Source organism: Typopeltis vanoorti, chromosome 23 (genome assembly GCF_054136105.1).
Source record: "Typopeltis vanoorti isolate ZY-2024b chromosome 23, IOZ_Tvanoo_1.0, whole genome shotgun sequence".
Lineage (NCBI taxonomy): Eukaryota > Metazoa > Arthropoda > Arachnida > Uropygi > Thelyphonidae > Typopeltis > Typopeltis vanoorti.
In genome coordinates, this window is record NC_143571.1 from 957,267 (window position 1) to 1,029,355 (window position 72,089).

The window sequence follows — 72,089 nt, forward strand, 5'->3', positions numbered from 1 at the left end:
ATTTCCATATCATCCGATTAAGTTCTTATTAGCATAGTTTGATACATATCAATGCCCTATGCCTATATGAAAAGTTTGGTATCACTGGAATCATTTTCCAGCGAGTATCAGCGTATTGTTGCTGTAAGAGTGAAAACAAGCAGATTTTGACTAAAAAACACGAAAAACTTCACTTTTTGCAAAATTTCACGGAAACGTTATTTTCGTGTTTTACACACACAAACGCTATCAGATGAAGCTATTTGAGTGTATTTAAGTGTATTTCGTTATATGGTACATAATTTAACGCAGAGGTTATTAATGAAACCAGCAATACATAGTACAGTGCTTTCTTGTTTGGAAGATGACCCTGAAGGTTGAACTGAATCCACACCCTTCAGGTTCATGTTCCCTCTTTAGGGAGGATGAACCTGAAGGTTGAACTGACTTCACACTCTTCAGGTTCATGTTCCCTAGTTAGGGATGATGATGCTCAAGGTAGAACGAAGTCGCCAGCCGATCTACCTTGAGCATCACCCTCCCTCTAAATGAAAGTCGCTATTTCTGTACCTTGAGTGTCATCTACCTTCAGGAAATATTTAATAAATGAGTAACACAAACATGACTATGTACAAGTATGAAAATTGAATACAGGGCGCTGTTATCGAACTAATGTTGTTTTTTTTAAAAATTTCCATATCATCCGATTAAGTTCTTATTAGCAAAGTTTGATACATATGAATGCCCTATGCCTGTATAATAAGTTTGATATCGCTTGAATCATTTTCCAGCGAGTATCAGCGTATTGGTGCTGTAAGAGTGAAAACAAGCAGATTATGACTAAAAAACACGAAAAAATTCACTTTTTGCAAAATTTCCCGGAAACGTTATTTTCGTGTTTTACACACACAAACGCTATCAGATGAAGCTATTTGAGTGTATTTAAGTGTATTTCGTTATATGGCACATAATTTAACGCAGAGTTTATTAATGAAACTAGCAATACATAGTACAGTGCTTTCTTGTTAGGAATGTGACCCTGAAGGTTGAACTGAATCCACACCCTTCAGGTTCATGTTCCCTCGTTAGGGAGGATGAACCTGAAGGTTGAACTGACTCCACACCCTTCAGGTTCATGTTCCCTAGTTAGGGACGATGATGCTCAAGGTAGAACGAATTCGCCAGCCGATCAACCTTGAGAATCAACCTCCCTCTAAATGAAAGTCGCTATTTTTTACGTTGAGGGTCATCTACCTTCAGGAAATAATAAATGTAACACAATCATGACTATGTACAAGGATGAATATTGAATACAGGGCGCTGGTATCGAACTAATGTTGTTTTTTTTAAAATTTCCATATCATCCGATTAAGTTGTTATTAACATAGATAGATACATATCAATGCCCTATGCCCATATAAAAGTTTGATATCACTGGAATCATTTTCCAGCGAGTATCAGCGTATTGTTTCTGTAAGAGTGAAAACAAGCAGATTTTGACTAAAAAACACAAAAAAATTCACTTTTTGCAAAATTTCACGGAAACGTTATTTTCGTGTTTTACACACACAAACGCTATCAGATGAAGCTATTTGAGTGTATTTAAGTGTATTTCGTTATATGGAACATAATTTAACGCAGAGGTTATTAATGAAACCAGCAATACATAGTACAGTGCTTTCTGCCTTGTTTGGACATTATGTCGTTCGAGGGCGCTGTTATCGAACTAATGTTGAATTTTTTAAAAATTTGAATATCACCCGATTAAGTTCTTATTAGCGCAGTTTGATAGATATCAATGCCCTATGAACTATATAAAAGGTTCATGTTCGCTCGAATCATTTTCCAGCGAGTATCAGCTTATTCGTGCTGTAAGAGTGAAAACAAGCAGGTTTTGACTAAAAAACACGAAAAAATTCACTTTTTGCAAAATTTCACGGAAACGTTATTTTCGTGTTTTACACACACAAACGCTATCAGATGAAGCTATTTCGTGTACCTTGAGTGTCATTTCGTACCTTCAGGCAAATAATTTAATAAATGTTAAAGTAACCAGCAATACATAGTACTAGTGCTACAAGTATGACATTATGTCGTTACAGGGCGCTGTTATCGAACTAATGTTGATTTTTTTAAAATTTCCATATCATCCGATTAAGTTCTTATTAGCAAAGTTTGATACATATCAATGCCCTATGCCTATATAAAAAGTTTGATATCGCTGGAATCATTTTCCAGCGAGTATCAGCGTATTCGTGCTGTAAGAGTGAAAACAAGCAGGATTTTGACTAAAAAACACGAAAAAATTCACTTTTTGCAAAATTTCACGGAAACGTTATTTTTGTGTTTTACACACACAAACGCTATCAGATGAAGCTATTTGAGTGTATTTAAGTGTATTTCGTTATATGGCACATAATTTAACGCAGAGGTTATTAATGAAACCAGCAATACATAGTACAGTGCTTTCTTGTTGGGAAGGTGACCCTGAAGGTTGAACTGAATCCACACCCTTCAGGTTCATGTTCCCTCTTTAGGGAGGATGAACCTGAAGGTTGAACTGACTTCACACCCTTCAGGTTCATGTTCCCTAGTTAGGGATGATGATGCTCAAGGTAGAACGAAGTCGCCAGCCGATCTACCTTGAGCATCACCCTCCCTCTAAATGAAAGTCGCTATTTCTGTACCTTGATGGTCATCTACCTTCAGGAAATAAGTAACACAAACATGACTATGTACAAGGATGAAAATTGAATACAGGGCGCTGTTATCGAACTAATGTGGATTTTTTTTTAAAATTTCCATATCATCCGATTAAGTTCTTATTAGCACAGTTTAATAAATATCAATGCCCATATGCCTACATAAAAAGTTGCATATCGCTGGAATCATTTTCCAGCGAGTATCAGCGTATTGGAGCTGAAAGAGTGAAAACAAGCAGATTTTGACTAAAAAACACGAAAAAATTCACTTTTTGCAAAATTACACGGAAACGTTATTTTCGTATTTTACACAAACAAACGCTATCAGATGAAGCTATTTGAGAGTATTTAAGCGTATTTCGTTATATGGCACATAATTTAACGCAGAGGTTGTTAAAGAAACCAGCAATACATACAACAGTGCTTTCTTGTGTGGAATGTGACCCTGAAGGTTGAAATGAATCCACCCGCTTCAGGTTCATGTTCCCTCGTTAGGGACGATGAACCTGAAGGTTAAACTGTCTCCACACCCTTCCGGTTCATGTTCCCTAGTTAGGGATGATGATGCTCAAGGTAGAACGCAGTCGCCAGATGATCTACCTTGAGCATCACCCTCCCTCTAAAGGAAAGTCGGTATTTTTGTACCTTGAGTCTCATCTACTTTCAGGAAATATTTAATAATTGAGTAACACAAATATGACTATGTACTAGGAAGAAAATTGAAAACAGGGCGCTGTTATCGAACTAATGTTGAATTTTTTTTAAAATTTCCATATCAACCGATTAAGTTCTAATTAGCAGAGTTTGATACATATCAATTCCCTATTCCTATATAAAAAGATTGATATCGCTGGAATCATTTTCCAGCGAGTATCAGCGTATTCGTGCTGTAAGAGTGAAAACAAGCAGGTTTTGACTAAAAAACACGAAAAAATTCACTTTTTGCAAAATTTCACGGAAACGTTATTTTCGTGTTTTACACACACAAACGCTATCAGATGAAGCTATTTGAGTGTTTAAGTGTATTTCGTTATATGGCACATAATTTAACGCAGAGGTTATTAATGAAACCAGCAATACATAGTACAGTGCTTTCTTGTTTGGAAGGTGACCCTGTAGGTTGAACTGAATCCACACCCTTCAGGTTCATGTTCCCTCGTTAGGGAGGATGAACCTGAATGTTGAACTGACTCCACACCCTTCAGGTTCATGTTCCCTAGTTAGGGACGATCATGCTCAAGGTAGAACGCAGTCGCCAGCCGATCTACCTTGAGCATCACCCTCCCTCTAAATGAAAGTCGCTATTTTTGTACCTTGAGGATCATCTACCTTCAGGAAATATTTAATAAATGAGTAACACAAACATGACTCTGTACATGGATGAAAATTGAATACAGGGCGCTGTTATCGAACTAATGTTGAAATATTTTAAAATTTCCATATCAACCGATTAAGTTCTTATTAGCGGTGATTGATACATATCAATGCTCTATGCCTACATAAAAAGTTTGATATCGCTGGAAATATTTTCCAGCGAGTTTCAGCGTATTGGTGCTGTAAGAGTGAAAATAAGCAGATTTTGACTAAAAAACACGAAATATTTCACTTTTTGCAAAATTTCACGGAAACGTTATTTTTGTGTTTTACACACACAAATGCCATCAGATGAGGCTATTTGAGTGAAATGAAGTATATTTCGTTATATCGCACATAAGTTAACGCAGATGTTGTTAAAGAAACCAGCAATACCCAGAACAGTGCTTTCTGCCTTGTTTGGACATTATGTCGTTAGAGGGCGCTGTTATCGAACTAATGTTGAGTTTTTTAAAAATTTGCATATCACCCGATTAAGTTCTTATTAGCGCAGTTTGATAGATATCAATGCCCTATGACTATATAAAAAGTTACATATCGCTCGAATCATTTTCCAGCGAGTATCAGCGAATTCGTGCTGTAAGAGTGAAAACAAGCAGGTTTTGTCTAAAAAACACGAAAAAATTCACTTTTTGCAAAATTTCACGGAAACGTTATTTTCGTGTTTTACACACACAAACGCTATCAGATGAAGCTATTTGAGTGTATTTAAGTGTATTTCGTTACATGGCACATAATTTAACGCAGAGTTTATTAATGAAACTAGCAATACATAGTACAGTGCTTTCTTGTTAGGAAGGTGACCCTGAAGGTGGAACTGAATCCACACCCTTCAGGTTCATGTTCCCTCGTTAGGGAGGATGAACCTGAAGGTTGAACTGACTCCACACCCTTCAGGTTCATGTACCCTAGTTATGGACGATGATGCTCAAGGTAGAACGAATTCGCCAGCCGATCAACCTTGAGCATCAACCTCCCTCTAAATGAAAGTCGCTATTTTTGTACCTTGAGGGTCATTTACCTTCAGAAAATAATAAGTAACACAAACATGACTATGTATAAGGATGAAAATTGAATACAGGGGGCTGTTATCGAACTAATATTGATTTTTTTTAAAATTTCCATATCAACCGATTAAGTTCTTATTAGCACTGTTTGATACATATCAATGCCCTATGCCTATATAAAAAGTTTGATATCGCTGGAATCATTGTCCAGCGAGTATCAGCGTATTGGTGCTGTAAGAGTGAAAACAAGCAGATTTTGACTAAAAAACACGAAAAAATTCACTTTTTGCAAAATATCACGGAAACGTTATTTTCGTGTTTTACTCACATTAACGCTATCAGATGAAGCTATTTGAGTGTATTTAAGTGTATTTCGTTATATGGCACATAATTTAACGAAGAGGTTATTAATGAAACCAGCAATACATAGTACAGTTCTTTCTTGTTTGGAAGGTAACCCTGAAGGTTGAACTGAATCCACACCCTTCAGGTTCATGTTCCCTCGTTAGGGAGGATGAACCTGAAGGTTGAACTGACTTCACACCCTTCAGGTTCATGTTCCCTAGATAGGGATGATGATGCTCATGGTAGAACGAATGATGCTCAAGGCGCTGTTATCGAACTAATGTTGATTTTTTTTAAAATTTCCATATCAACCGATTAAATTCTTATTAGCACTGTTTGATACATATCAATGCCCTATGCCTATATTAAAAGTTTGATATCGCTGGAATCATTGTCCAGCGAGTATCAGCGTATTGGTTCTGTAAGAGTGAAAACAAGCAGATTTTGACTAAAAAACACGAAAAAATTCACTTTTTGCAAAATATCACGGAAACGTTATTTTCGTGTTTTACTCACATTAACGCTATCAGATGAAGCTATTTGAGTGTATTTAAGTGTATTTCGTTATATGGCACATAATTTAACGAAGAGGTTATTAATTAAACCAGCAATACATAGTACAGTTCTTTCTTGTTTGGAAGGTAACCCTGAAGGTTGAACTGAATCCACACCCTTCAGGTTCATGTTCCCTCGTTAGGGAGGATGAACCTGAAGGTTGAACTGACTTCACACCCTTCAGGTTCATATTCCCTAGATAGGGATGATGATGCTCAAGGTAGAACGAAGTCGCCAGCAGATCTACCTTGAGCATCACCCTCCCTCTAAATGAAAGTCGTATTTTTGAACTTTGAGGGTCATCTACCTTCAGGATATATTTAATAAATGAGTAACACAAACATGACTATGTACAAGTATGAAAATTGAATACAGGGCGCTGTTATCGAACTAATGTTGATTTTTTTTAAATTTCCATATCATCCGATTATGTTCTTATTAGCATAGTTTGATACATATCAATGCCCTATGCCTATATAAAAGATTTGATATCGCTGGAATCATTTTCCAGCGAGTATCAGCGTATTGTTGCTGTAAGAGTGAAAACAAGCAGATTTTGACTAAAAAACACGAAAAAATTCACTTTTTGCAAAATTTCACGGAAACGTTATTTTCGTGTTTTACACGCACAAACGCTATCAGATGAAGCTATTTGAGTGTATTTAAGTGTATTTCGTTATATGGCACATAATTTAGCGCAGAGCTTATTAATGAAACCAACAATACATAGTACAGTGCATTCTTGTTGGAAGGTGACCCTGAAGGTTGAACTGACTTCACACCCTTCAGGTTCATGTTCCCTAGTTAGGGATGATGATGCTCAAGGTAGAACGAAGTCGCCAGCCGATATACCTTGAGCATCACCCTCCCTCTAAATGAAAGTCGCTATTTTTGTACCGTAAGGGTCATCTACCTTCAGGAAATATTTAATAAATGAGTAACACAAACATGACTATGTACAAGTATGAAAATTGAATACAGGGCGCTGTCACTAAACTAATTTTGATTTTTTTTAAATTTCCATATCATCCGATTAAGTTCTTATTAGCATAGTTTGATACATATCAATGCCCTATGCCTATATAAAAAGTTTAGTATCACTGGAATCATTTTCCAGCGAGTATCAGCGTATTGTTTCTGTAAGAGTGAAAACAAGCAGATTTTGACTAAAAAACACGAAAAAATTCACTTTTTGCAAAATATCACGGAAACGTTATTTTCGTGTTTTACACACACAAACGCTCTCAGATGAAGCTATTTGAGTGTATTTAAGTGTATTTCGTTATATGGCACATAATTTAACGCAGAGGTTATTAATGAAACCAGCAATACATAGTACAGTGCTTTCTTGTTTGGAAGGTGACCCTGAAGGTTGAACTGAATCCACACCCTTCAGGTTCATGTTCCCTAGTTAGGGACGATGATGCTCAAGGTAGAACGAATTCGCCAGCCGATCAACCTTGAGCATCAACCTCCCTCTATATGAAAGTCGCTATTTTTGTACCTTGAGGGTCATCTACCTTCAGGAAATATTTAATAAATGAGTAACACAAACATGACTATGTACAAGTATGAAAATTGAATACAGGGCGCTGTTATCGATCTAATGTTGATTTTTTTTAAAATTTCCATATCATCCGTTTAAGTTCTTATTAGCACAGTTTGATACATATCAATGCCCTATGCCTATATAAAAAGTTTGGTATCACTGGAATCATTTTCCAGCGAGTATCAGCGTATTGTTGCTGAAAGAATGAAAACAAGCAGATTTTGACTTAAAAAACACGAAAAAATTCACTTTTTGCAAAATTTCACGGAAACGTTATTTTCGTGTTTTACACACACAAACGCTATCATATGAAGCTCTTTGAGTGTATTTAAGTGTATTTCGTTATATGGCACATAATTTAACGCACAGGTTATTAATGAAACCAGCAATACATAGTACAGTGCTTTCTTGTTTGGAAGGTGACCCTGAAGGTTGAACTGAATCCACACCCTTCAGGTTCATGTTCCCTCGTTAGGGAGGATGAACCTGAAGGTTGAACTGACTTCACACCCTTCAGTTTCATGTTCCCTAGTTAGGGATGAAGATGCTCAAGGTAGAACGAATTCGCCAGCCGATCTACCTTGAGCATCACCCTCCCTCTAAATGAAAGTCGCTATTTTTGTACCTTGAGGGTCATCTACCTTCAGGAAATATTTAATAAATGAGTAACACAAACATGACTATGTACAAGTATGAAAATTGAATACAGGGAGCTGTTATCGAACTAATGTTGATTTTTTTTAAATTTCCATATCATCCGATTAAGTTCTTATTAGTATAGTTTGATACATATCAATGCCCTATGCCTACATAAAAAGTTTGATATCACTGGAATCATTTTCCAGCGAGTATCAGCGTATTGTGCTGTAAGAGTGAAAACAAGCAGATTTTGACTAAAAAACACGAAAAAATTCACTTTTTGCAAAATTTAACGGAAACGTTATTTTCGTGTTTTACACACACAAACGCTATCAGATGAAGCTATTTGAGTGTATTTAAGTGTATTTCGTTATATGGCACATAATTTAACGCAGAGGTTATTAATGAAACCAGCAATACATAGTACAGCGCTTTCTTGTAGGAGTGACCCTGAAGTTGATGAAACTAGCAATACATAGTACAGTGCTTTCTTGTTAGGAATGTCATGAATCCACACCCTTCCGTTCCGTTGTTAGGGAGGATGAACCTGAAGGTTGAACTGACTCCACACCCTTCAGGTTCATGTTCCCTTGTTAGGGACGATGATGCTCAAGGTAGAACGAATTCGCCAGCCGATCAACCTTGAGAATCAACCTCCCTCTAAATGAAAGTCGCTATTTTTTACGTTGAGGGTACCTTCAGGAAATAATAAATAACACAAACATGACTATGTACAAGGAAGAAAATTGAATACAGGGCGCTGGTATCGAACTAATGTTGATTTTTTTAAAATTTCCATATCATCCGATTAAGTTGTTATTAACATAGATAGATACATATCAATGCCCTATGCCCATATAAAAGTTTGATATCACTGGAATCATTTTCCAGCGAGTATCAGCGTATTGTTTCTGTAAGAGTGAAAACAAGCAGATTTTGATTAAAAAACACAAAAAAATTCACTTTTTGCAAAATTTCACGGAAACGTTATTTTCGTGTTTTACACACACAAACGCTATCAGATGAAGCTATTTGAGTGTATTTAAGTGTATTTCGTTATATGGTACATAATTTAACGCAGAGGTTATCAATGAAACCAGCAATACATAGTACAGTGCTTTCTTGTTTGGAAGATGACCCTGAAGGTTGAACTGAATCCACACCCTTCAGGTTCATGTTCCCTCTTTAGGGAGGATAAACCTGAAGGTTGAACTGACTTCACACCCTTCAGGTTCATGTTCCCTAGTTAGGGATGATGATGCTCAAGGTAGAACGAAGTCGCCAGCCGATCTACCTTGAGCATCACCCTCCCTCTAAATGAAAGTCGCTATTTCTGTACCTTGAGTGTCATCTACCTTCAGGAAATATTTAATAAATGAGTAACACAAACATGACTATGTACAAGTATGAAAATTGAATACAGGGCGCTGTTATCGAACTAATGTTGTTTTTTTTTAAAATTTCCATATCATCCGATTAAGTTCTTATTAGCAAAGTTTGATACATGAATGCCCTATGCCTGTATAATAAGTTTGATATCACTTGAATCATTTTCCAGCGAGTATCAGCGTATTGGTGCTGTAAGATTGAAAACAAGCAGATTATAACTAAAAAACACGAAAAAATTCACTTTTTGCAAAATTTCACGGAAACGTTATTTTTGTGTTTTACACACACAAACTCTATCAGATGAAGCTACTTGAGTGTATTTAAGTGTATTTCGTTATATGGCACATAATTTAACGCAGAGTTTATTAATGAAACTAGCAATACCTAGTACAGTGCTTTCTTGTTAGGAAGGTGACCCTGCAGGTTCAACTGAATCCACACCCTTCAGGTTCATGTTCCCTCGTTAGGGAGGATGAACCTGAAGGTTGAACTGACTCCACACCCTTCAGGTTCATGTTCCCTAGTTAGGGACGATGATGCTCTAGGTAGAACGAATTCGACAGCCGATCAACCTTGAGCATCAACCTCCCTCTAAATGAAAGTCGCTATTTTTGTACCTTGAGGTTCATCTACCTTCAGGAAATAAGTAACACAAACATGACTATGAACAAGGATGAAAACTGAATACAGGGCGCTGTTATCGAACTAATGTGGATTTTTTTTAAAATTTCCATATCATCCGATTAAGTTCTTATTAGCGCAGTTTGATAGATATCAATGCCCTATGCCTATATAAAAAGTTACATATCGCTCGAATCATTTTCCAGCGAGTCTCAGCGTATTCGTCCTGAAAGAGTGAAAACAAGCAGGTTTTGACTAAAAAACACGAAAAAATTCACTTTTTGCAAAATTTCACGGAAACGTTATTTTCGTGTTTTACACACACAAACGCTATCAGATGAAGCTATTTGAGTCACACACAAACGCTATCAGATGAAGCTATTTGAGTGTATTTAAGTGTATTTCGTTATATGGCACATAATTCAACGCAGAGGTTACTAATGAAACCAGCAATACATAGTACAGTGCTTTCATGTTTGGAAGGTGACCCTGAAGGTTGAACTGAATCCACACCCTTCAGGTTCATGTTCCCTCGTTAGGGAGGATGAACCTGAAGGTTGAACTGACCACACCGTTTAGGTTCATGTTCCATAGTTAGGGATGATGATGCTCAAGGTAGAACGAAGTCGCCAGCCGATTTACCTTGAGCATCACCCTCCCTCTAAATGAAAGTCGCTATTTTTGCACCTTGAGGGTCATCTACCTTCAGGAGATATTTAATAAATGAGTAACACAAACATGACTATGAACAAGTATGAAAATTGAATACAAAGCGCTGTTACTAAACTAATTTTGATTTTTTTTAAAATTTCCATATCATCCGATTAAGTTCTTATTAGCATAGTTTGATGCATATCAATGCCCTAGCCTATATAAAACGTTTGGTATCACTGGAATCATTTTCCAGCGAGTATCAGCGTATTGTTGCTGTAAGAGTGAAAACAAGCAGATTTTGACTAAAAAACACGAAAAAATTCACTTTTTGCAAAATTTCACGGAAACGTTCATCCGATTAAGTTCTTATAAGCATAGTTTGATATATATCAATGCCCTATGCCTACATAAAAAGTTTGGTATCACTGGAATCATTTTCCAGCGAGTACCAGCGTATTGTTGCTGTAAGAGTGAAAACAAGCAGATTTTGACTAAAAAACACGAAAAAATTCACTTTTTGCAAAATTTCACGGAAACGTTATTTTCGTGTTTTACACACACAATCGCTATCAGATGAAGCTATTTGAGTGTAATTAAGTGTATTTCGTTATATGGCACATAATTAAACGCAGAGGTTAATGAAACCAGCAATACATAGTACAGTGCTTTCTTGTTTGGAAGGTGACCCTGAAAGTTGAACTGAATCCACACCCTTCAGGTTCATGTTCCCTCGTTAGGGAGGATGAACCTGAAGGTTGAACTCACTTCACTACCTTCAGGTTCATGTTCCCTAGTTAGGGATGATGATGCTCAAGGTAGAACGAAGTCGCCAGCCGATCTACCTTCATCATCACCCTCCCTCTAAATGAAAGTCGCTATTTTTGTACCTTGAGGGTCATCTACCTTCAGGAAATATTTATTAAATGAGTAACACAAACATGACTATGTACATGTATGAAAATTGAATACAGGGCGCTGTTGTCGAACTAATGTTGATTTTTTTTTAAATTTCCATATCATCAGATTAAGTTCTTATTAGCATAGTTTGATACATATCAATGCCCTATGCCTATATAAAAAGTTTGATATCACTTGAATCATTTTCCAGCGAGTATCACCGTATTGGTTCTGTAAGAGTGAAAACAAGCAGGTTTTGACTAAAAACAAGAAAAAATTCACTTTTTGCAAAATTTCACGGAAACGTTATTTTCGTGTTGTACACACACAAACGCTATCAGATGAAGCTATTTGAGTGTATTTAAGTGTATTTCGTTGTATTACACATAATTTAACGCAGATGTTGTTAAAGAAACCAGCAATACATAGTACAGTGCTTTCTGCCTTGTTTGGACATTATGTCGTTAGAGGGCGCTGTTATCGAACTAATATTGAATTTTTTAAAAATTTGCATATCACCCGATTAAGTTCTTATTAGCACAGTTTGGTAGATATCAATGCCCTATGACTATATAAAAAGTTACATATCGCTCGAATCATTTTCCACAGAGTATCAGCTTATTCTTGCTGTAAGAGTGAAAATAAGCAGGTTTTGACTAAATAACACGAAAAAATTCACTTTTTGCAAAATTTCACGGAAACGTTATTTTCGTGAATTACACACACATCCGCTATCAGATGAAGCTATTTGAGTGTATTTAAGTGTATTTCGTTATATGGCACATAATTTAACGCAGAGGTTGTTAAAGAAACCAGCAATACATAGTACAGTGCTTTCTGCCTTGTTTGGACATTATGTCGTTAGAGGGCGCTGTTATAGAACTAATGTTGAATTTTTTAAAAATTTGCATATCACCCGATTAAGTTCTTATTAGCGCAGTTTGATAGATATCACTGCCCTATGCCTATATAAAAAGTTACATATCGCTGGAATCATTTCCAACGAGTATCAGCTTATTCGTCTTGTAAGAGTGAAAACAAGCAGGTTTTGACTAAAAAACACGAAAAAATTCACTTTTTGCAAAATTTCACGGAAACGTTATTTTCGTGTTTTACACACACAAACGCTATCAGATGAAGCTATTTGAGTGTATTTAAGTGTATTTCGTTATGTGGCACATAATTTAACGCAGAGGTTGTTAAAGAAACCAGCAATACATAGTACAATGCTTTCTGCCTTGTTTGGATATTATGTCGTTAGAGGGCGATGTTATCGATCTAATGTTGAATTTTTTAAAAATTTGCATATCACCCGATTAAGTTCTTATTAGCGCAGTTTGATATATATCACTGCCCTATGCCTATATAAAAAGTTACATATCGCTCGAATCATTTTCCAGAGAGTATCAGCTTATTCGTGCTGTAAGAGTGAAAATAAGCACGTTTTGACTAAAAAAAAAAAAAAAAATTCACTTTTTGCAAAATTTCCCGGAAACGTTATTTTCGTGTTTTACACACACAACCGCTATCAGATGAAGCTATTTGAGTGTATTTAAGTGTATTTCGTTATATGGCACATAATTTAACGCAGAGGTTGTTAAAGAAACCAGCAATACATAGTACAGTGCTTTCTGCCTTGTTTGGACATTATGTCGTTAGAGGGCGCTGTTATCGAACTAATGTTGAATTTTTAAAAAATTTGCATATCACCCGATTAAGTTCTTATTAGCACAGTTTGAGAGATATCACTGCCCTATGCCTATATAAAAAGTTACATATCGCTCGAATCATTTTGCAGCGAGTATCAGCTTATTCGTGCTGTAAGAGTGAAAACAAGCAGGTTTTGACTAAAAAACACGAAAAAATTCACTTTTTGCAAAATTTCACGGAAACGTTATTTTCGTGTTTTACACACACAAACGCTATCAGATGAAGCTATTTGAGTGTATTTAAGTGTATTTCGTTATATGGCACATAATTTAACGCAGAGGATGTTAAAGAAACCAGCAATACATAGTACAGTGCTTTCTGCCTTGTTTGGATATTATGTCGTTAGAGGGCGATGTTATCGAACTAATGTTGAATTTTTTAAAAATTTGCATATGACACGATTAAGTTCTTATTAGCGCAGTTTGATATATATCACTGCCCTATGCCTATATAAAATGTTACATATCGCTCGAATCATTTTCCTGAGTGTATCAGCTTATTCGTGCTGTAAGAGTGAAAATAAGCAGGTTTTGACTAAAAAACACGAAAAAATTCACTTTTTGCAAAATTTAACGGAAACGTTATTTTCGTGTTTTACACACACAAACGCTATCAGATGAAGCTATTTGAGTGTATTTAAGTGTATTTCGTTATATTGCACATAATTTAACGCAGAGGTTGTTAATGAAACCAGCAATACATAGTACAGTGCTTTCTGCCTTGTTTGGACATTATGTCGTTAGAGGGCGCTGTTATCGAACTAATGTTGAATTTTTTAAAAACTTGCATATCACCCGATTAAGTTCTTATTAGCACAGTTTGATAGATATCACTGCCCTATGCCTATATAAAAAGTTACATATCGCTCGAATCATTTTCCAGCGAGTATCAGCTTATTCGTGCTGTAAGAGTGAAAATAAGCAGGTTTTGACTAAAAAACACGAAAAAATTCACTTTTTGCAAAATTTCACCGAAACGTTATTTTCGTGTTTTTGCACACATAAACGCTATCAGATGAAGCTATTTGAGTGTATTTAAGTGTATTTCGTTATATGGCACATAATTTAACGCAGAGGTTGTTAAAGAAACCAGCAATACATAGTACAGTGCTTTCTGCCTTGTTTGGACATTATGTCGTTCGAGGGCGCTGTTATCGAACTAATGTTGAATTTTTTAAAAATTTGCATATCACCCGATTAAGTTCTTATTAGCGCAGTTTGATAGATATCAATGCCCTATGACTATATAAAAAGTTACATATCGCTGGAATCATTTTCCAGCGAGTATCAGTTTATTCGTCCTGTAAGAGTGAAAACAAGCAGGTTTTGACTAAAAAACACGAAAAAATTCACTTTTTGCAAAATTTCACGGAAACGTTATATTCGTGTTTTATACACACAAACGCTATCAGATGAAGCTATTTGAGTGTATTTAAGTGTATTTCGTTATATGGCACATAATTTAACGCAGAGGTTATTAATGAAACCAGCAATACATAGTACAGTGCTTTCTTGTTTGGAAGGTGACCCTGAAGGTTGAACCGAATCCACACCCTTTAGGTTCATGTTCCCTCGTTAGGGAGGATGACCCTGAAGGTTGAACTGAGTCCACACCCTTCAGGTTCATGTTCCCTAGTTAGGGACGATGATGCTCAAGGTAGAACGAATTCGCCAACCGATCTACCTTGAGCATCACCCTCCCTCTAAATGAAAGTCGCTATTTTTGTACCTTAATTGTCATCTACCTTCAGGAAATATTTAATAAATGAGTAACACAAACATGACTATGTAAAAGGATGAAAATTGAATTCAGGGCGCTGTTATCGAACTAATGTTGATTTTTTTTTAAATTTCCATATCAAAGGATTAAGTTCTTATTAGCACAGTTTCATACATATCAATGCCCTATGCCTATATAAAAAGTTTGATATCGCTGGAATCATTTTCCAGCGAGTATCAGGGTATTGGTGCTGTAAGAGTGAAAACAAGCAGATTTTGACTAATAAACACGAAAAAATTCACTTTTTGCAAAATTTCACGGAAAGGTTATATTCGTGTTTTACACACACAAACGCTATCAGATGAAGCTATTTAATTGTATTTAAGTGTATTTCGTTATATGGCACATAATTTAACGCAGAGGTTATTAATGAAACCAGCAATACACAGTACAGTGCTTTCTTGTTTGGAAGGTGACCCTGAAGGTTGAACTGAATCCAAACCCTTCAGGTTCATGTTCCCTCGTTAGGGTGGATGACCCTGAAGGTTGAACTGACTCCACACCCTTCAGGTTCATGTTCCCTAGTTAGGGACGATGATACTCAAGGTAGAACGAAGTTGCCAACCGATCTACCTTGAGCATCACCCTAACTCTAAATGAAAGTCGCTATTTTTGTACCTTGAAGGCCATCTACCTTCAGGAAATATTTAATAAATGAGTAACACAAACATGACTATGTAAAAGGATGAAAATTGAATACAGGGCGCTGTTATCGAACTAATGTTGATTTTTTTTTAAATTTCCATATCAACCGATTAAGTTCTTATTAGCACAGTTTCATACATATCAATGCCCTATGCCTATATAAAAAGTTTCATATCGCTGGAATCATTTTCCAGCGAATATCAGCGTATTGATTCTGTAAGAGTGAAAACAAGCAGATTTTGACTAAAAAACACGAAAAAATTCACTTTTTGCAAAATTTCACGGAAACGTTATATTCGTGTTTTACACACACAAACGCTATCAGATGAAGATATTTGAGTGTATTTAAGTGTATTTCGTTATATGGCACATAATTTAACGCAGAGGTTATTAATGAAACCAGCAATACATAGTACAGTGCTTTCTTGTTTGGAAGGTGACCCTGAAGGTTGAACTGAATCCACACCCTTCAGGTTCATGTTCCCTCGTTAGGGAGGATGAACCTGAAGGTTGAACTGACTCCACACCCTTTAGGTTCATGTTCCCTAGTTAGGGACGATGATCCTCAAGGTAGAACGAATTCGCCAGCCGATCAACCTTGAGCATCAACCTCCCTCTAAATGAAAGTCGCTATTTTTTACCTTGAGGGTCATCTACCTTCAGGAAATAATAAGTAACACAAACATGACTATGTACAAGGATGAAAATTGAATACAGGACGCTGTTATCGAACTAATGTTGATTTTTTTTTAAATTTCCATATCAACCGATTAAGTTCTTATTAGCACAGTTTGATACATATCAATGCCGTATGCCTATATAAAAAGTTTGATATCGCTGGAATCATTTTCCAGCGAGTATCAGCGTATTGGCTCTGTAAGAGTGAAAACAAGCAGATTTTGACTAAAAAACTCGAAAAAATTCGCTTTTTGCAAAATTTCACTTAAACGTTATTTTCGTACTTTACACACACAAACGCTATCAGATGAAGCTATTTGAGTGTATTTAAGTATATTTCGTTATATGGCACATAATTTAACGCAAAGGTTATTAATGAAACCAGCAATACATAGTACAGTGCTTTCTTGTTTGGAAGGTGACCCTGAAGGTTGAACTGAATCCCCACCCTTCAGGTTCATGTTCCCTCTTTAGGGAGGATGAACCTGAAGGTTGAACTGACTTCACACCCTTCAGGTTCATGTTCCCTAGTTAGGGATGATGATGCTCAAGGTAGAACGAAGTCGCCAGCCGATCTACCTTGAGCATCACCCTCCCTCTAAATGAAAGTCGCTATTTCTGTACCTTGATGGTCATCTACCTTCAGGAAATAAGTAACACAAACATGACTATGTACAAGGATGAAAATTGAATACGGCGCTGTTCTCGAACTAATGTGGATTTTTTTTTAAATTTCCATATCATCCGATTAAGTTCTTATTAGCGCAGTTTGATAGATATCAATGCCCTATGCCTATATAAAAAGTTACATATCGCTCGAATCATTTTCCAGCGAGTCTCAGCGTATTCGTGCTGAATGAGTGAAAACAAGCAGGTTTTGACTAAAAAACACGAAAAAATTCACTTTTTGCAAAATTTCACGGAAACGTTATATTCGTGTTTTATACACACAAACGCTATCAGATGAAGCTATTTGAGTGTATTTAAGTGTATTTCGTTATATGGCACATAATTTAACGCAGAGGTTGTTTAAGAAACTAGCAATACATAGTACAGTGCTTTCTGCCTTGTTTGGACATTATGTCGTTAGAGGGCGCTGTTATAGAACTAATGTTGAATTTTTTAAAAATATGCATATCACCCGATTAAGTTCTTATTAGCGCAGTTTGATAGTTATAAATGCCCTATGACTATATAAAAAGTTACATATCGCTGGAATCATTTTCCAGCGAGTATCAGTTTATTCGTCCTGTAAGAGTGAAAACAAGCAGGTTTTGACTAAAAAACACGAAAAAATTCACTTTTTGCAAAATTTCACGGAAACGTTATATTCGTGTTTTATACACACAAACGCTATCAGATTAAGCTATTTGAGTGTATTTAAGTGTATTTCGTTATATGGCACATAATTTAACGCAGAGGTTATTAATGAAACCAGAAATACATAGTACAGTGCTTTCTTGTTTGGAAGGTGACCCTGAAGGTTGAATCGAATCCACACCCTTCAGGTTCATGTTCCCTCGTTAAGGAGGATGACCCTGAAGGTTGAACTGACTCCACACCCTTCAGGTTCATGTTCCCTAGTTAGGGACGATGATACTCAAGGTAGAACGAAGTTGCCAACCGATCTACCTTGAGCATCACCCTCCCTCTAAATGAAAGTCGCTATTTTTGTACCTTGAGGGCCATCTACCTTCAGGAAATATTTAATAAATGAGTAACACAAACATGACTATGTAAAAGGATGAAAATTGAATACAGGGCGCTGTTATCGAACTAATGTTGATTTTTTTTTAAATTTCCATATCAACCGATTAAGTTCTTATTAGCACAGTTTCATACATATCAATGCCCTATTCCTATATAAAAAGTTTGATATCGCTGGAATCATTTTCCAGCGAATATCAGCGTATTGGTTCTGTAAGAGTGAAAACAAGCAGATTTTGACTAAAAAACACAAAAAAATTCACTTTTTGCAAAATTTCACGGAAACGTTATTTTCGTGCTTTACACACACAAACGCTATCAGATGAAGCAATTTGAGTGTATTTAAGTGTATTTCGTTATATGGCACATAATTTAACGCAGAGGTTATTAATGAAACCAGCAATACTTAGTACAGGGCTTTCTTGTTTGGAAGGTGACCCTGAAGGTTGAACTGAATCCACACCCTTCAGGTTCATGTTCCCTCTTTAGGGAGGATGAACCTGAAGGTTGAACTGACTTCACACCCTTCAGGTTCATGTTTCCTAGTTAGGGATGATGATGCTCAAGGTAGAACGAAGTCGCCAGCCGATCTACCTTGAGCATCACCCTCCCTCTAAATTATAGTCGCTATTTCTGTACCTTGATGGTCATCTACCTTCAGGAAATAAGTAACACAAACATGACTATGTACAAGGATGAAAATTGAATACAGGGCGCTGTTATCGAACTAATGTGGATTTTTTTTAAAATTTCCATATCATCCGATTAAGTTCTTATTATCGCAGTTTGATAGATATCAATGCCCTCTGCCTATATAAAAAGTTACATATCGCTCGAATCATTTTCCAGCGAGTCTCAGCGTATTCGTCCTGAAAGAGTGAAAACAAGCAGGTTTTGATTAAAAAACACGAAAAAATTCACTTTTTGCAAAATTTCACGGAAACGTTATTTTCGTGTTTTACACACACAAACGCAATCAGATGAAGCTATTTGAGTGTATTTAAGTGTATTTCGTTATATGGCACATAATTTAACGCAGAGTTTATTAATGAAACTAGCAATACGTAGTACAGTGCTTTCTTGTTAGGAAGGTGACCCTGAAGGTTGAACTGAATCCACACCCTTCAGGTTCATGTTCCCTCGTTAGGGAGGATGAACCTGAAGGTTGAAATGACTCCACACCCTTCAGGTTCATGTTCCCTAGTTAGGGACGATGATGCTCAAGGTAGAACGAATTCGACAGCCGATCAACCTTGAGCATCAACCTCCCTCTAAATGAAAGTCGCTATTTTTGTACCTTGAGGGTCATCTACCTTCAGGAAATAATAAGTAACACAAACATGACTATGTACAAGGATGAAAATTGAATACAGGGCGCTGTTATCGAACTAATGTTGATTTTTTTTAAAATTTCCATATCAACCGATTAAGTTCTTATTGGCACTGTTTGATACATATCAATGCCCTATGCCTATATAAAAAGATTGATATCGCTGGAATCAATTTCCAGCGAGTATCAGCGTATTGGTCCTGTAAGAGTGAAAACAATCAGATTTTGACTAAAAAACACGAAAAAATTCACTTTTTGCAAAATTTTACGGAAACGTTATTTTCGTGTTTTACACACACAACCGCTATCAGATGAAGCTATTTGAGTGTATTTAAGTGTATTTCGTTATATGGCACATAATTTAACGCAGAGGTTATTAATGAAACCAGCAATACATAGTACAGTGCTTTCTTGTTTGGAAGGTGACCCTGAAGGTTGAACTGAATCCCCACCCTTCAGGTTCATGTTCCCTCGTTAGGGAGGATGAACCTGAAGGTTGAACTGTCTTCACACCCTTCAGGTTCATGTTCCCTAGTTAGGGATGAAGATGCTCAAGGTAGAACGAAGTCGCCAGCCTATTTACCTTGAGCATCACCCTCCCTCTAAATGAAAGTCGCTATTTTTGTACCTTGAGGGTCATCTACCTTCAGGAAATATTTAATAAATGAGTAACACAAACATGACTATGTAAAAGTATGAAAATTGAATACAGGGCGTTGTTATCGAAATAATGTTGGTTTTTTTAAAATTTCAATATCATTCGATTAAGTTCTTATTAGCATAGATAGATACATATCAATGCCCTATGCCCATATAAAAAGTTTGATATCACTGGAATCATTTTACAGCGAGTATCAGCGTATTGTTTCTGTAAGAGTGAAAACAAGCAGATTTCGACTAAAAAACACGAAAAAATTCACTTTTTGCAAAATTTCACGGAAACGTTATTTTCGTGTTTTACACACACAAATGCTATCAGATGAAGCTATATGAGTGTATTTAAGTGTATTTCGTTATATGGCACATAATTTAACGCAGAGGTTATTAATGAAACCAGCAATACATAGTACAGTGCTTTCTTGTTTGGAAGGTGACCCTGAAGGTTGAACTGAATCGACACCCTTCAGGTTCATGTTCCCTCGTTAGGGAGGATGAACCTGAAGGTTGAACTGACTTCACACCCTTCAGGTTCATGTTCCCTAGTTAGGGATGATGATGTTCAAGGTAGAACTAAGTCGCCAGCCGATTTACCTTGAGCATCACCGTCTCTCTAAATGAAAGTCGCTATTTTTGTACCTTGAAGGGTCATCTACCTTCAGGAAATATTTAATAAATGAGTAACACAAAGATGACTATGTACAAGTATGAAAATTGAATACAGGGCGCTGATACTAAACTAATTTTGATTTTTTTTAAAATTTCCATATCATCCGATTAAGTTCTTATAAGCATAGTTTGATATATATCAATGCCCTATGCCTACGTAAAACGTTTGATATCACTGGAATCATTTTCCAGCGAGTACCAGTGTATGGTTGCTGTAAGAGTGAAAACAAGCAGATTTTGACTAAAAAACACGAAAATATTCACTTTTTGCAAAATTTCACTTAAAGGTTATTTTCGTGTTTAAAAACCAAACGCTATCAGATGAAGCTATTTGAGTGTATTTAAGTGTATTTCGTTATATGGCATATAATTTAACGCAGAGTTTATTAATGAAACTAGCAATACATAGTACAGTGCTTTCTTTTTAGGAAGGTGACCCTGAAGGTTGAACTTAATCCGCACCCTTCAGGTTCATGTTCCCTCGTTAGTTAGGATGAACCTGAAGGATGAACTGACTTCACACCCTTCAGGTTCATTTTCCCTAGTTAGGGATGATGATGCTCAAGGTAGAACGAAGTCGCCAGCCGATCTACCTTGAGCATCACCCTCCCTCTATATTAAAGTCGCTCTTTTTGTACCTTGAGCATCACCCTCCCTCTATATGAAAGTCGCTCTTTTTGTACCTTGAGGGTCATCTACCTTCAGGAAATATTTAATAAATGAGTAACACAAACATGACTATGTACAAGTATGAAAATTGAATACAGGGCGCTGTTATCGAACTAATGTTGATTTTTTTTTAAATTTCCATATCATCTGATTAAGTTCTTATTAGCAAAGTTTGATACATCAATGCCCTATGCCTATATAAAAAGATTGATATCGTTGGAATCATTTTCCAGCGAGTATCAGCGTATTGGTTCTGTAAGAGTGAAAACAAGCAGATTTTGACTAAAAAACACGAAAAAATTCACTTTTTGTAAATTTCACGGAAACGTTATTTTCGTGTTTTACACACACAAAAGCTATCAGATGAAGCTATTTGAGTGTATTTAAGTGTATTTCTTTATATGGCACATAATTTAACGCAGAGGTTGTTAATGAAACCAGCAATACATAGTACAGTGCTTTCTTGATTGGAAGGTGACCCTGAAGGTTGAACTGAATCCACACCCTTCAGGTTCATGTTCCCTAGTTAGGGATGATGATGCTCAATGTAGAATTAAGTCGCCAGCCGATTTACCTTGAGCATCACCCTCCCTCTAAATGAAAGTCGCTATTTTTGTACCTTGAGGGTCATCTACCTTCAGGAAATATTTAATAAATGAGTAACACAAACATGACTATGTACAAGTATGAAAATTGAATACAGGGCGCTGTTATCGAACTAATGTTGATTTTTTTTTAAATTTCCATATCATCCGATTAAGTTCTTATTAGCATAGTTTGATACATATCAATGCCCTATGCCTATATAAAAAGATTGATATCGTTGGAATCATTTTCCAGCGAGTATCAGCGTATTGGTTCTGTAAGAGTGAAAACAAGCAGATTTTGACTAAAAAACACGAAAAAATTCACTTTTTGCAAAATTTCACGGAAACGTTATTTTCGTGTTTTACACACACAAAACGCTATCAGATGAAGCTATTTGAGTGTATTTAAGTGTATTTCGTTATATGGCACATAATTTAACGCAGAGGTTGTTAATGAAACCAGCAATACATAGTACAGTGCTTTCTTGATTGGAAGGTGACCCTGAAGGTTGAACTGAATCCACACCCTTCAGGTTCATGTTCCCTAGTTAGGGATGATGATGCTCAATGTAGAACTAAGTCGCCAGCCGATTTACCTTGAGCATCACCCTCCCTCGAAATGAAAGTCGCTATTTTTGTACCTTGAGGGTCATCTACCTTCAGGAAATATTTAATAAATGAGTAACACAAACATGACCATGAACAAGTATGAAAATTGAATACAGGGCGCTGTTATCGAACTAATGTTTGATTTTTTTTAAAATTTCCATATCATCCGATTAAGTTCTTATTAGCATAGTTTGATACATATCAATGCCCTATGCCTATATAAAAGGATTGATATCGCTGGAATCATTTTCCAGCGAGTATCAGCGTATTGTTGCTGTAAGAAGTGAAAACAAGCAGATTTTGACTAAAAAACACGAAAAAATTCACTTTTTGCAAAATTTCACGGAAACGTTATTTTCGTGTTTTACACACACAAACGCTATCAGATGAAGCTATTTGAGTGTATTTAAGTGTATTTCGTTATATGGCACATAATTTAAAACAGAGGTTGTTAAAGAAACCTGCAATACACAGTACAGTGCTTTCTGCCTTGTTTGGACATTATGTCGTTAGAGGGCGCTGTTATCGAACTAATGTTGAATTTTTTAAAAATTTGCATATTACCCGATTAAGTTCTTATTAGCGTAGTTTGATAGATATCACTACCCTATACCTATATAAAAAGTTACATATCGCTCGAATCATTTTCCAGCGACTATCAGCTTATTCGTGCTAAAAGAGTGAAAACAAGCTGGTTTTGACTAAAAAACACGAAAAAATTCACTTTTTGCAAAATTTCACGGAAACGTTATTTTCGTGTTTTACACACACAAACGCTATCAGATGAAGCTATTTGAGTGTATTTAAGTGTATTTCGTTATATGGCACATAATTTAACGCAGAGTTTATTAATGAAACTAGCAATACATAGTACAGTGCTTTCTTGTTTGGAAGGTGACCCTGAAGGTTGAACTGAATCCACACCCTTCAGGTTCATGTTCCCTCGTTAGGGAGGATGAACCTGAAGGTTGAACTGACTCCACACCCTTCAGGTTCATGTACCCTAGTTATGGACGATGATGCTCAAGGTAGAACGAATTCGCCAGCCGATCAACCTTGAGCATCAACCTCCCTCTAAATGAAAGTCGCTATTTTTGTACCTTGAGGGTCATTTACCTTCAGAAAATAATAAATAAGTAACACAAACTTGACTATGTATAAGGATGAAAATTGAATACAGGGCGCTGTTATCGAACTAATGTTGATTTTTTTTTAAATTTCCATATCAACCGATTAAGTTCTTATTAGCACTGTTTGATACATATCAATGCCCTATGCCTATATAAAAAGTTTGATATCGCTGGAATCATTGTCCAGCGAGTATCAGCGTATTGGTGCTGTAAGAGTGAAAACAAGCAGATTTTGACTAAAAAACACGAAAAAATTCACTTTTTGCAAAATTTCACGGAAACGTTATTTTCGTGTTTTACTCACATTAACGCTATCAGATGAAGCTATTTGAGTGTATTTAAGTGTATTTCGTTATATGGCACATAATTTAACGCAGAGGTTATTAATGAAACCAGCAATACATAGTACAGTTCTTTCTTGTTTGGAAGGTAACCCTGAAGGTTGAACTGAATCCACACCCTTCAGGTTCATGTTCCCTCGTTAGGGAGGATGAACCTGAAGGTTGAACTGACTTCACACCCTTCAGGTTCATGTTTCCCTAGATAGGGATGATGATGCTCAAGGTAGAACGAAGTCGCCAGCAGATCTACCTTGAGCATCACCCTCCCTCTAAATGAAAGTCGTATTTTTGAACCTTGAGGGTCATCTACCTTCAGGAAATATTTAATAAATGAGTAACACAAACATGACTATGTACAAGTATGAAAATTGAATACAGGGCGCTGTTATCGAACTAATGTTGATTTTTTTTAAATTTCCATATCATCCGATTATGTTCTTATTAGCATAGTTTGATACATATCAATGCCCTATGCCTATATAAAAGATTTGATATCGCTGGAATCATTTTCCAGCGAGTATCAGCGTATTGTTGCTGTAAGAGTGAAAACAAGCAGATTTTGACTAAAAAACACGAAAAAATTCACTTTTTGCAAAATTTCACGGAAACGTTATTTTCGTGTTTTACACGCACAAACGCTATCAGATGAAGCTATTTGAGTGTATTTAAGTGTATTTCGTTATATGGCACATAATTTAACGCAGAGGTTATTAATGAAACCAGCAATACATAGTACAGTGCTTTCTTGTTTGGAAGGTGACCCTGAAGGTTGAACTGAATCCACACCCTTCAGGTTCATGTTCCCTAGTTAGGGACGATGATGCTCAAGGTAGAACGAATTCGCCAGCCGATCAACCTTGAGCATCAACCTCCCTCTATATGAAAGTCGCTATTTTTGTACCTTGAGGGTCATCTACCTTCAGGAAATATTTAATAAATGAGTAACACAAACATGACTATGTACAAGTATGAAAATTGAATACAGGGCGCTGTTATCGATCTAATGTTGATTTTTTTTAAAATTTCATATCATCCGTTTAAGTTCTTATTAGCATAGTTTGATACATATCAATGCCCTATGCCTATATAAAAAGTTTGGTATCGCTGGAATCATTTTCCAGCGAGTATCAGCGTATTGTTGCTGAAAGAATGAAAACAAGCAGATTTTGACTTAAAAAACACGAAAAAATTCACTTTTTGCAAAATTTCACGGAAACGTTATTTTCGTGTTTTACACACACAAACGCTATCAGATGAAGCTCTTTGAGTGTATTTAAGTGTATTTCGTTATATGGCACATAATTTAACGCACAGGTTATTAATGAAACCAGCAATACATAGTACAGTGCTTTCTTGTTTGGAAGGTGACCCTGAAGGTTGAACTGAATCCACACCCTTCAGGTTCATGTTCCCTCGTTAGGGAGGATGAACCTGAAGGTTGAACTGACTTCACACCCTTCAGTTTCATGTTCCCTAGTTAGGGATGAAGATGCTCAAGGTAGAACGAATTCGCCAGCCGATCTACCTTGAGCATCACCCTCCCTCTAAATGAAAGTCGCTATTTTTGTACCTTGAGGGTCATCTACCTTCAGGAAATATTTAATAAATGAGAAACACAAACATGACTATGTACAAGTATGAAAATTGAATACAGGGCGGTGTTATCGAACTAATGTTGATTTTTTTAAATTTCCATATCATCCGATTAAGTTCTTATTAGAATAGATTGATACATATCAATGCCCTATGCCCATATAAAAAGTTTGGTATCACTGGAATCATTTTCCAGCGAGTATCAGCGTATTGTTGCTGTAAGAGTGAAAACAAGCAGATTTTGACAAAAAAACACGAAAAAATTCACTTTTTGCAAAATTTAACGGAAACGTTATTTTCGTGTTTTACACACACAAACGCTATCAGATGAAGCTATTTGAGTGTATTTCGTTATATGGCACATAATTTAACGCAGAGGTTGTTAATGAAACCAGCAATACATAGTACAGTGCTTTCTGCCTTGTTTGGACATTATGTCGTTAGAGGGCGCTGTTAACGAACTAATTTTGAATTTTTTAAAAACTTGCATATCACCCGATTAAGTTCTTATTAGCACAGTTTGATAGATATCACTGCCCTATGCCTATATAAAAAGTTACATATCGCTCGAATCATTTTCCAGCGAGTATCAGTTTATTCGTGCTGTAAGATTGAAAACAAGCAGGTTTTGACTAAAAAACACGAAAAAATTCACTTTTTGCAAAATTTCACCGAAACGTTATTTTCGTGTTTTACACACATAAACGCTATCAGATGAAGCTATTTGAGTGTATTTAAGTGTATTTCGTTATATGGCACATAATTTAACGCAGAGGTTGTTAAAGAAACCAGCAATACATAGTACAGTGCTTTCTGCCTTGTTTGGACATTATGTCGTTCGAGGGCGCTGTTATCGAACTAATGTTGAATTTTTTAAAAATTTGCATATCACCCGATTAAGTTCTTATTAGCGCAGTTTGATAGATATCAATGCCCTATGACTATATAAAAAGTTACATATCGCTGGAATCATTTTCCAGCGAGTATCAGTTTATTCGTCCTGTAAGAGTGAAAACAAGCAGGTTTTGACTAAAAAACACGAAAAAATTCACTTTTTGCAAAATTTCACGGAAACGTTATATTCGTGTTTTACACACACAAACGCTATCAGATGAAGCTATTTGAGTGTATTTAAGTGTATTTCGTTATATGGCACATAATTTAACGCAGAGGTTATTAATGAAACCAGCAATACATAGTACAGTGCTTTCTTGTTTGGAAGGTGACCCTGAAGGTTGAACCGAATCCACACCCTTCAGGTTCATGTTCCCTCGTTAGGGAGGATGACCCTGAAGGTTGAACTGACTCCACACCCTTCAGGTTCATGTTCCCTAGTTAGGGACGATGATGCTCAAGGTAGAACGAATTCGCCAACCGATCTACCTTGAGCATCACCCTCCCTCTAAATGAAAGTCGCTATTTTTGTACCTTGAGGGTCATCTACCTTCAGGAAATATTTAATAAATGAGTAACACAAACATGACTATGTAAAAGGATGAAAATTGAATACAGGGCGCTGTTATCGAACTAATGTTGATTTTTTTTTAAATTTCCATATCAACCGATTAAGTTCTTATTAGCACAGTTTCATACATATCAATGCCCTATGCCTATATAAAAAGTTTCATATCGCTGGAATCATTTTCCAGCGAATATCAGCGTATTGATTCTGTAAGAGTGAAAACAAGCAGATTTTGACTAAAAAACACGAAAAAATTCACTTTTTGCAAAATTTCACGGAAACGTTATATTCGTGTTTTACACACACAAACGCTATCAGATGAAGATATTTGAGTGTATTTAAGTGTATTTCGTTATATGGCACATAATTTAACGCAGAGGTTATTAATGAAACCAGCAATACATAGTACAGTGCTTTCTTGTTTGGAAGGTGACCCTGAAGGTTGAACTGAATCCACACCCTTCAGGTTCATGTTCCCTCGTTAGGGAGGATGAACCTGAAGGTTGAGCTGACTCCACACCCTTTAGGTTCATGTTCCCTAGTTAGGGACGATGATCCTCAAGGTAGAACGAATTCGCCAGCCGATCAACCTTGAGCATCAACCTCCCTCTAAATGAAAGTCGCTATTTTTTACCTTGAGGGTCATCTACCTTCAGGAAATAATAAGTAACACAAACATGACTATGTACAAGGATGAAAATTGAATACAGGACGCTGTTATCGAACTAATGTTGATTTTTTTTTAAATTTCCATATCAACCGATTAAGTTCTTATTAGCACAGTTTGATACATATCAATGCCGTATGCCTATATAAAAAGTTTGATATCGCTGGAATCATTTTCCAGCGAGTATCAGCGTATTGGCTCTGTAAGAGTGAAAACAAGCAGATTTTGACTAAAAAACTCGAAAAAATTCGCTTTTTGCAAAATTTCACTTAAACGTTATTTTCGTACTTTACACACACAAACGCTATCAGATGAAGCTATTTGAGTGTATTTAAGTATATTTCGTTATATGGCACATAATTTAACGCAAAGGTTATTAATGAAACCAGCAATACATAGTACAGTGCTTTCTTGTTTGGAAGGTGACCCTGAAGGTTGAACTGAATCCCCACCCTTCAGGTTCATGTTCCCTCTTTAGGGAGGATGAACCTGAAGGTTGAACTGACTTCACACCCTTCAGGTTCATGTTCCCTAGTTAGGGATGATGATGCTCAAGGTAGAACGAAGTCGCCAGCCGATCTACCTTGAGCATCACCCTCCCTCTAAATGAAAGTCGCTATTTCTGTACCTTGATGGTCATCTACCTTCAGGAAATAAGTAACACAAACATGACTATGTACAAGGATGAAAATTGAATACAGGGCGCTGTTCTCGAACTAATGTGGATTTTTTTTAAAATTTCCATATCATCCGATTAAGTTCTTATTAGCGCAGTTTGATAGATATCAATGCCCTATGCCTATATAAAAAGTTACATATCGCTCGAATAATTTTCCAGCGAGTCTCAGCGTATTCGTGCTGAAAGAGTGAAAACAAGCAGGTTTTGACTAAAAAACACGAAAAAATTCACTTTTTGCAAAATTTCACGGAAACGTTATATTCGTGTTTTATACACACAAACGCTATCAGATGAAGCTATTTGAGTGTATTTAAGTGTATTTCGTTATATGGCACATAATTTAACGCAGAGGTTATTAATGAAACCAGCAATACATAGTACAGTGCTTTCTTGTTTGGAAGGTGACCCTGAAGGTTGAACCGAATCCACACCCTTCAGGTTCATGTTCCCTCGTTAGGGAGGATGACCCTGAAGGTTGAACTGACTCCACACCCTTCAGGTTCATGTTCCCTAGTTAGGGACGATGATGCTCAAGGTAGAACGAATTCGCCAACCGATCTACCTTGAGCATCACCCTCCCTCTAAATGAAAGTCGCTATTTTTGTACCTTGAGGGTCATCTACCTTCAGGAAATATTTAATAAATGAGTAACACAAACATGACTATGTAAAAGGATGAAAATTGAATACAGGGCGCTGTTATCGAACTAATGTTGATTTTTTTTAAAATTTCCATATCAAACGATTAAATTCTTATTAGCACAGTTTCATACATATCAATGCCCTATGCCTATATAAAATGTCTGATATCGCTGGAATCATTTTCCAGCGAGTATCAGCGTATTGGTGCTGTAAGAGTGAAAACAAGCAGGTTTTGACTAAAAAACACGAAAAAATTCACTTTTTGCAAAATTTCACGGAAACGTTATTTTCGTGTTTTACACATACAAACGCTATCAGATGAAGCTATTTGAGTGTATTTAAGTGTATTTCGTTATATGGCACATAATTTAACGCAGAGGTTGTTAAAGAAACCAGCAATACATAGTACAGTGCTTTCTGCCTTGTTTGGATATTATGTCGTTAGAGGGCGATGTTATCGAACTAATGTTGAATTTTTTAAAAATTTGCATATGACCCGATTAAGTTCTTATTAGCGCAGTTTGATATATATCACTTCCCTATTCCTATATAAAATGTTACCTATCGCTCGAATCATTTTCCAGAGTGTATCAGCTTATTCGTGCTGTAAGAGTGAAAATAAGCAGGTTTTGACTAAAAAACACGAAAAAATTCACTTTTTGCAAAATTTAACGGAAACGTTATTTTCGTGTTTTACACACACAAACGCTATCAGATGAAGCTATTTGAGTGTATTTAAGTGTATTTCGTTATATGGCACATAATTTAACGCAGAGGTTGTTAATGAAACCAGCAATACATAGTACAGTGCTTTCTGCCTTGTTTGGACATTATGTCGTTAGAGGGCGCTGTTAACGAACTAATGTTGAATTTTTTAAAAACTTGCATATCACCCGATTAAGTTCTTATTAGCACAGTTTGATAGATATCACTGCCCTATGCCTATATAAAAAGTTACATATCGCTCGAATCATTTTCCAGCGAGTATCAGTTTATTCGTGCTGTAAGATTGAAAACAAGCAGGTTTTGACTAAAAAACACGAAAAAATTCACTTTTTGCAAAATTTCACCGAAACGTTATTTTCGTGTTTTACACACATAAACGCTATCAGATGAAGCTATTTGAGTGTATTTAAGTGTATTTCGTTATATGGCACATAATTTAACGCAGAGGTTGTTTAAGAAACTAGCAATACATAGTACAGTGCTTTCTGCCTTGTTTGGACATTATGTCGTTAGAGGGCGCTGTTATAGAACTAATGTTGAATTTTTTAAAAATATGCATATCACCCGATTAAGTTCTTATTAGCGCAGTTTGATAGATATAAATGCCCTATGACTATATAAAAAGTTACATATCGCTGGAATCATTAATTTCCAGCGAGTATCAGTTTATTCGTCCTGTAAGAGTGAAAACAAGCAGGTTTTGACTAAAAAACACGAAAAAATTCACTTTTTGCAAAATTTCACGGAAACGTTATATTCGTGTTTTATACACATAAACGCTATCAGATTAAGCTATTTGAGTGTATTTAAGTGTATTTCGTTATATGGCACATAATTTAACGCAGAGGTTATTAATGAAACCAGAAATACATAGTACAGTGCTTTCTTGTTTGGAAGGTGACCCTGAAGGTTGAATCGAATCCATACCCTTCAGGTTCATGTTCCCTCGTTAAGGAGGATGACCCTGAAGGTTGAACTGACTCCACACCCTTCAGGTTCATGTTCCCTAGTTAGGGACGATGATACTCAAGGTAGAACGAAGTTGCCAACCGATCTACCTTGAGCATCACCCTCCCTCTAAATGAAAGTCGCTATTTTTGTACCTTGAGGGCCATCTACCTTCAGGAAATATTTAATAAATGAGTAACACAAACATGACTATGTAAAAGGACGAAAATTGAATACAGGGCGCTGTTATCGAACTAATGTTGATTTTTTTTTAAATTTCCATATCAACCGATTAAGTTCTTATTAGCACAGTTTCATACATATCAATGCCCTATACCTATATAAAAAGTTTGATATCGCTGGAATCATTTTCCAGCGAATATCAGCGTATTGGTTCTGTAAGAGTGAAAACAAGCAGATTTTGACTAAAAAACACGAAAAAATTCACTTTTTGCAAAATTTCACGGAAACGTTATATTAGTGTTTTACACACACAAACGCTATCAGATGAAGCTATTTAATTGTATTTAAGTGTATTTCGTTATATGGCACATAATTTAACGCAGAGGTTATTAATGAAACCAGCAATACACAGTACAGTGCTTTCTTGTTTGGAAGGTGACCCTGAAGGTTGAACTGAATCCACACCCTTCAGGTTCATGTTCCCTCGTTAGGGTGGATGACCCTGAAGGTTGAACTGACTCCACACCCTTCAGGTTCATGTTCCCTAGTTAGGGACGATGATACTCAAGGTAGAACGAAGTTGCCAACCGATCTACCTTGAGCATCACCCTAACTCTAAATGAAAGTCGCTATTTTTGTACCTTGAAGGCCATCTACCTTCAGGAAATATTTAATAAATGAGTAACACAAACATGACTATGTAAAAGGATGAAAATTGAATACAGGGCGCTGTTATCGAACTAATGTTGATTTTTTTTTAAATTTCCATATCAACCGATTAAGTTCTTATTAGCACAGTTTCATACATATCAATGCCCTATGCCTATATAGAAAGTTTCATATCGCTGGAATCATTTTCCAGCGAATATCAGCGTATTGATTCTGTAAGAGTGAAAACAAGCAGATTTTGACTAAAAAACACGAAAAAATTCACTTTTTGCAAAATTTCACGTAAACGTTATATTCGTGTTTTACACACACAAACGCTATCAGATGAAGATATTTGAGTGTATTTAAGTGTATTTCGTTATATGGCACATAATTTAACGCAGAGGTTATTAATGAAACCAGCAATACATAGTACAGTGCTTTCTTGTTTGGAAGGTGACCCTGAAGGTTGAACTGAATCCACACCCTTCAGGTTCATGTTCCCTCGTTAGGGAGGATGAACCTGAAGGTTGAACTGACTCCACACCCTTTAGGTTCATGTTCCCTAGTTAGGGACGATGATCCTCAAGGTAGAACGAATTCGCCAGCCGATCAACCTTGAGCATCAACCTCCCTCTAAATGAAAGTCGCTATTTTTTTACCTTGAGGGTCATCTACCTTCAGGAAATAAGTAACACAAACATGACTATGTACAAGGATGAAAATTGAATACAGGACGCTGTTATCGAAATAATGTTGATTTTTTTTTAAATTTCCATATCAACCGATTAAGTTCTTATTAGCACAGTTTGATACATATCAATGCCGTATGCCTATATAAAAAGTTTGATATCGCTGGAATCATTTTCCAGCGAGTATCAGCGTATTGGCGCTGTAAGAGTGAAAACAAGCAGATTTTGACTAAAAAACTCGAAAAAATTCGCTTTTTGCAAAATTTCACTTAAACGTTATTTTCGTGCTTTACACACACAAACGCTATCAGATGAAGCTATTTGAGTGTATTTAAGTATATTTCGTTATATGGCACATAATTTAACGCAAAGGTTATTAATGAAACCAGCAATACATAGTACAGTGCTTTCTTGTTTGGAAGGTGACCCTGAAGGTTGAACTGAATCCCCACCCTTCAGGTTCATGTTCCCTCTTTAGGGAGGATGAACCTGAAGGTTGAACTGACTTCACACCCTTCAGGTTCATGTTCCCTAGTTAGGGATGATGAGACTCAAGGTAGAACGAAGTCGCCAGCCGATCTACCTTGAGCATCACCCTCCAAATGAAAGTCGCTATTTCTGTACCTTGATGGTCATCTACCTTCAGGAAATAAGTAACACAAACATGACTATGTACAAGGATGAAAATTGAATACAGGGCGCTGTTCTCGAACTAATGTGGATTTTTTTTTAAATTTCCATATCATCCGATTAAGTTCTTATTAGCGCAGTTTGATAGATATCAATGCCCTATGCCTATATAAAAAGTTACATATCGCTCGAATCATTTTCCAGCGAGTCTCAGCGTATTCGTGCTGAATGAGTGAAAACAAGCAGGTTTTGACTAAAAAACACGAAAAAATTCACTTTTTGCAAAATTTCACGGAAACGTTATATTCGTGTTTTATACACACAAACGCTATCAGATGAAGCTATTTGAGTGTATTTAAGTGTATTTCGTTATATGGCACATAATTTAACGCAGAGGTTGTTTAAGAAACTAGCAATACATAGTACAGTGCTTTCTGCCTTGTTTGGACATTATGTCGTTAGAGGGCGCTGTTATAGAACTAATGTTGAATTTTTTAAAAATATGCATATCACCCGATTAAGTTCTTATTAGCGCAGTTTGATAGTTATAAATGCCCTATGACTATATAAAAAGTTACATATCGCTGGAATCATTTTCCAGCGAGTATCAGTTTATTCGTCCTGTAAGAGTGAAAACAAGCAGGTTTTGACTAAAAAACACGAAAAAATTAACTTTTTGCAAAATTTCACGGAAACGTTATATTCGTGTTTTATACACACAAACGCTATCAGATGAAGCTATTTGAGTGTATTTAAGTGTATTTCGTTATATGGCACATAAATTAATGCAGAGGTTATTAATGAAACCAGAAATACATAGTACAGTGCTTTCTTGTTTGGAAGGTGACCCTGAAGGTTGAACCGAATCCACACCCTTCAGGTTCATGTTCCCTCGTTAGGGAGGATGACCCTGAAGGTTGAACTGACTCCACACCCTTCAGGTTCAGGTTCCCTAGTTAGGGACGATGATGCTTAAGGTAGAACGAATTCGCCAACCGATCTACCTTGAGCCTCACCCTCCCTCTAAATGAAAGTCGCTATTTTTGTACCTTGAGGTTCATCTACCTTCAGGAAATATTTAATAAATGAGTAACACAAACATGACTATGTAAAAGGATGAAAATTGAATTCAGGGCGCTGTTATCGAAGTAATGTTGATTTTTTTTTAAATTTCCATATCAAAGGATTAAGTTCTTATTAGCACAGTTTCATACATATCAATGCCCTATGCCTATATAAAAAGTTTGATATCGCTGGAATCATTTTTCAGCGAGTATCAGGGTATTGGTGCTGTAAGAGTGAAAACAAGCAGATTTTGACTAATAAACACGAAAAAATTCACTTTTTGCAAAATTTCACGGAAAGGTTATATTCGTGTTTTACACACACAAACGCTATCAGATGAAGCTATTTAATTGTATTTAAGTGTATTTCGTTATATGGCACATAATTTAACGCAGAGGTTATTAATGAAACCAGCAATACACAGTACAGTGCTTTCTTGTTTGGAAGGTCACCCTGAAGGTTGAACTGAATCCAAACCCTTCAGGTTCATGTTCCCTCGTTAGGGTGGATGACCCTGAAGGTTGAACTGACTCCACACCCTTCAGGTTCATGTTCCCTAGTTAGGGACGATGATACTCAAGGTAGAACGAAGTTGCCAACCGATCTACCTTGAGCATCACCCTAACTCTAAATGAAAGTCGCTATTTTTGTACCTTGAAGGCCATCTACCTTCAGGAAATATTTAATGAATGAGTAACACAAACATGACTATGTAAAAGGATGAAAATTGAATACAGGGCGCTGTTATCGAACTAATGTTGATTTTTTTTTAAATTTCCATATCAACCGATTAAGTTCTTATTAGCACAGTTTCATACATATCAATGCCCTATGCCTATATAAAAAGTTTCATATCGCTGGAATCATTTTCCAGCGAATATCAGCGTATTGATTCTGTAAGAGTGAAAACAAGCAGATTTTGACTAAAAAACACGAAAAAATTCACTTTTTGCAAAATTTCACGGAAACGTTATATTCGTGTTTTACACACACAAACGCTATCAGATGAAGATATTTGAGTGTATTTAAGTGTATTTCGTTATATGGCACATAATTTAACGCAGAGGTTATTAATGAAACCAGCAATACATAGTACAGTGCTTTCTTGTTTGGAAGGTGACCCTGAAGGTTGAACTGAATCCACACCCTTCAGGTTCATGTTCCCTCGTTAGGGAGGATGAACCTGAAGGTTGAGGTGACTCCACACCCTTTAGGTTCATGTTCCCTAGTTAGGGACGATGATCCTCAAGGTAGAACGAATTCGCCAGCCGATCAACCTTGAGCATCAACCTCCCTCTAAATGAAAGTCGCTATTTTTTACCTTGAGGGTCATCTACCTTCAGGAAATAAGTAACACAAACATGACTATGTACAAGGATGAAAATTGAATACAGGACGCTGTTATCGAACTAATGTTGATTTTTTTTTAAATTTCCATATCAACCGATTAAGTTCTTATTAGCACAGTTTGATACATATCAATGCCGTATGCCTATATAAAAAGTTTGATATCGCTGGAATCATTTTCCAGCGAGTATCAGCGTATTGGCTCTGTAAGAGTGAAAACAAGCAGATTTTGACTAAAAAACTCGAAAAAATTCGCTTTTTGCAAAATTTCACTTAAACGTTATTTTCGTAATTTACACACACAAACGTTATCAGATGAAGCTATTTGAGTGTATTTAAGTATATTTCGTTATATGGCACATAATTTAACGCAAAGGTTATTAATGAAACCAGCAATACATAGTACAGTGCTTTCTTGTTTGGAAGGTGACCCTGAAGGTTGAACTGAATCCCCACCCTTCAGGTTCATGTTCCCTCTTTAGGGAGGATGAACCTGAAGGTTGAACTGACTTCACACCCTTCAGGTTCATGTTCCCTAGTTAGGGATGATGATGCTCAAGGTAGAACGAAGTCGCCAGCCGATCTACCTTGAGCATCACCCTCCCTCTAAATGAAAGTCGCTATTTCTGTACCTTGATGGTCATCTACCTTCAGGAAATAAGTAACACAAACATGACTATGTACAAGGATGAAAATTGAATACAGGGCGCTGTTCACGAACTAATGTGGATTTTTTTTAAAATTTCCATATCATCCGATTAAGTTCTTATTAGCGCAGTTTGATAGATATCAATGCCCTATGCCTATATAAAAAGTTACATATCGCTCGAATAATTTTCCAGCGAGTCTCAGCGTATTCGTGCTGAAAGAGTGAAAACAAGCAGGTTTTGACTAAAAAACACGAAAAAATTCACTTTTTGCAAAATTTCACGGAAACGTTATATTCGTGTTTTATACACACAAACGCTATCAGATGAAGCTATTTGAGTGTATTTAAGTGTATTTCGTTATATGGCACATAATTTAACGCAGAGGTTATTAATGAAACCAGCAATACATAGTACAGTGCTTTCTTGTTTGGAAGGTGACCCTGAAGGTTGAACCGAATCCACACCCTTCAGGTTCATGTTCCCTCGTTAGGGAGGATGACCCTGAAGGTTGAACTGACTCCACACCCTTCAGGTTCATGTTCCCTAGTTAGGGACGATGATGCTCAAGGTAGAACGAATTCGCCAACCGATCTACCTTGAGCATCACCCTCCCTCTAAATGAAAGTCGCTATTTTTGTACCTTGAAGGGTCATCTACCTTCAGGAAATATTTAATAAATGAGTAACACAAACATGACTATGTAAAAGGATGAAAATTGAATACAGGGCGCTGTTATCGAACTAATGTTGATTTTTTTTTAAATTTCCATATCAACCGATTAAGTTCTTATTAGCACAGTTTCATACATATCAATGCCCTATGCCTATATAAAAAGTTTCATATCGCTGGAATCATTTTCCAGCGAATATCAGCGTATTGATTCTGTAAGAGTGAAAACAAGCAGATTTTGACTAAAAAACACGAAAAAATTCACTTTTTGCAAAATTTCACGGAAACGTTATATTCGTGTTTTACACACACAAACGCTATCAGATGAAGATATTTGAGTGTATTTAAGTGTATTTCGTTATATGGCACATAATTTAACGCAGAGGTTATTAATGAAACCAGCAATACATAGTACAGTGCTTTCTTGTTTGGAAGGTGACCCTGAAGGTTGAACTGAATCCACACCCTTCAGGTTCATGTTCCCTCGTTAGGGAGGATGAACCTGAAGGTTGAACTGACTCCACACCCTTTAGGTTCATGTTCCCTAGTTAGGGACGATGATCCTCAAGGTAGAACGAATTCGCCAGCCGATCAACCTTGAGCATCAACCTCCCTCTAAATGAAAGTCGCTATTTTTTTACCTTGAGGGTCATCTACCTTCAGGAAATAAGTAACACAAACATGACTATGTACAAGGATGAAAATTGAATACAGGACGCTGTTATCGAACTAATGTTGATTTTTTTTTAAATTTCCATATCAACCGATTAAGTTCTTATTAGCACAGTTTGATACATATCAATGCCGTATGCCTATATAAAAAGTTTGATATCGCTGGAATCATTTTCCAGCGAGTATCAGCGTATTGGCTCTGTAAGAGTGAAAACAAGCAGATTTTGACTAAAAAACTCGAAAAAATTCGCTTTTTGCAAAATTTCACTTAAACGTTATTTTCGTAATTTACACACACAAACGCTATCAGATGAAGCTATTTGAGTGTATTTAAGTATATTTCGTTATATGGCACATAATTTAACGCAAAGGTTATTAATGAAACCAGCAATACATAGTACAGTGCTTTCTTGTTTGGAAGGTGACCCTGAAGGTTGAACTGAATCCCCACCCTTCAGGTTCATGTTCCCTCTTTAGGGAGGATGAACCTGAAGGTTGAACTGACTTCACACCCTTCAGGTTCATGTTCCCTAGTTAGGGATGATGATGCTCAAGGTAGAACGAAGTCGCCAGCCGATCTACCTTGAGCATCACCCTCCCTCTAAATGAAAGTCGCTATTTCTGTACCTTGATGGTCATCTACCTTCAGGAAATAAGTAACACAAACATGACTATGTACAAGGATGAAAATTGAATACAGGGCGCTGTTCTCGAACTAATGTGGATTTTTTTTTAAATTTCCATATCATCCGATTAAGTTCTTATTAGCGCAGTTTGATAGTTATAAATGCCCTATGACTATATAAAAAGTTACATATCGCTGGAATCATTTTCCAGCGAGTATCAGTTTATTCGTCCTGTAAGAGTGAAAACAAGCAGGTTTTGACTAAAAAACACGAAAAAATTCACTTTTTGCAAAATTTCACGGAAACGTTATATTCGTGTTTTATACACACAAACGCTATCAGATTAAGCTATTTGAGTGTATTTAAGTGTATTTCGTTATATGGCACATAATTTAACGCAGAGGTTATTAATGAAACCAGAAATACATAGTACAGTGCTTTCTTGTTTGGAAGGTGACCCTGAAGGTTGAATCGAATCCACACCCTTCAGGTTCATGTTCCCTCGTTAAGGAGGATGACCCTGAAGGTTGAACTGACTCCACACCCTTCAGGTTCATGTTCCCTAGTTAGGGACGATGATACTCAAGGTAGAACGAAGTTGCCAACCGATCTACCTTGAGCATCACCCTCCCTCTAAATGAAAGTCGCTATTTTTGTACCTTGAGGGCCATCTACCTTCAGGAAATATTTAATAAATGAGTAACACAAACATGACTATGTAAAAGGATGAAAATTGAATACAGGGCGCTGTTATCGAACTAATGTTGATTTTTTTTTAATTTCCATATCAACCGATTAAGTTCTTATTAGCACAGTTTCATACATATCAATGCCCTATTCCTATATAAAAAGTTTGATATCGCTGGAATCATTTTCCAGCGAATATCAGCGTATTGGTTCTGTAAGAGTGAAAACAAGCAGATTTTGACTAAAAAACACGAAAAAATTCACTTTTTGCAAAATTTCACGGAAACGTTATATTAGTGTTTTACACACACAAACGCTATCAGATGAAGAAATTTGAGTGTATTTAAGTGTATTTCGTTATATGGCACATAATTTAACGCAGAGGTTATTAATGAAACCAGCAATACATAGTACAGTGCTTTCTTGTTTGGAAGGTGACCCTGAAGGTTGAACTGAATCCACACCCTTCAGGTTCATGTTCCCTCGTTAGGGAGGATGAACCTGAAGGTTGAACTGACTCCACACCCTTCAGGTTCATGTTCCCTAGTTAGGGATGATGATGCTCAAGGTAGAACGAATTCGCCAGCCGATCAACCTTGAGCATCAACCTCCCTCTAAATGAAAGTCGCTTTTTTTTACCTTGAGGGTCATCTACCTTCAGGAAATAATAAGTAACACAAACATGACTATGTACAAGGATGAAAATTGAATACAGGACGCTGTTATCGAACTAATGTTGATTTTTTTTTAAATTTCCATATCAACCGATTAAGTTCTTATTAGCACAGTTTGATACATATCAATGCCGTATGCCTATATAAAAAGTTTGATATCGCTGGAATCATTTTCCAGCGAGAATCAGCGTATTGGCGCTGTAAGAGTGAAAACAAGCAGATTTTGACTAAAAAACTCGAAAAAATTCGCTTTTTGCAAAATTTCACGGAAACTTTATTTTCTTGTTTTACACACACAAACGCTTTCAGATGAAGCTATTCGAGGGTATTTAAGTGTATTTCGTTATATGGCACATAATTTAACGCAGAGTTTATTAATGAAACTAGCAATACGTAGTACAGTGCTTTCTTGTTTGGAAGGTGACCCTGAAGGTTGAACTGAATCCACAACCTTCAGGTTCATGTTCCCTAGTTAGGGATGATGATGCTGAAGGTAGAACGAAGTCGCCAGCCGATCTACCTTGAGCTTCACCCTCCCTCTAAATGAAAGTCGCTATTTTTGTACCTTGAGGGTCATCTACCTTCAGGAAATATTTAATAAATGAGTAACACAAACAAGACTATGTACAAGTATGAAAATTGAATACAGGGCGCTGTTATCGAATTAATGTTGATTTTTTTTTAAATTTCCATATCATCCGATTAAGTTCTTATTAGAATAGTTTGATACATATCAATGCCCTATGCCTATATAAAAAGTTTGATATAACTGGAATCATTTTCCAGCGAGTATCCGCGTATTGTTGATGTAAGAGTGAAAACAAGCAGATTTTGAATAAAAAACACGAAAAAATTCACTTTTTGCTAAATTTCACGGAAACGTTATTTTCGTGTTTTACACACATAAACGCTATCAGATGAGCTATTTGAGTATATTTAAGTGTATTTCGTTGTATAACACATAATTTAACGCAGATGTTGTTAAAGAAACCAGCAATACATAGTACAGTGCTTTCTGCCTTGTTTGGACATTATGTCGTTAGAGGGCGCTGTTATCGAACTAATGTTGAATTTTTTAAAAATATGCATATCACCCGATTAAGTTCTTATTAGCGCAGTTTGATAGATATCAATTCCCTATGCCTATATAAAAAGTTACATATCGCTCGAATCATTTTCCAGCGAGTATCAGCGTATTCGTGATGTAAGAGTGAAAACAAGCAGGTTTTGTCTAAAACACGAAAAAATTCACTTTTTGCAAAATTTCACTGAAACGTTATTTTCGTGTTTTACACACACAAACGCTATCAGATGAAGCTATTTGAGTGAATTTAAGTGTATTTCGTTATATGGCACATAATTTAACGCAGAATTTATTAAAGAAACTAGCAATACATAGTACAGTGCTTTCTTGTTAGGAAGGTGACATTAAAGGTTGAACTGACTCCACACCATTCAGGTTCATGTTCCCTAGTTAGGGACGATGATGCTCAAGGTAGAACGAATTCGCCAGCCGATCAACCTTGAGCATCAACCTCCCTCTAAATGAAAGTCGCTATTTTTGTACCTTAAGGGTCATCTACCTTCAGGAAATAATAAATAACACAAACATGACTATGTACAAGGATGAAAATTGAATACAGGGCGCTGTTATCGAACTAATGTTGATTTTTTTTTAAATTTCCATATCATCCGATTAAGTTCTTATTAGCATAGTTTGATACATATCAATGCCCTATGCCTACATAAAAAGTTTGATATCACTGGAATCATTTTCCATCGAGTATCAGCGTATTGTTGCTGTAAGAGTGAAAACAAGCAGATTTTGACTAAAAAACACGAAAAAATTCACTTTTTGCAAAATTTCACGGAAACGTTATTTTCGTGTTTTACACACACAAACGCTATCAGATGAAGCTGTTTGAGTGTATTTAAGTGTATTTCGTTATATGGCACATAATTTAACGCAGAGGTTATTAATGAAACCAGCAATACATAGTACAGTGCTTTCTTGTTTGGAAGGTGACCCTGAAGGTTGAACTGAATCCACACCCTTCAGGTTCATGTTCCCTCTTTAGGGAGGATGAACCTGAAGGTTGAACTGACTTCACACCCTTCAGGTTCATGTTCCCTAGTTAGGGATGATGATGCTCAAGGTAGAACGAAATCGCCAGCCGATCTACCTTGAGCATCACCCTCCATCTAAATGAAAGTCGCTATTTCTGTACCTTGATGGTCATCTACCTTCAGGAAATAAGTAACACAAACATGACTATGTACAAGGATGAAAATTGAATACAGGGCGCTGTTCTCGAACTAATGTGGATTTTTTTTTAAATTTCCATATCATCCGATTAAGTTCTTATTAGCGCAGTTTGATAGACATCAATGCCCTATGCCTATATAAAAAGTTACATATCGCTCGAATCATTTTCCAGCGAGTCTCAGCGTATTCGTGCTGAAAGAGTGAAAACAAGCAGGTTTTGACTAAAAAACACGAAAAAATTCACTTTTTGCAAAATTTTACGGAAACGTTATTTTCGTGTTTTACACACACAAACGCTATCAGATGAAGCTATTTGAGTGTATTTAAGTGTATATCGTTATATGGCACATAATTTAACGCAGAGGTTATTAATGAAACCAGCAATACATAGTACAGTGCTTTCTTGTTTGGAAGGTGACCCTGAAGGTTGAACTGAATTCACACCCTTCAGGTTCATGTTCCCTAGTTAGGGATGATGATGCTCAAGGTAGAACGAAGTCGCCAGCCGATCTACCTTGAGCTTCACCCTCCCTCTAAATGAAAGTCGCTATTTTTGTACCTTGAGGGTCATCTACCTTCAGGAAATAATAAATGTAACATAAACATGACTATGTACAAGGAAGAAAATTGAATACAGGGCGCTGTTATCGAACTAATGTTGATTTTTTTTTAAATTTCCATATCATCAGATTAAGTTCTTATTAGCAAAGTTTGATACATATGAATGCCCTATGCCTGTATAAAAAGTTTGATATCACTTGAATCATTTTCCAGCGAGTATCAGCGTATTGGTGCTGTAAGAGTGAAAACAAGCATATTTTTACTAAAAAACACGAAAAAATTCACTTTTTGCAAAATTTCACGGAAACGTTATTTTTGTGTTTTACACCCACAAACTCTATCAGATGAAGCTACTTGAGTGTATTTAAGTGTATTTCGTTATATGGCACATAATTTAACGCAGAGTTTATTAATGAAACTAGCAATACCTAGTACAGTGCTTTCTTGTTAGGAAGGTGACCCTGCAGGTTCAACTGAATCCACACCCTTCAGGTTCATGTTCCCTCGTTAGGGAGGATGAACCTGAAGGTTGAACTGACTCCACACCCTTCAGGTTAATGTTCCCTAGTTAGGGACGATGATGCTCAAGGTAGAACGAATTCGACAGCCGATCAACCTTGAGCATCAACCTCCCTCTAAATGAAAGTCGCTATTTTTGTACCTTGAGGGTCATCTACCTTCAGGAAATAAGTAACACAAACATGACTATGAACAAGGATGAAAACTGAATACAGGGCGCTGTTATCGAACTAATGTGGATTTTTTTTAAAATTTCCATATCATCCGATTAAGTTCTTATTATCGCAGTTTGATAGATATCAATGCCCTCTGCCTATATAAAAAGTTACATATCGCTCGAATCATTTTCCAGCGAGTCTCAGCGTATTCGTCCTGAAAGAGTGAAAACAAGCAGGTTTTGATTAAAAAACACGAAAAAATTCACTTTTGCAAAATTTCACGGAAACGTTATTTTCGTGTTTTACACACACAAACGCAATCAGATGAAGCTATTTGAGTGTATTTAAGTGTATTTCGTTATATGGCACATAATTTAACGCAGAGTTTATTAATGAAACTAGCAATACGTAGTACAGTGCTTTCTTGTTAGGAAGGTGACCCTGAAGGTTGAACTGAATCCACACCCTTCAGGTTCATGTTCCCTCGTTAGGGAGGATGAACCTGAAGGTTGAAATGACTCCACACCCTTCAGGTTCATGTTCCCTAGTTAGGGACGATGATGCTCAAGGTAGAACGAATTCGACAGCCGATCAACCTTGAGCATCAACCTCCCTCTAAATGAAAGTCGCTATTTTTGTACCTTGAGGGTCATCTACCTTCAGGAAATAATAAGTAACACAAACATGACTATGTACAAGGATGAAAATTGAATACAGGGCGCTGTTATCGAACTAATGTTGATTTTTTTTTAAATTTCCATATCAACCGATTAAGTTCTTATTGGCACTGTTTGATACATATCAATGCCCTATGCCTATATAAAAAGATTGATATCGCTGGAATCAATTTCCAGCGAGTATCAGCGTATTGGTCCTGTAAGAGTGAAAACAATCAGATTTTGACTAAAAAACACGAAAAAATTCACTTTTTGCAAAATTTTACGGAAACGTTATTTTCGTGTTTTACACACACAACCGCTATCAGATGAAGCTATTTGAGTGTATTTAAGTGTATTTCGTTATATGGCACATAATTTAACGCAGAGGTTATTAATGAAACCAGCAATACATAGTACAGTGCTTTCTTGTTTGGAAGGTGACCCTGAAGGTTGAACTGAATCCCCACCCTTCAGGTTCATGTTCCCTTGTTAGGGAGGATGAACCTGAAGGTTGAACTGTCTTCACACCCTTCAGGTTCATGTTCCCTAGTTAGGGATGAAGATGCTCAAGGTAGAACGAAGTCGCCAGCCGATTTACCTTGAGCATCACCCTCCCTCTAAATGAAAGTCGCTATTTTTGTACCTTGAGGGTCATCTACCTTCAGGAAATATTTAATAAATGAGTAACACAAACATGACTATGTAAAAGTATGAAAATTGAATACAGGGCGTTGTTATCGAAATAATGTTGGTTTTTTTAAAATTTCAATATCATCCGATTAAGTTCTTATTAGCATAGATAGATACATATCAATGCCCTATGCCCATATAAAAAGTTTGATATCACTGGAATCATTTTACAGCGAGTATCAGCGTATTGTTTCTGTAAGAGTGAAAACAAGCAGATTTCGACTAAAAAACACGAAAAAATTCACTTTTTGCAAAATTTCACGGAAACGTTATTTTCGTGTTTTACACACACAAATGCTATCAGATGAAGCTATATGAGTGTATTTAAGTGTATTTCGTTATATGGCACATAATTTAACGCAGAGGTTATTAATGAAACCAGCAATACATAGTACAGTGCTTTCTTGTTTGGAAGGTGACCCTGAAGGTTGAACTGAATCGACACCCTTCAGGTTCATGTTCCCTCGTTAGGGAGGATGAACCTGAAGGTTGAACTGACTTCACACCCTTCAGGTTCATGTTCCCTAGTTAGGGATGATGATGCTCAAGGTAGAACTAAGTCGCCAGCCGATTTACCTTGAGCATCACCGTCTCTCTAAATGAAAGTCGCTATTTTTGTACCTTGAGGGTCATCTACCTTCAGGAAATATTTAATAAATGAGTAACACAAAGATGACTATGTACAAGTATGAAAATTGAATACAGGGCGCTGATACTAAACTAATTTTGATTTTTTTTAAAATTTCCATATCATCCGATTAATTTCTTATAAGCATAGTTTGATATATATCAATGCCCTATGCCTACGTAAAACGTTTGATATCACTGGAATCATTTTCCAGCGAGTACCAGTGTATGGTTGCTGTAAGAGTGAAAACAAGCAGATTTTGACTAAAAAACACGAAAATATTCACTTTTTGCAAAATTTCACTTAAAGGTTATTTTCGTGTTTAAAAACCAAACGCTATCAGATGAAGCTATTTGAGTGTATTTAAGTGTATTTCGTTATATGGCATATAATTTAACGCAGAGTTTATTAATGAAACTAGCAATACATAGTACAGTGCTTTCTTTTTAGGAAGGTGACCCTGAAGGTTGAACTTAATCCGCACCCTTCAGGTTCATGTTCCCTCGTTAGTTAGGATGAACCTGAAGGATGAACTGACTTCACACCCTTCAGGTTCATTTTCCCTAGTTAGGGATGATGATGCTCAAGGTAGAACGAAGTCGCCAGCCGATCTACCTTGAGCATCACCCCTCCCTCTATATGAAAGTCGCTCTTTTTGTACCTTGAGGGTCATCTACCTTCAGGAAATATTTAATAAATGAGTAACACAAACATGACTATGTACAAGTATGAAAATTGAATACAGGGCGCTGTTATCGAACTAATGTTGATTTTTTTTTAAATTTCCATATCATCTGATTAAGTTCTTATTAGCAAAGTTTGATACATCAATGCCCTATGCCTATATAAAAAGATTGATATCGTTGGAATCATTTTCCAGCGAGTATCAGCGTATTGGTTCTGTAAGAGTGAAAACAAGCAGATTTTGACTAAAAAACACGAAAAAATTCACTTTTTGTAAATTTCACGGAAACGTTATTTTCGTGTTTTACACACACAAAAGCTATCAGATGAAGCTATTTGAGTGTATTTAAGTGTATTTCTTTATATGGCACATAATTTAACGCAGAGGTTGTTAATGAAACCAGCAATACATAGTACAGTGCTTTCTTGATTGGAAGGTGACCCTGAAGGTTGAACTGAATCCACACCGTTCAGGTTCATGTTCCCTAGTTAGGGATGATGATGCTCAATGTAGAACTAAGTCGCCAGCCGATTTACCTTGAGCATCACCCTCCCTCGAAATGAAAGTCGCTATTTTTGTACCTTGAGGGTCATCTACCTTCAGGAAATATTTAATAAATGAGTAACACCAACATGACCATGAACAAGTATGAAAATTGAATACAAAGCGCTGTTACTAAACTAATTTTGATTTTTTTTAAAATTTCCATTTCATCCGATTATGTTCTTATTAGCGCAGTTTGATAGTTATAAATGCCCTATGACTATATAAAAAGTTACATATCGCTGGAATCATTTTCCAGCGAGTATCAGTTTATTCGTCCTGTAAGAGTGAAAACAAGCAGGTTTTGACTAAAAAACACGAAAAAATTCACTTTTTGCAAAATTTCACGGAAACGTTATATTCGTGTTTTATACACACAAACGCTATCAGATTAAGCTATTTGAGTGTATTTAAGTGTATTTCGTTATATGGCACATAATTTAACGCAGAGGTTATTAATGAAACCAGAAATACATAGTACAGTGCTTTCTTGTTTGGAAGGTGACCCTGAAGGTTGAATCGAATCCACACCCTTCAGGTTCATGTTCCCTCGTTAAGGAGGATGACCCTGAAGGTTGAACTGACTCCACACCCTTCAGGTTCATGTTCCCTAGTTAGGGACGATGATACTCAAGGTAGAACGAAGTTGCCAACCGATCTACCTTGAGCATCACCCTCCCTCTAAATGAAAGTCGCTATTTTTGTACCTTGAGGGCCATCTACCTTCAGGAAATATTTAATAAATGAGTAACACAAACATGACTATGTCAAAGGATGAAAATTGAATACAGGGCGCTGTTATCGAACTAATGTTGATTTTTTTTTAATTTCCATATCAACCGATTAAGTTCTTATTAGCACAGTTTCATACATATCAATGCCCTATTCCTATATAAAAAGTTTGATATCGCTGGAATCATTTTCCAGCGAATATCAGCGTATTGGTTCTGTAAGAGTGAAAACAAGCAGATTTTGACTAAAAAACACGAAAAAATTCACTTTTTGCAAAATTTCACGGAAACGTTATATTAGTGTTTTACACACACAAACGCTATCAGATGAAGAAATTTGAGTGTATTTAAGTGTATTTCGTTATATGGCACATAATTTAACGCAGAGGTTATTAATGAAACCAGCAATACATAGTACAGTGCTTTCTTGTTTGGAAGGTGACCCTGAAGGTTGAACTGAATCCACACCCTTCAGGTTCATGTTCCCTCGTTAGGGAGGATGAACCTGAAGGTTGAACTGACTCCACACCCTTCAGGTTCATGTTCCCTAGTTAGGGATGATGATGCTCAAGGTAGAACGAATTCGCCAGCCGATCAACCTTGAGCATCAACCTCCCTCTAAATGAAAGTCGCTTTTTTTTACCTTGAGGGTCATCTACCTTCAGGAAATAATAAGTAACACAAACATGACTATGTACAAGGATGAAAATTGAATACAGGACGCTGTTATCGAACTAATGTTGATTTTTTTTTAAATTTCCATATCAACCGATTAAGTTCTTATTAGCACAGTTTGATACATATCAATGCCGTATGCCTATATAAAAAGTTTGATATCGCTGGAATCATTTTCCAGCGAGAATCAGCGTATTGGCGCTGTAAGAGTGAAAACAAGCAGATTTTGACTAAAAAACTCGAAAAAATTCGCTTTTTGCAAAATTTCACTTAAACGTTATTTTCGTGCTTTACACACACAAACGCTATCAGATGAAGCAATTTGAGTGTATTTAAGTGTATTTCGTTATATGGCACATAATTTAACGCAGAGGTTATTAATGAAACCAGCAATACTTAGTACAGGGCTTTCTTGTTTGGAAGGTGACCCTGAAGGTTGAACTGAATCCACACCCTTCAGGTTCATGTTCCCTCTTTAGGGAGGATGAACCTGAAGGTTGAACTGACTTCACACCCTTCAGGTTCATGTTTCCTAGTTAGGGATGATGATGCTCAAGGTAGAACGAAGTCGCCAGCCGATCTACCTTGAGCATCACCCTCCCTCTAAATGATAGTCGCTATTTCTGTACCTTGATGGTCATCTACCTTCAGGAAATAAGTAACACAAACATGACTATGTACAAGGATGAAAATTGAATACAGGGCGCTGTTCTCGAACTAATGTGGATTTTTTTTTAAATATCCATATCATCCGATTAAGTTCTTATTAGCGCAATTTGATAGACATCAATGCCCTATGCCTATATAAAAAGTTACATATCGCTCGAATCATTTTCCAGCGAGTCTCAGCGTATTCGTGCTGAAAGAGTGAAAACAAGCAGGATTTGACTAAAAAACACGAAAAAATTCACTTTTTGCAAAATTTCACGGAAACTTTATTTTCTTGTTTTACACACACAAACGCTTTCAGATGAAGCTATTCGAGGGTATTTAAGTGTATTTCGTTATATGGCACATAATTTAACGCAGAGTTTATTAATGAAACTAGCAATACGTTGTACAGTGCTTTCTTGTTATTAAGGTGACCCTGAAGGTTGAACTGAATCCACACCCTTCAGGTTCATGTTCCCTCGTTAGGGAGGATGAACCTGAAGTTTGAAATGACTCCACACCCTTCAGGTTCATGTTCCCTAGTTAGGGACGATGATGCTCAAGGTGGAACGAATTCGACAGCCGATCAACCTTGAGCATCAACCTCCCTCTAAAGAAAGTCGCTATTTTTGTACCTTGAGGGTCATCTACCTTCAGGAAATAATAAATAAGTAACACAAACATGACTATGTACATGGATTAAAATTGAATACAGGGCGCTGTTATCGAACTAATTTTGATTTTTTTTAAAATTTCCATATCAACCGATTAAGTTCTTATTGGCACAGTTTGATACATATCAATGCCCTATGCCTATATAAAAAGATTGATATCGCTGGAATCAATTTCCAGCGAGTATCAGCGTATTGGTGCTGTAAGAGTGAAAACAATCAGATTTTGACTAAAAAACACGAAGAAATTCACTTTTTGCAAAATTTTACGGAAACGTTATTTTCGTGTTTTACACACACAAACGCTATCAGATGAAGCTATTTGAGTGTATTTAAGTGTATATCGTTATATGGCACATAATTTAACGCAGAGGTTATTAATGAAACCAGCAATACATAGTACAGTGCTTTCTTGTTTGGAAGGTGACCCTGAAGGTTGAACTGAATCCACAACCTTCAGGTTCATGTTCCCTAGTTAGGGATGATGATGCTGAAGGTAGAACGAAGTCGCCAGCCGATCTACCTTGAGCTTCACCCTCCCTCTAAATGAAAGTCGCTATTTTTGTACCTTGAGGGTCATCTACCTTCAGGAAATATTTAATAAATGAGTAACACAAACAAGACTATGTACAAGTATGAAAATTGAATACAGGGCGCTGTTATCGAATTAATGTTGATTTTTTTTTAAATTTCCATATCATCCGATTAAGTTCTTATTAGAATAGTTTGATACATATCAATGCCCTATGCCTATATAAAAAGTTTGATATAACTGGAATCATTTTCCAGCGAGTATCCGCGTATTGTTGATGTAAGAGTGAAAACAAGCAGATTTTGAATAAAAAACACGAAAAAATTCACTTTTTGCTAAATTTCACGGAAACGTTATTTTCGTGTTTTACACACATAAACGCTATCAGATGAGCTATTTGAGTATATTTAAGTGTATTTCGTTGTATAACACATAATTTAACGCAGATGTTGTTAAAGAAACCAGCAATACATAGTACAGTGCTTTCTGCCTTGTTTGGACATTATGTCGTTAGAGGGCGCTGTTATCGAACTAATGTTGAATTTTTTAAAAATATGCATATCACCCGATTAAGTTCTTATTAGCGCAGTTTGATAGATATCAATTCCCTATGCCTATATAAAAAGTTACATATCGCTCGAATCATTTTCCAGCGAGTATCAGCGTATTCGTGATGTAAGAGTGAAAACAAGCAGGTTTTGTCTAAAACACGAAAACCCCCCCCCCCCCCCACCCCCCCCCCCCCCCACCCCCCCCCCCCCCCACCCCCCCCCCCCCCCACCCCCCCCCCCCCCCACCCCCCCCCCCCCCCACCCCCCCCCCCCCCCACCCCCCCCCCCCCCCACCCCCCCCCCCCCCCACCCCCCCCCCCCCCCACCCCCCCCCCCCCCCACCCCCCCCCCCCCCCACCCCCCCCCCCCCCCACCCCCCCCCCCCCCCACCCCCCCCCCCCCCCACCCCCCCCCCCCCCCACCCCCCCCCCCCCCCACCCCCCCCCCCCCCCACCCCCCCCCCCCCCCACCCCCCCCCCCCCCCACCCCCCCCCCCCCCCACCCCCCCCCCCCCCCACCCCCCCCCCCCCCCACCCCCCCCCCCCCCCACCCCCCCCCCCCCCCACCCCCCCCCCCCCCCACCCCCCCCCCCCCCCACCCCCCCCCCCCCCCACCCCCCCCCCCCCCCACCCCCCCCCCCCCCCACCCCCCCCCCCCCCCACCCCAAACAATACGCTGATACTCGCTGGAAAATGATTCCAGTGATATAAAACTTTTTATATGGGCATAGGGCATTGATATGTATCAAACTATGCTAATAAGAACTTAATCGGATGATATGGAAATTTTAAAAAAAATCAACATTAGTTCCATAACAACGCCCTGTATTCAATTTTCATACTTGTACATAGTCATGTTTGTGTTACTCATTTATTAAATATTTCCTGAAGGTAGATGACCCTCAAGGTACAAAAATAGCGACTTTCATTTAGAGGGAGGGTGATGCTCAAGGTAGATCGGCTGGCGACTTCGTTCTACCTTGAGCATCATCGTCCCTAACTAGGGAACATGAACCTGAAGGGTGTGAAGTCAGTTCAACCTTCAGGTTCATCCTCCCTAACGAGGGAACATGAACCTGAAGGGTGTGGATTCAGTTCAACCTTCAGGGTCACCTTCCAAACAAGAAAGCACTGTACTATGTATTGCTGGTTTCATTAATAACCTCTGCGTTAAATTATGTGCCATATAACGAAATACACTTAAATACACTCAAATAGCTTCATCTGATAGCGTTTGTGTGTGTAAAACACGAAAATAACGTTTCCGTGAAATTTTGCAAAAAGTGAATTTTTTCGTGTTTTTTAGTCAAAATCTGCTTGTTTTCACTCTTACAGCAACAATACGCTGATACTCGCTGGAAAATGATTCCAGTGATACCAAACTTTTCATATAGGCATAGGGCATTGATATGTATCAAACTATGCTAATAAGAACTTAATCGGATGATATGGAAATTTTAAAAAAAATCAACATTAGTTCGATAACAGCGCCCTGTATTCAATTTTCATACTTGTACATAGTCATGTTTGTGTTACTCATTTATTAAATATTTCCTGAAGGTAGATGACCCTCAAGGTACAAAAATAGCGACTTTCATTTAGAGGGAGGTTGATGCTCAAGGTAGATCGGCTGGCGAATTCGTTCTACCTTGAGCATCATCGTCCCTAACTAGGGAACATGAACCTGAAGGGTGTGGAGTCAGTTCAACCTTCAGGTTCATCCTCCCTAACGAGGGAACATGAACCTGAAGGGTGTGGATTCAGTTCAACCTTCAGGGTCACCTTCCAAACAAGAAAGCACTGTACTATGTATTGCTAGTTTCATTAATAAAGTCTGCGTTAAATTATGTGCCATATAACGAAATACACTTAAATACACTCAAATAGCTTCATCTGATAGCGTTTGTGTGTGTAAAACACGAAAATAACGTTTCCGTGAAATTTTGCAAAAAGTGAATTTTTTCGTGTTTTTTAGTCAAAATCTGCTTGTTTTCACTCTTACAGCAACAATACGCTGATACTCGCTGGAAAATGAATCCTGTGATATCAAAACTTTTTATATGGGCATAGGGCATTGATATGTATCAAACTATGCTAATAAGAACTTAATCGGATGATATGGAAATTTTAAAAAATCAACATTAGTTCGATAACAGCGCCCTGTATTCAATTTTCATACTTGTACATAGTCATGTTTGTGTTACTCATTTATTAAATATATCCTGACGGTAGATGACCCTCAAGGTACAAAAATAGCGACTTTCATTTAGAGGGAGGGTGATGCTCAAGGTAGATCGGCTGGCGACTTCGTTCTACCTTGAGCATCATCATCCCTAACTAGGGAACATGAACCTGAAGGGTGTGAAGTCAGTTCAACCTTCAGGTTCATCCTCCCTAACGAGGGAACATGAACCTGAAGGGTGTGGATTAAGTTCAACCATCAGGGTCACCTTCCAAAGAAGAATACTGTACTATGTATTGCTGGTTTCATTAATAAGCTCTGCGTTAAATTATGTGCCATATAACGAAATACACTTAAATACACTCAAATAGCTTCATCTGATAGCGTTTGTGTGTGTAAAACACGAAAATAACGTTTCCGTGAAATTTTGCAAAAAGTGAATTTTTTCGTGTTTTTTAGTCAAAACCTGCTTGTTTTCACTCTTTCAGCACGAATACGCTGATACTCGCTGGAAAATGATTCCAGCGATATCAAACTTTTTATATAGGCATAGGGCATTGATATGTAACAAATTATGGTAATTAGAACTTAATCGGATGATATGGAAATTTTAAAAAAAATCAAAATTAGTTTAGTAACAGCGCCCTGTATTCAAGTTTCATACTTGTACATAGTCATGTTTGTGTTACTCATTTATTAAATATTTCCTGAAGGTAGATGACCTTAAAGGTACAAAAATAGCGACTTTCGTTTAGAGGGAGGGTGATGCTCAAGGTAAATCGGCTGGCGACTTCGTTCTACCTTGAGCATCATTATCCCTAACTAGGGAACATGAACCTAAAGGGTGTGAAGTCAGTTCAACCTTCAGGTTCATCCTCCATAACGAGGGAACATGAATTTGAAGGGTGTGGATTCAGTTCAACCTTCAGGGTCACCTTCCAAACAAGAGAGCACTGTACTATGTATTGCTGGTTTCATTAATAACCTCTGTGTTAAATTATGTGCCATATAACGAAATACACTTAAATACACTCAAGTGGATTCATCTGATAGCGTTTGTGTATGTAACACACGAAAATAACGTTTCCGTGAAATTTTGCAAAAAGTCAATTTTTTCGTGTTTTTTAATCAAAATCTGCTTGTTTTCACTCTTACAGCAACAATACGCTGATCCTCGCTGGAAAATGATTCCAGTGATATCAAACGTTTTATATAGGCATAGGGCATTGATATGTATCAAACTATGCTAATAAGAACTTAATCGGATGATATGGAAATTTTAAAAAAATTCAACATTAGTTCGATAACAGCGCCCTGTATTCAATTTTCATCCTTGTACATAGTCATGTTTGTGTTACTTATTTATTTCCTGAAGGTAGATGACCCTCAAGGTACAAAATTAGCGACTTTCATTTAGAGGGAGGTTGATGCTCAAGGTTGAGCGGCTGGCGATTTCGTTCTACCTTGAGCATCATCGTCCCTAACTAGGGAACATGAACCTGAAGGGTGTGGATTCAGTTCAACCTTCAGGGTCACCTTCCTAACAAGAAAGCACTGTACTATGTATTGCTAGTTTCATTAACAACCTCTGCGTTAAATTATGTGCCATATAAAGAAATACACTTAAATACACTCAAATAGCTTCATCTGATTGCTTTTGTGTGTGTAAAACACGAAAATAACGTTTCCGTGAAATTTACAAAAAGTGAATTTTTTCGTGTTTTTTAGTCAAAATCTGCTTGATTTCACTTTTACAGAACCAATACGCTGATACTCGCTGGAAAATGATTCGAGCGATATCTAACTTTTTATATAGTCATAGGGCATTGATATCTCTCAAACTGTGCTAATAAGAACTTAATCGGGTGATAAGCAAATTTTTAAAAAATTCAAAATTAGTTCGATAACAGCGCCCTCTAACGACATAATGTCCAAACAAGGCAGAAAGCACTGTACTATGTATTGCTGGTTTCTTTAACAACATCTGCGTTAAATTATGTGCCATACAACGAAATACACTTAAATACACTCAAATAGCTTCATCTGATAGCGTTTGTGTGTGTAAAACACGAAAATAACGTTTCCGTGAAATTTTGCAAAAAGTGAATTTTTTCGTGTTTTTTAGTCAAAATCTGCTTGTTTTCACTCTTACAGCAACAATACGCTGATACTCGCTGGAAATTGAATCCAGTGATATCAAACTTTTTATATGGGCATATCGCATTGATATGTATCAAACTATGCTAATAAGAAATTAATCGGATGATATGGAAATTTAAAAAAAATCAACATTTGTTCGATAACAGCGCCCTGTATTCAATTTTCATACTTGTACATAGTCATGTTTGAGTTAATCATTTATTAAATATTTCCTGAAGGAGATGACCCTCAAGGTAGAAAAATAGCGACTTTCATTTAGAGGGAGGGTGATGCTCAAGGTAGATCGGCTGGCGACTTCGTTGTACCTTGAGCATCATCATCCCTAACTAGGGAACATGAACCTGACGGGTGTGGATTCAGTTCAACCTTCAGGGTCACCTTCCAAACAAGAAAGCACTGTACTATGTATTGCTGGTTTCATTAATAACCTCTGCGTTAAATTATGTGCCATATAAAGAAATACACTTAAATACACTCAAATAGCTTCATCTGATAGCGTTTGTGTGTGTAAAACACGAAAATAACGTTTCCGTAAAATTTTGCAAAAAGTGAATTTTTTCGTGTTTTTTAGTCAAAATCTGATTGTTTTCACTCTTACAGCACAAATACGCTGATACTCGCTGGAAATTGATTCCAGCGATATCAATCTTTTTATATAGGCATTGATATAGGCATTGATATGTATATATCAATTTTATCAATTTTATATAGGCATTGATATGTATCAAACTGTGCCAATAAGAACTTAATCGGTTGATATGGAAATTTTAAAAAAAATCAACATTAGTTCGATAACAGCGCCCTGTATTCAATTTTAATCCTTGTACATAGTCATGTTTGTGTTACTTATTTATTATTTCCTGAAGGTAGATGACCCTCAAGGTACAAAAATAGCGACTTTCTTTAGAGGGAGGTTGATGCTCAAGGTTGATCGGCTGTCGAATTCGTTCTACCTTGAGCATCATCGTCCCTAACTAGGGAACATGAACCTGAAGGGTGTGGAGTCATTTCAAACTTCAGGTTCATCCTCCCTAACGAGGGAACATGAACCTGAAGGGTGTGGATTCAGTTCAACCTTCAGGGTCACCTTCCTAACAAGAAAGCGCTGTACTACGTATTGCTAGTTTCATTAATAAACTCTGCGTTAAATTATGTGCCATATAACGAAATACACTTAAATACCCTCGAATAGCTTCATCTGATAGCGTTTGTGTGTGTAAAACACGAAAATAACGTTTCCGTGAAATTTTGCAAAAAGTGAATTTTTTCGTGTTTTTTAGTCAAAACCTGCTTGTTTTCACTCTTTCAACACGAATACGCTGAGACTCGCTGGAAAATGATTCCAGCGATATGTAACTTTTTATATAGGCATAGGGCATTGATATCTATCAAACTGCGCTAATAAGAACTTAATCGGATGATATGGAAATTTAAAAAAAAATCCACATTAGTTCGAGAACAGCGCCCTGTATTCAATTTTCATCCTTGTACATAGTCATGTTTGTGTTACTTATTTCCTGAAGGTAGATGACCATCAAGGTACAGAAATAGCGACTTTCATTTAGAGGGAGGGTGATGCTCAAGGTAGATCGGCTGGCGACTTCGTTCTACCTTGAGCATCATCATCCCTAACTAGGGAACATGAACCTGAAGGGTGTGAAGTCAGTTCAACCTTCAGGTTCATCCTCCCTAAAGAGGGAACATGAACCTGAAGGGTGTGGATTCAGTTCAACCTTCAGGGTCACCTTCCAAACAAGAAAGCACTGTACTATGTATTGCTGGTTTCATTAATAACCTCTGCGTTAAATCATGTGCCATATAACGAAATACACTTAAATACACTCAAATAGCTTCATCTAATAGCGTTTGTGTGTGTAAAGCACGAAAATAACGTTTAAGTGAAATTTTGCAAAAAGCGAATTTTTTCGAGTTTTTTAGTCAAAATCTGCTTGTTTTCACTCTTACAGCGCCAATACGCTGATACTCGCTGGAAAATGATTCCAGCGATATCAAACTTTTTATATAGGCATACGGCATTGATATGTATCAAACTGTGCTAATAAGAACTTAATCGGTTGATATGGAAATTTAAAAAAAAATCAACATTAGTTCGATAACAGCGTCCTGTATTCAATTTTCATCCTTGTACATAGTCATGTTTGTGTTACTTATTATTTCCTGAAGGTAGATGACCCTCAAGGTAAAAAAATAGCGACTTTCATTTAGAGGGAGGTTGATGCTCAAGGTTGATCGGCTGGCGAATTCGTTCTACCTTGAGCATCATCGTCCCTAACTAGGGAACATGAACCTGAAGGGTGTGGAGTCAGTTCAACCTTCAGGTTCATCCTGCCTAACGAGGGAACATGAACCTGAAGGGTGTGGATTCAGTTCAACCTTCAGGGTCACCTTCCAAACAAGAAAGCACTGTACTATGTATTGCTGGTTTCATTAATAACCTCTGCGTTAAATTATGTGCCATATAACGAAATACACTTAAATACACTCAAATAGCTTCATCTGATAGCGTTTGTGTGTATAAAACACGAATATAACGTTCCGTGAAATTTTGCAAAAAGTGAATTTTTTCGTGTTTTTTAGTCAAAACCTGCTTGTTTTCACTCTTACAGGACGAATAAACTGATACTCGCTGGAAAATGATTCCAGCGATATGTAACTTTTTATATAGTCATAGGGCATTTATATCTATCAAACTGCGCTAATAAGAACTTAATCGGGTGATATGCATATTTTTAAAAAAATTCAACATTAGTTCTATAACAGCGCCCTCTAACGACATAATGTCCAAACAAGGCAGAAAGCACTGTACTATGTATTGCTGGTTTCTTTAACAACCTCTGCGTTAAATTATGTGTGATACAACGAAATACACTTAAATACACTCAAATAGCTTCATCTGATAGCGTTTGTGTGTGTACAACACGAAAATAACGTTTCCGTGAAATTTTGCAAAAAGTGAATTTTTTCTTGTTTTTTAGTCAAAATCTGCTTGTTTTCACTCTTACTGCAGCAACACGCTGATACTCGCTGGAAAATGATTCAAGTGATATCAAACTTTTTATATAGGCATAGGGCATTCATATGTATCAAACTTTGCTAATAAGAACTTATTCGGGTGATATGGAAATTTTTAAAAAAATCAACATTAGTTCGATAACAGCGCCCTGTATTCAATTTTCATACTTGTACATAGTCATGTTTGTGTTACTCATTTATTAAATATTTCCTGAAGGAAGATGACCCTCAAGGTACAGAAATAGCGACTTTCATTTAGAGGGAGGGTGATGCTCAAGGTAGATCGGCTGGCGACTTCGTTCTACCTTGAGCATCATCATCCCTAACTAGGGAACATGAACCTGAAGGGTGTGAAGTCAGTTCAACCTTCATGTTCATCCTCCCTAAAGAGGGAACATGAACCTGAAGGGTGTGAAGTCAGTTCAACCTTCAGGTTCATCCTCCCTAAAGAGGGAACATGAACCTGAAGGGTGTGGATTCAGTTCAACCTTCAGGGTCACCTTCCAAACAAGAAAGCACTGTACTATGTATTGCAGGTTTCATTAATAACTTCTGCGTTAAATGATGTGCCATATAACGAAATACACTTAAATACACTCAAATAGCTTCATCTGATAGCGTTTGTGTGTGTAAAGCACGAAAATAACGTTTCCGTGAAATTTTGCAAAAAGTGAATTTTTTTGAGTTTTTTAGTCAAAATCTGCTTGTTTTCACTCTTACAGCGCCAATACGCTGATACTCGATGGAAAATGATTCCAGCGATATCAAACTTTTTATATAGGCATACGGCATTGATATGTATCAAATTGTGCTAATAAGAACCTAATCGGTTGATATTAAAATTTAAAAAAAAATCAACATCAGTTCGATAACAGCGCCCTGTATTCAATTTTCATCCTTGTACATAGTCATGTTTGTGTTAGTTATTTATTTCATGAAGGTAGATGACCCTCAAGGTAAAAAATAGCGACTTTCATTTAGAGGAAGGTTGATGCTCAAGGTTGATCGGCTGGCGAATTCGTTCTACCTTGAGCATCATCGTCCCTAACTAGGGAACATGAACCTGAAGGGTGTGGAGTCGGTTCAACCTTCGGGTTCATCCTCCCTAACGAGGGAACATGAAACTGAAGGGTGTGGATTCAGTTCAACCTTAAGGGTCACCTTCCTAACAAGAAAGCACTGTACCATGTATTGCTAGTTTCATTAATAAACTCTGCGTTAAATTATGTGCCATATAACGAAATACACTTAAATACACTCAAATAGCTTCACCTGATAGCGGTTGTGTGTGTAAAACACGAAAATAACTTTTTAGTGAAATTTTGCAAAAAGTGAATTTTTTCGTGTTTTTTAGTCAAAACCTGCTTGTTTTCACTCTTACAGCACCAATACGATGATACTCGCTGGAAAATGATTCCAGCGATATGAAACTTTTTATGTAGGCATAGGGAATTGTTATATATCAAATTGTGCTAATAAGAACTTAATCGGGTGATATTGAAATTTTGAAAAAAGTCAACATTAGTTCGATAACAGCGCCCTCTAATGACATAATGTCCAAACAAGGCAGAAAGCACTGTTCTGGGTATTGCTGGTTTCTTTAACAACATCTGCGTTAAATTATGTGCCATATAACGAAATATACTTCATTTCACTCAAATAGCCTCATCTGATGGCATTTGTGTGTGTAAAACACAAAAATAACGTTTCCGTGAAATTTTGCAAAAAGTGAAATATTTCGTGTTTTTTAGTCAAAATCTGCTTATTTTCACTCTTACAGCACCAATACGCTGAAACTCGCTGGAAAATATTTCCAGCGATATCAAACTTTTTATGTAGGCATAGAGCATTGATATGTATCAATCACCGCTAATAAGAAATTAATCGGTTGATATGGAAATTTTAAAATATTTCAACATTAGTTCGATAACAGCGCCCTGAATTCCATTTTCATCCATGTACAGAGTCATGTTTGTGTTACTCATTTATTAAATATTTCCTGAAGGTAGATGATCCTCAAGGTACAAAAATAGCGACTTTCATTTAGAGGGAGGGTGATGCTCAAGGTAGATCGGCTGGCGACTGCGTTCTACCTTGAGCATGATCGTCCCTAACTAGGGAACATGAACCTGAAGGGTGTGGAGTCAGTTCAACATTCAGGTTCATCGTCCCTAACGAGGGAACATGAACCTAAACGGTGTGGATTCAATTCAACCTACAGGGTCACCTTCCAAACAAGAAAGCACTGTACTATGTATTGCTGGTTTCTTTAACAACCTCTGCGTTAAATTATGTGCCATATAACGAAATACACTTAAACACTCAAATAGCTTCATCTGATAGCGTTTGTGTGTGTAAAACAGGAAAATAACGTTTCCGTGAAATTTTGCAAAAAGTGAATTTTTTCTTGTTTTTTTCAAAACCTGCTTGTTTTCACTTACAGCACGAATACGCTGATACTCGCTGGAAAATGATTCCAGCGATATCAATCTTTTTATATAGGAATAGGGAATTGATATGTATCAAACTCTGCTAATTAGAACTTAATCGGTTGATATGGAAATTTTAAAAAAAATTCAACATTAGTTCGATAACAGAGCCCTGTTTTCAATTTTCTTCCTTGTACATAGTCATATTTGTGTTACTCAATTATTAAATATTTCCTGAAAGTAGATGAGACTCAAGGTACAAAAATACCGACTTTCCTTTAGAGGGAGGGTGATGCTCAAGGTAGATCATCTGGCGACTGCGTTCTACCTTGAGCATCATCATCCCTAACTAGGGAACATGAACCGGAAGGGTGTGGAGACAGTTTAACCTTCAGGTTCATCGTCCCTAACGAGGGAACATGAACCTGAAGCGGGTGGATTCAGTTCAACCTTCAGGGTCACATTCCACACAAGAAAGCACTGTTGTATGTATTGCTGGTTTCTTTAAAAACCTCTGCGTTAAATTATGTGCCTTATAACGAAATACGCTTAAATACTCTCAAATAGCTTCATCTGATAGCGTTTGTTTGTGTAAAATACGAAAATAACGTTTCCGTGTAATTTTGCAAAAAGTGAATTTTTTCGTGTTTTTTAGTCAAAATCTGCTTGTTTTCACTCTTTCAGCTCCAATACGCTGATACTCGCTGGAAAATGATTCCAGCGATATGCAACTTTTTATGTAGGCATTGGGCATTGATATTTATTAAACTGTGCTAATAAGAACTTAATATATATATTACACAAAGGATAATATATATATATACTTTGCATAATGATACACACACAAAATTTATTTGTATATATTATTGTTCTTGTTGTTCTAAAATGTTGCGTAGAAAATAATATTCTTCTTTAGTACATGATAACACACACAACCACCCATATTATACATATATACATTCCCTCACATATATTATGACACACACGCACACACTCACACTCCAACACCACACACAATGCCACAAACAAAGGCACATAATCCACCACATACACACACACACACCACAAGCACACACTCATAAACCACCAGACATTCATACAATGCCACACACACCGCCACAAACACACACACACACACACACTCACACACACAAAAACCATACACACTCACACATTCACACACACACCGCCACAAACACGCTGAGAGACAAAACGCCACCACAAAACCACAAAAAGTTACATAGAAAATAATATTCTTCTGTAGTACATGATAACACACACAACCACACATATTATACACATATATATTCCCCAACATATATTATATGACAAAGACACACAAACGCCACACACAATGCCACAATCAAAGGCACATAATCCACCACACACACAATCCGCCACAAGCACACACAAATAAACCACCAGACATTAATACAACGCCAAACACACCGCCACCAAGACACACTCGCATAAACCAGTACACACTCACACAATCACAAACACACCGCCACAAACACGCTGAGAAACAAAACGCAACCACAAAACCACACACATAATCCACCACACACACCACCACAAACACATGCACCTAAACCACAACACACACATACAATGGCACACACACTGAGAGACAAAACCACACACAAACACAACCACAAATACACACACACTCAGACAAAACCACACACATAATCCACCACACACACACAATGCCACACACACACCGCCACAAACACAAGCACCTAAACCACAAACACACACTCAGACAAAACCACACACATAATCCACCACACACACACAATGCCACACACACCGCCACAAACGCAAGCACCTAAACCACAAATATACACTCAGACAAAACACACACGTAATCTACAACACACACAGAATGCCACACACACCGCCACCAGGAAACGCATATAAACCACAACACACACATACAATGCCACACACACACTGAGAGACAAAATCACACACAAACACCAACACAAAACCACACACACTCAGATAAAACCACACATATAATCCATCACACACAATGCCACACACACCGCCACCAGCACACGCATATAAACCACAACACACACATTCAATGCCACACACACCGCCACAAGCAAACACTCAGAAACCACTACACATTCACACAATGAAAAACAAACCACCACAAACACACATATAATCCGCCACACACTCACATAGAAAAAACCACAAACAAACACCACCAATAATACACACACACTCAAAAAATCACACACACACACACACACACACACACACACACACACACACACACACACACACACACACACACACACACACACACACACACACACACACACACACACACACACACACACACACACACAACCCACCACACTCAGACACCACGAACCCATACACACAGATATAGCAACTGCACAGAGACAATGCAAAAAACACTGCCACAACCACACACACATAATGCCACAGACAAAAACTCAGAGAAAACCACACAAAACCACCACCACAAATACAAACACACAGAAAAAACCACACATAATCCACCACATACAGACACCACGACCGCACAAACACAACCCACCACACACAGACACCACGACCGCACACACACAGATATAGCAAACACACAGAGACAATGCAACAAACACTGCCACAAACACACACACATAATGCCACACACACTCAGAATAAACCACACAAAAACACCACCACAAATACAAACACACAGACAAAACCACACATAATCCACCACAAACACACACAACCCACGACACTCAGACACCACGATCGCACACACACACACAGATATAGCAACCACACAGAGACAATGCAACAAACACTGCCACAAACAAACACAGATAATGCCACACACACTCAGGAAAAACCAAAAAAAAACACCACCACAAATACAAACACACAGACAAAACCACACATAATCCACCACAGACACACACAACCCGCCACACACAGACACCACGACAGCACACACACGCAGATATAGCAACCACACAGAGACAATGCAAAAAACACTGCCACAAACACACACACATAATGCCACACACACACACACATTATGCCACACACACACTCAGAGAAAACCACACAAAAACCACACCACAAATACAAACACAGACAAAACCACTCATAATCCACCACACACACACACACACAACCCACCACACACACAGACACCATGATCGCACACACACACAGATATAGCAACCACACAGAGACAATACAACAAACACTGCCACAAACACTCGAATGAGACCACCACACACACAATGCCACGAACCCTGCCACTAACACACACACATAATGCCACACAAACACTCAGAAAAAAACCACACAAAATCCCTATCACAAACACACACACAGATAAAGCACACACAATCCACCACACACACACAATGCCACACACCACCACCTCCGCGCAAACACTCAGACAAAACCACACACACCACCACAAAAAATACGTACACATATTCAGACAAAACGACGCGCACATAAACCAACACACACAATGCCACACACTCAGGAAAAGGATAAACAAAAACACTACCAGAAATACACATACACCCACACAAATCTTAATCCACCACATAGATATTACGATACACAAAAATATATACAAAGAGTCTCACGTAATATAAACGCAAAGCACGCACCCCCCCCCCCCACAAAGTTGAAAGCCAGGCAAGGATAACCAGAATATAAAACAGCCGAAGTACTTTGTGATTGATCTCTCATCGATAGTGATGGTGAAGCAGAAAGTAATACGATGTCGTCATCAAAAGTCACTTCAGCTTAAACCTCCCATCCGATTGCGCTCGCTATTTTTGTACCCAGAGAGCCACATATCTACATTAAATACACGACTGAGCGGAACACAATCTCAACATCGTCCAAGGTCCGTTTATCGAAACTGACTATAATTATCAGACAGATTGGTAATTATTCGTGATGTATGAGAATAATTAAAGATTGATACGTATTTCCCGCTCGACAATGTGAAAAAATTAAGAAATATAAGACGAACACATTGAAAAGCTGAGTTGTCGCTTATCCGTACAGAATATATTTTTCAGACACGGGTTGAAATCTAGGGAAGGTGACCCACAAGGTTGAACTGTCGCACTGACTCCAGAACCTTCAGGATCATGTTCCCTTGGTAGGGACGATGATGCTCAAGGTAGAACGCAGTTGTCAGCCAATCTACCTTGAGCATCACCCTCCCTCTATATGAAAGTCGGTAATTTTGAATATTGAGGGTCATCTACCTTCAGGAAATATATAATAGATGAGTAAAATAAGCATGACAAAGTACAAGGATGAAAATTGTATACAGAAAATAGATTACAAACAGTCCGTCGATCGAAAGTGACTGTATTTCTCGGACAGATTAATTCGTATGCATGAAATATCCGAAATGTAGGGATTGGTATATATCCTCCGAACGACAAGACTCATTAGAAAACAATGGAAAGATGAATGGGTTCTTATCTGTAGAGAATATAATTATGAGACACGGATTGAAATGTAGGGAAGGTGACCCTCAAGGTTCAACTGACTCCACACCCTTCAGGTTCATGTTCCCTCTTTAGCGACGATGATGCTCAAGGTAGAACGCAGTCGCCAGCCGATGTATCTTGAGCATCACCCTCCCTCTATATGAAAGTCGCTATTTTTCTACCTTGAGCGTCATCTACCTTCAGAAAATATATAATAGATGAGTACCACAACCATGGCAATGGTTAACGACGAATATTATACACGGAAAATACATTACAAATAGCCCGTCCATCGAAAGTGAATAAAATTATCGGGCAGATCGATAAATATGCATGAAATATCCGAAATGTAGGGATTGGTACATATCCTCCGCACGACAAGACTCTTATTAGGAAACATTGGAAAGTTGAAAGGGTGCATATCTGTAGAGAATATAATTACCAGACATGGATTGAAATCTAGAGAAGGTGACCTTCAAGGTTGAACTGTCTCTACAACCTTCAGGGTCATGTTTCCTCTTTAGGGACGATGATGCTCAAGGTAGAACACGGTCGCCAGCCGATATGCCTTGAACATCACCTCCCTCTATATGAAAGTGGATATTTTTGTACCTTGAGGGTCATCTACCTTAAGCAAATATTTAATAGATGAGGACCACAAGAATGGCAATAGTTAACGATGAAAATTATAAACGAAAAATAGATTACAAATAGTTCGTCCATCGAAAGTGAATAAAATTATCGGACAGATTGATAAATATTCATGAAATATCCGAAATGTAAGGATTGGTACATATCCTCCGCACGACAAGACTCTTATTAGAAAACATTGGAAAGTTGAATGGGTGCATATCTGTACAGAATATATTTATCAGACACAGATTGAAATCTAGGGAAGGTGACCCACAAGGTTTTACTTACTCCACAACCTTCAGGATCATATTCCCTCTTTAGGGACGATGATGCTCAAGTTAGAACGCATTTGACAGCCGATGTACCTTGAGCATCACCCTCCCTCTATAAGAAAGTTGCTATTTTTGTACCTTGAGGCTCATCTACCATTAGGAAATATTAGTAGATGAGTACCATAAGGATGGCAATGGTTAACGGTGAATATTATACACGGTAGATAGATTACAAATAGTCCGTCCATCGAAAGTGAATAAAATTATCGGACAGATTGATAAATATTCATGAAATATCCAAAATATAAGGATTGGTACATATCCTCTGCACGACAAGACTCTTATTAGAATACATTGGAAAGTTGAATGGGTGTATATCTGTAAAGAATATAATTATCAGACATGGATTGAAATCTTGGGAAGGTGACCCTCAAGGTTTATCTGACTCCACAACCTTCAGGGTCATGTTCCCTCTTTAGGGACGATGATGCTCAAGGTTGAATGCGGTTACCAGCCGATGTACCTTGAGCATCACACTCCCTCTATATGAAAGTCGCTATTTTTGTACCTTGAGGGTCATCTACCTTAAGGAAATATTTAATAGATGAGTACCACAAGAATGGCAATGGTTAACAATGAAAATTGTACATGGAAAATATATTACAAATAGTTCGTCGATTGAAAGTGAATAAAATTATCGGACGGATTGATAAATATACATGAAATATCCGAAATATAAGGATTGATACATATCCTCCGCACAACACTCTTATTGGTAAACATTGGAAAGTTGAATGGGTGCATATCTGTAGAGAATATAATTATCAGACACGGATTGAAATCAAGGAAAGTTGAACCTCAAGGTTGATCTGAATCCACTACCTTCTGGATCATGTGCCCTCTTTAGGGACGATGATGCTCAAGGGAGATCTCGTTTGCCAGCCAATGTACCTTGAGCATTACCCTCCATCTATATGAAAGTCGCTATTTTTGTACCTTGAGGGTCATCTACCTTCAGGAAATATTTAATAGATGAGTACCATAAGCATGGCAATGGTTAACGGTTAATATTATACACGGAAAATAGATTACAAATAGTCCGTCCATCGAAAGTGAATAAAATTATCTGACAGATTGATAAATATTCATGAAATATCCGAAATGTAAGGATTGGTACATATCCTCCGCACGACAAGACTCTTATTAGAAAACATTGGAAAGTTGAATGGGTGCATATCTGTACAGAATATAATTATCAGACACGGATTGAAATCTAGGGAAGGTGACCCTCAAGGTTGAACTGACTCCACTGCCTTCAGGGTCAAGTTCCCTCGGTAGGGATGATGATGTTCAAGGTAGAACGTAGTCGCTAACCGAACTACCTTCAACATCACCCTCCCTTATAGTAAAGTTGCTTTTTTCGTCTCCTTGAAAGTCATCTGCCTATAGGAAGTGTATAATAGACGAATAACATAGCATGACAATGGTAAAGGATGAAAACTATATATTGAAAATACATAAAATCACATTAACATTTATTTATCAGTCTGGAATCATGAATAATTATTAATCATTTAGGGCTTTCAATGCTCATCGGGACTTGGAAATGCTGCATGAATAACTTTCCATGGTGATCAATGCACCGAACTGCTGCATGTGTAAGTTTCCACACTCACTGCGACAGAGAAGTGCTGCATGTATAACTTTCCACACTGATCAGGAAACGGAAATGCTCCATGTATAACTTTCAACGCTCATCAGTACACGAAAATGCTCCATGTATAACTTTCAACGCTCATCAGTACACAGAAATGCTGCATGAAAACTTTCAACCCTCATCAGGACATAGAAATGCTGCATGGAAAACTTTCAACACTCATTAGGACACAAAAATGCTGCATGGAAAACTTTCAACACTCATCAGGGCACAGAAATGCTGCAGGTATAACTTTCCACACTGATCAGGACATGAAAATCCCCATGTATAACTTTCCAAATTCACAGGGACATGGAAATGCTGCATATATAACTTTCCATACTCAAGATACGGAAATGCTGGATGTTTAACTTCCATCGCTCATCAGTACACGGAAATACTCCATGAATAATTTTCAATGCTCATCTGGACATAGAAATGCTGCAGGTATAACATTGCACACTGATCAGAACACGGATATGCTCCATGTATAACTTTCCAAACTCACCGGAAACAGAAACGTTGCATGTATCTTTCCCACACTCACCAGGACACGGAAATGCTGGATGTTTAACTTTCAATGCTGAACATTACACGGCAATGCTCCAGGTATAAATTTCAACGCTTAACAGTACACGGAAATGTTCCATGTATAACTTTCCAATCTTGCAGGGCACGGAAATGCTGCATGTGTAACTTTCTAATCTCGTCAGGACACGGAAATGCTCCACGTAGAACTTTACAATCTCGTCAGGACACGGAAATGCTCCATGTGTAACTTTCCAATCTCGTCAGAACAAGGAAATGCTCCATGTTTAACTTTCCAATCTCGTCAGGACACGGAAATGCTCCACGAATAATTTTCCAATCTCGTCAGGGCACGGAAATGCTCTGGATACAATTTATTCGTTCCCGTCCTAGTTTTTCATCAGTTTTCCGGAGCGGGAAGGACACGGAAATGCTCCGAACATGCGTTGCCAGGGAAAGTGTCTCTCAGAGGAGACAAATCTCCCAGTCAGAATACGAACCACCGCGTTCGCTTCTCAGAGTTTCGACTGCATCCCAGTCGGTGTGCTCCGTCTCGCGAAGCACCGCGGTACTCGCTTACCGATTCGTACAGACCTCGTTCTGAGGAGCGGTTCGCCACGACCCCATCCCGTGCATCGCACGGACGTCGGCTTCGACTTCGTTAGAAATCTTGGCGCTCGGTCGCAGAGGCAGCAAATTCGTTGGTTAGAAATGCATCTCCAGAAGCCGCTTGCTCAGACGAATTCACGTGCAGAGCGCTGCGACGGGAGTTGGGCGTTGTAGATCAACGGACCATACCTGGGAAACGTTACGGAGAGGCTGGAGGAAACCAGGTGTCCACGTGACCGTCACGACACCGCAACTCACCATTATCGGCATTCATTCTCTTATTACTACCACCACCATCGCCACTACTACAACCACCATCACCAACATTACCACCACCACCATCACCTCCACTTTTCAATTTGAATTCGTATTAGAATTCTTTTTCATTTGTTTTTCTCGTTACCATTTCACTATTTATTTATTAGGGCGGAATTCTTACTGCACTTACTGGCGGCTCGCCTTATGGCTCATCACTGCCTGTGCTTGCTTGCCGGGTGCATGCTCCTGCCGTGGGTCACTCCGTCGACGAGACATTCATTAGTCTTTAATCTCCTCCGTCCTGCAAGAGGACCTCTCCTCCTAGTATAGAACTGCGAAAGGCTTTAGCATCATTGGTCCATTTCAGGAGAAAACAGTCCAATGGTAACAGTATATGAAGAGGCGGATCTGTCGCACATCGCAAATAACCATTCGTTAAAGTCAACCACTAGTACGGCAATGAAAATGCCAATGTCGTGTTGGTGTTTTCCTCCTATGCCATATACTTATCTGTCAATCAACTAAACATTGCCAAATTTTTAAGTGCTATTGCTGCGATACGCAGCAATAGCACTTCGAAACGGCACTGAGTACGTGCACCTATGCCGAAGCACGCCAGCAGTCAGACGGCATCGGCAAGTGCACCGAGAAGGAGGGATCATGAGCCTCAAGGAAGTCGGAAAGTTAAAGACAAAACTCCGTCGCCCAGGACGCGAACATATACACGTATGTTTGCGACACCCTTCAGGGTCATCATCCCGACCGTCTATATCTTACTCTTCTTATGTTAACATTATTATGATTGTTCTCTGCATAATATTATTTAAGTTTCTTATTATCATCATATTTTCTGCTTTTTATATTATATATATATACATATTTATTTATTTATTTATTTGTTTCATTACTAAAGATAGCAAGATTTATATATATATTTATATAGGCATAGGGCATTGATATGTATCAAACTGTGCTAATAAGAATTTAATCGGTTGATATGGAAATTTTAAAAAAAATCAACATTAGTTCGATAACAGCGCCCTGTATTCAATTTTCATCCTTGTACATAGTCATGTTTGTGTTACTTATTTATTATTTCCTGAAGGTAGTGACACTCAAGGTACAAAAATAGCGACTTTCATTTAGAGGGAGGTTGATGCTCAAGGTTGATCGGCTGGCGAATTCGTTCTACCTTGAGCATCATCGTCCCTAACTAGGGAACATGGAACTGAAGGGTGTGGAGTCAGTTCAACCTTCAGGTTCATCTCCCTAACGAGGGAACATGAACCTGAAGGGTGTGGATTCAGTTCAACCTTCAGGGTCACCTTCCTAACAAGAAAGCACTGTACTATGTATTGCTGGTTTCATTAATAAACTCTGCGTTAAATTATGTGCCATATAACGAAATACACTTAAATACACTCAAATAGCTTCATCTGATAGCGTTTGTGTGTGTAAAACACGAAAATAACGTTTCCGTGAAATTTTGCAAAAAGTGAATTTTTTCGTGTTTTTTAGTCAAAATCTGCTTGTTTTCACTCTTACAGAACCAATACGCTGATACTCGCTGGAAAATGATTACAGTGATATCAAACTTTTTATATAGGCATAGGGCATTGATATGTATCAAACTATGCTAATAAGAACTTAATCGGTTGATATGGAAATTTAAAAAAAAATCAACATTAGTTCGATAACAGCGCCCTGTATTCAATTTTCATACTTGTACATAGTCATGTTTGTGTTACTCATTTATTAAATATTTCCTGAAGGTAGATGACCCTCAAGGTACAAAAAGAGCGACTTTCATTTAGAGGGAGGGGTGATGCTCAAGGTAGATCGGCTGGCGACTTCGTTCTACCTTGAGCATCATCATCCCTAACTAGGGAAAATGAACCTGAAGGGTGTGAAGTCAGTTCATCCTTCAGGTTCATCCTAACTAACGAGGGAACATGAACCTGAAGGGTGCGGATTAAGTTCAACCTTCAGGGTCACCTTCCTAAAAAGAAAGCACTGTACTATGTATTGCTGGTTTCATTAATAACCTCTGCGTTAAATTATGTGCCATATAACGAAATACACTTAAATACACTCAAATAGCTTCATCTGATAGCGTTTGTGTGTGTAAAACACGAAAATAACGTTTCCGTGAAATTTTGCAAAAAGTGAATTTTTTCGTGTTTTTTAGTCAAAATCTGCTTGTTTTCACTCTTACAGAACCAATACGCTGATACTCGCTGGAAAATGATTCCAGCGATATCAAACTTTTTATATAGGCATAGGGCATTGATATATATCAAACTATGCTAATAAGAAATTAATCGGATGATATGGAAATTTTAAAAAAAATCAACATTAGTTCGATAACAGCGCCCTGTATTCAATTTTCATACTTGTACATAGTCATGTTTGTGTTACTCATTTATTAAATATTTCCTGAAGGTAGATGACCCTCAAGGTACAAAAATAGCGACTTTCATTTAGAGGGAGGGTGATGCTCAAGGTAGATCGGCTGGCGACTTCGTTCTACCTTGAGCATCATCATCCCTAACTAGGGAACATGAACCTGAAGGGTGTGAAGTCAGTTCAACCTTCAGGTTCATCCTCCCTAACGAGGGAACATGAACCTGAAGGGTGTGGATTCAGTTCAACCTTCAGGGTCACCTTCCAAACAAGAAAGCACTGTACTATGTATTGCTGGTTTCATTAATAACCTCTGCGTTAAATTATGTGCCATATAACGAAATACACTTAAATACACTCAAATAGCTTCATCTGATAGCGTTTGTGTGTGTAAAACACGAAAATAACGTTTCCGTGAAATTTTGCAAAAAGTGAATTTTTTCGTGTTTTTTAGTCAAAATCTGCTTGTTTTCACTCTTACAGCAACAATACGCTGATACTCGCTGGAAAATGATTCCAGTGATATCAAACTTTTTATATAGGCATAGGGCATTGATATGTATCAATCTATGCTAATAAGAACTTAATCGGATGATATGCAAATTTTTAAAAAATTCAACATTAGTTCGATAACAGCGCCCTCTAACGACATAATGTCCAAACAAGGCAGAAAGCACTGTACTATGTATTGCTGGTTTCATTAATAACCTCTGCGTTAAATTATGTGCCATATAACGAAATACACTTAAATACACTCAAATAGCTTCATCTGATAGCGTTTGTGTGTGTAAAACACGAAAATAACGTTTCCGTGAAATTTTGCAAAAAGTGAATTTTTTCGTGTTTTTTAGTCAAAATCTGCTTGTTTTCACTCTTACAGCAACCAATACGCTGATACTCGCTGGAAAATGATTCCAGCGATATCAAACTTTTTATATAGGCATAGGGCATTGATATGTATCAAACTATGCTAATAAGAACTTAATCGGTTGATATGGAAATTTTAAAAAATCAACATTAGTTCGATAACAGCGCCCTGTATTCAATTTTCATCCTTGTACATAGTCATGTTTGTGTTACTCATTTATTATTTCCTGAAGGTAGATGACCCTCAAGGTACAAAAATAGCGACTTTCATTTAGAGGGAGGTTGATGCTCAAGGTTGATCGGCTGGCGAATTCGTTCTACCTTGAGCATCATCGTCCCTAACTAGGGAACATGAACCTGAAGGGTGTGAGTCAGTTCAACCTTCAGGTTCATCCTCCCTAACGAGGGAACATGAACCTGAAGGGTGTGGATTCAGTTCAACCTTCAGGGTCACCTTCCAAACAAGAAAGCACTGTACTATGTATTGCTGGTTTCATTAATAACCTCT